The following is a 72,089-nucleotide window of genomic DNA, read 5'->3' on the forward strand; positions in this document are numbered from 1 at the left end:
ACTGTGTTCTTCATCACAGAAAACCCACCTAATTTCCTTCACAAATTCAGCTCAATTATGAGTTCCACCACTCAAATTCAAGGCTGAGAATAGTAGAGAAGATCTCTTGGTGGTTCACTGCTGATTTGAAGCTGGAATTATGTGAAGAGCAGCTTGGAATTGGAGGAATTCTTCAAAGGTATGTTGTATTTGAAACCCTCTTTTGAAAAATTATTGCATGCTTTTAGAACTCAAATTAAATATAATTAGAGTGCTTATTGATTCTGTTTGCTTCCATTGCATGTTTACTTATCCTATCAATTATTATCAGAGCATGATTTAAGCACTCAATTAACGTTAATTTGAATTTGGTAGGTGAATTTCTACGATTGTATGTTTGGGGACTGATATGGTGTTTTAATCAGCTTTTACATTAGATTTCTCTTTGATTACTAAATTAAATTTGTAATTGGCTCTTGATGATGAGCTTATATGTGTGCTCTAGAGTCTGTAATTCATTTGGAGTCAATAGAGTCGAAATTAGATTGTAATTTGAAGTTTGAAGTAAGCAAGGTCGAGCAACAAAACTGGTGAGGAGCTTTCTGCCTAGGCAGCATTGCAACGTTGCCTTTTTCAACGCTACTCTTATGCAGCTCGAGATGTTGCAATGTTGGGATGAGCATTGGAATGCTGCTCATCCTAGCCTAGCAACACATGCGTTTGAGCCGGTTCACGTGGGAGAGGGCTGGTTCGACCATTTTTCATCCAATCCGGTCCGATTCAGCCATCCTTGAACCAGTCAACAACCTTTGAAGCTTTGAGGGTCCGGTTTGGGCGGTTTGGGTCGATTCAGATCAGTTCATGCGGTCCATATCAAATTTGAAGTTGTTTTGAACCTATTTTGTAATGTTTTAGTTATTATTGCTTACTTAGGTTGCTAAATTGAACCATATTGGTGTTGTTTAAATAATTATGCATGTGATGTATGCTATATTTAAACTAAAACATGTTTGTGCATATAGCATGCCATTTAGATTTAAAATCCCACCATAGGAAGCATATTACATGTATTATACATATGTTATAAATTGTTATAATATATAGTATGCATGTTTTGGGTTTCTTTTATTTAATGTAAGTGTTATATTAAATGTTGAATGCCTTTGATGTATGTTATGGATGTAAAGCATATCTATTTTATAAGTTGTTATAAAATTGAATTAGATATTAAAATCTATAACAAAGATAAGTTGCATGCTCACGTAGGTTAAACACTTGTTTTAATAGTTAAAATAGGTCATTATTTTATAAATCATGGTTATAAACTCAACTGATATATAATCCTATCTAATGTTGGAGGTTTTAAATTGACGGTCTACAAAACACCTCCTACCTGGGGATTATGGCCGAATAATTGAGCGTTGTTAACCGATTTTATAAGCGTACATGAGTGGTGTGAGGTAATAAAACGATTTATCATCTAAACGTTGTAGGTTAAAATCCATTTATAAATGTTATACTTGGATAAACCACATAGACTTAGGGTTGTTTTAATTAGCCGAAATAAACATAAGTATAAATACCCAAACAATTAGTAAAACACTTCAGTAGGAATTTAATGACATATAAGATATGTTGTTAGAATGCTTCAGTGGGAATTTAATAACGTATATGATATGTTATTAAGAACGCTTCAGTAGGAAGATTAATAACATATACGATATGTTGTTTTTAGCTCTCGCGTCCTTAAGAGTTCACATCGAGGTTCATGCAACACTTTGTGTCACCCTGAGAGTGACCTCCATTCAGAAAGTATTTGCATGAATCAAGATTTAGGTGAATAGGAGAAGTTGTTCATAGTAAAATAAAATGAAATATTTTGATTTTAATTCTCACGTCCCTAGAAAATTCACACCAGGTTCATACGACACTTCGTGTCACCCTGGGAGTGACCTCCATTTGGAAAGTGTTTGCATGAGTCAATATCAAGGTGAATAAGGGGAAGTTGTTCAACGAAAAATTAAATATATGATATATTGATTTCAACTCTCACGTCCCTAGAAAGTTCACATCGTGAGATTCATATGACGCTTTGTGTCACTCTGAGAGTAACCTCCATTCAGAAAGTGTTTGCATGGGTCAAGATCAAAGTGAATGGGGGAAGTAGTTCATAGTAAGTGGGTGAAGGATATGTGTTAACGTGTCCTGTTTCGTTAGTTTGGACCGTGAGATTTCTATGTTGCGCCTGCTGGTTAGCTTTAGGTGGCCCTTGCTAGTCGTTTAACGACGGCTATCCACTCGAAGGGTTGTAACATAGGATTCGGAACAACTCAAACTCCAGAAATAGATAGGATTTCTTAGGCCCATTCCCAACCTTGACTCTCCAATTTGGTAGCATCATTAGGCCCGACCTCTAAAGTCTGAAAATGGAGGGTTACACTTACAGAGTTACTAAGTGTTAGTAATTTTTGACCGAAAACGATAACTAAACGACTATAGGAATAAGAGTTATTCTGGAGATAGTGTTTAGTCAAGAATGTCTTGCTTTAGTGAAAGAGTATTTGACTGCCCCTCAGTAGCACTTATTCTGACTTACTATAGTATCATTGCAAATAAATAATGATTATTGGTACATTATTACTTTTTGCTAAAACTTAATTTTAGATTTAGTTGCAATTTACTAATAAGAATTTGTTTAAAATTTCAACATGTCAAATTCTTCTAAAATACTCGCTTCCACATTAGTAAATGGTAAAATCAATTCAACATGCAAATTACTAGCAAATGATGATTCAAAACAAGTTTTAACAAAGGATTGTCCTTTAACTCCCAACTCATCTAAAGCTTTGAACTATATAGATGAGAATGCAAAAATCGAACGACAAAATAAATACGATTTACTTGTCATCGAAACATGCTTAGTGGAAAATGATAAAAAGACTTGGGTAATAAATTTAGCTGCCGCCAATCATATCTGTATTTTCTCTTAGGAAACAAGTTCCTGGAGATAACTTACAAAAGGCAAAGCAACCTTTAAGGTAGGGACCGGAGAGGTTGTTTCAGCTAAAGTAGTGGGAGATATGAAGTTATTTATAGGAGACAGGTGCATTTTACTTGAAAATATTTTTTACATTCCTTCTATGAAAAGGAATTTAATATCTATTTCATGTTTGTTGGAACGAAATTACAAAGTTTCTTTTGAAAATAATGAAGTGTTGATTACTTCGAAAGATATCAATATTTGTTCTGCAAAATTAGAAAATAACTTTTACATGTTAAAACTGATGAGGTAAAAGTCATTTTGAACATAGAGATGTTTAAAACAGTTGAGACTCAAAATAAAAAGAGGAAAGTTTCTCCAAATGCCTATCTTTGGCACTTGAGACTTGGTCACATAAATCTCAATAAGATTGAGAGATTGGTGAATAACGATCATCTAAATCAGTTAGAACACAATTCATTACCGCCCTGTGAATCTTGTCTTGAGGGTAAAATGACTAAAAGATCTTTTTAGAAAATGTCTGAGAGCAAAAGAACTCTTAGAGCTAGTACATTCAGACCTTTGTGGTTCAATGGATGTTAAAACTAGAGGAGGGTATGAATATTTCATCAGCTTCATTAATGACTATTCAAGGTATGGGCATATTTACCTAATACATCATAAGTCTGAAACAATTGAAAAGTTCAAGGAATATAAGTCTGAGGTTGAGAACCAAATAGGTAAAAAGCTTAAAACACTTCGATTAGATCGAGGTGGTGAGTATATGGACTTAAAATTCTAGGACTATTTAATAAAACACAGAATCTAATCGTAACTCATAACACCTGGCACACCTCAACAAAATAGTGTGGCAGAAAGGAGAAACAGAACCTTGTTAGACATGGTTTGTTCTATGATGAGTTATGCTCAGTTACCAAGTTTTTTTTAGGGACACGCCGTTAAGACTGCAATGTATATATTGAACATGGTTCCCTCGAAAAATGTTTCTAAAACACCTTACAAGCTATGGAGAGGACGTAAAGGTAGTTTACATCACTTCAGAATTTGGGAATGTACAACACAGTGTTGGTGCAAAATCCTAAGAAGTTGGAACACCATTCAAAAGTATGCCTATTTATAGGCTACGCTAAAAAGACGAAAGGTGGTTATTTTTATGATCCTCAGGAAGATAAAGTATTTGTATCGAAAAATGCAACTTTCCTAGAGGAAGACCATATAAAAAATCCTCAACCTTGCAGTAGGCTAGTAATTGATGAAATGACTAGAGAAACGAAAAATGCATCAACAAGAGTTGTTAATCGAGCAAGTCCATCAACAAGAGTTGTTGATGAAACTGGTACTTCACATCCTTCTTAAGAGTTGAGAGTGCCTCGATGTAGTGGGAGGGTTATGCAACAGCCTGACTGGTACATGGGTTTAACTGAAACTCAAGTCATCATACAAGATGATGGCTTAGAGGATCCATTAATTTTCAAACAAGCAATGGAAGATATGGATAAAAATCAGTGGATTAAAGCCATGAACCTTGAAATGGAGTCAATGTACTTCAATTCAGTCTGGGACCTTGTAGATCAACCAGAAGGGGTAAAACCCCTTGGTTGCAAGTGGAGCTACAAGAGAAAACGAGACCAAGCTAGTAAGGTACAGACCTACAAAACTAGGCTTGTGACAAAAGGGTTTACCTAGAGAGAGGGGGTGGACTATGAAGAAACCTTCTCTCTGGTTGCCATGATAAAGTCTATTAGAATACTCTTGTCCGTAGTTGCATTTTATGATTGTGAAATTTGGCAAATGGATGTCAAGATAGCCTTACTAAATGGCTATCTTGAAGAGAATATCTATATGTCTCAACCAGAAGAGTTTATAAAACAAGGTCAAGAGCAAAAAATTTGCAAGCTTAACCGATTCATTTATGGATTGAAACAAGCATCTCGGTCTTGGAATATGAGACTTGACACTGTGATCAAATCTTATGGCTTTGAACAAAATGTTGACGAACCTTGTGTTTACAAGAAAATCGTTAACAAAACTGCCGCGATTCTAGTGCTGTATGTTGATGATATTCTACTAATAGGAAATGAAGTAGAATTTTTGGCTGACGTCAAGAGATGTCTTGCTACGCAATTTCAAATGAAAGATTTGGGTGAAGTGCAATATGTTCTTGGGATTCAAATAGTTTAGAACTGCAAAAACAGAACTATAGTATTATCTAAGGCATCTTATATAGACAAGATGTTGTCTAGATATAAAATGAAAAATTCCAAGAAAGAAATATTGTCTTCCACACATGGAATTCATCTGTCTAAGGAACAAAATCCTAAGACACCTCAAGAGGTTGAGGTTATGAAAGGAATTCCATATGCATCAACAGTAGGGAGCTTAAGGTATGCCATGTTGTGCACTCGTCCCGACATATGCTATGCAATCGGAATGGTCAGCAGATTTTAGTCCAATCTAAGATATGATCTTTGGACTGCCGTTAATAATATCCTCAAGTATCTTCGGAGAATGAGGAATTATATGCTTGTGTATGGTGCTAAGGATTTGATCCTTACTGGATACTCTGATTCAGACTTCTAGACCAATATTGATTTAAGAAAATCAACTTCGGGGTTAGTATTCACTCTAAATGGAGGAGCAGTAGTGTGAAGAAGTATCAAGCAAAGTTGTATTGCTGACTCCACAATGGAAGCTGAGTATGTAGCTGTAAGTGAAGCAGCAAAAGAAGCAGTATGTCTTAGAAAGTTTCTGCTGATTTGGAAGTGGTTCTAAATATGAACTTGTCGGTCACCCTATATTGTGATAATAATGGAGTGGTTGCAAACTCAAAGGAACCTAGATGCCATAAATGTGGAAAGCACATCAAGTGAAAGTACCATCTCATTAGGGAGATTGTATACAGATGATACGTGGTCGTCATGCAGATAACCTCACAAGACAACTTAGTTGATCCATTTAGGAAGGCCCTCTTGGCTAAAGTGTTCGAGGGTCACCTAGTAGGACTAGGATTACAAGATACTTAGAACTAGGGCAAGTGGGAGAAATAATGGGTATCTGATTTCCTAGTTTATTGTATTTATTCTTTTGTATTTATTCTCTCATTAAACTCAACATTATATATTTTGTATATATTTATCCATTGGAGTTTTAGTCAAAGTGGGAGTTTTTTGGGTTATATGTTCTAAAACTCGCAGTTTATAAAGCTAAACATATTCTATTATCAATAAAGATGTTATTCAACATTTCTTCAATAAAGTTGTTATTGAATTTGGAAATTTCACTTGTAATGACTAAATCCAATAAACTAAGATCCATGACTATTATATGAATACTTGAAATTTATGTGGAGACATAAAGATGGATCAAGTTTGAATAGCCAAAACGGTTTATAGTATATGAATAAGGTTGGGTGCCTTATTCTGGTAACACTATTGGATGTGGCCCACTCTATAGTTGTTACAATTTGTTGTAAGGTGCTACAAATAAAGTGATCTTGATTCGTTCATATATTGACATGAGAAGTGAGGGCGCCCTATGCAATGATTTTGCATGAGATCGAACCAAGAAATAAATCACTCTTACTTTATAACGCTGTTTACTCTTTAAGACTGATTATTTCACATAGATGACCTAGGTAACTCGATCTTAATCCTGAGCTAATTATGACCTTATTTATTCGGGATTATCCTAAGATTTGCATAGGTGAGGGTTGGCTCAATAGCGTCAACTCAATAAGCCTCCCATTTCAGGGGAAAGAACGGGTAGATAGTTGGGGACATAGGGTACAAGATAGAATTTACGCCTACCCAATCTAGGGATAGAAGAAAAGTTGTTCTCTTAAGTGCTGAATCCAGGTCTTGAACAAGGGGCATCACCCTCTCATTGGCTCAAGAGGGATTAGTTTAGTGATTGAATCACAAACCAATTATTCATTAAAGGATCAGTGAAACTTAAGAAGCAATATGTAATTTCAGGGGTAAAATAACATATTGACCCAACCGTTATTATGAACAACCTTTAAAGGGTCGATTTACTGATTATGGTTAAATCAAGTGGACACAAATATATCTACAGTGAAGAGAGTGCAACTATCGAGCTATAGTGGTGTGACTCGTTTTAACAAATATTGATTAATTGGGTCTAAAGAGATTTAGCCAATTAATCCCAAATCGTTGGAGCTCATGATCTATAGGTCTATAAGGTTCCTCTACTAGCTCGTACAACATGAACACCTTGAAGTAGTAAATTGAGTGAATTTGGAATGATAACAATTTGCAATGTCTAAATTGAACTTCAATTTGAAATATTCAATTTGAATTTAGGGTTTGGATTTGAATAGTTCAAATTCAAATTAGGGTTTGTATAATTATATTTAATATAATTAATTAACGTTTAATTAATGAAAATTAAACGAAATTGGAGAGTTTATAGTATTTAAATACATGAATAAGATTCATGTTTAAAATTAGGCGTGTGATTAATTTAATATTTGATATTAAATTATTCAATTAATTAAATTTGTTTAATTAATTAAAATCAAATTAATTTTCAATTTGAGGAATTGGATTTAGGCATTTTAAATTTAATTAATTTTGAATTAATTAAATTAGATTTTAGTTAATTTTTGAATTAATTAAATTTGGAAATTAGAAATTGGAATTTAATTTGTTAGTGGGATTTTCCCACAATTTTTCAAGTAGGAGGTGTTTCTCCTAAATTAAACGACATATCCCACTTAATCTTGAACATGAAGGTGGCTTCAGCTAAGATTCTGAGTGCCTGCATGAATGAAAGATTTCAAATTCCTCAATTATTTAGATTAAAAGAGATTTGGTTGCTGAAAATCAGTTTTTTCTGCAACTGTGTTCTTCATCACAGAAAACTCACCTAATTTTCTTCACAAATTCAACTCAATTGTGAGTTCCCCCCACTCAAATTCAAGGTTAAGAATAGTAGAGAAGATATCTTGGTGCTTCACTGTTGATTTGGAGCTGAAATTACGTGCAGAGCAGCTTGGAATTGGAGGAATTCTTTAAAGGTATGTTGTATTTGAAATCCACTTCTGAAATATTAGTTTTGCATGCTTTTAGAACTCAAATTATATGTAATTAGAGTGCTTATATATTCTATTTGCTTCCGTTGCATGCTTTATCCTATCACTGATGAGGTGGTACTTGCGCTGGATGTGTTTTCCATACTTATGGCTTCTAGGTTCCTTTGAGTGAGCAACCGCTCCATTGTTATCATAATATAGGGTGATTGACATGTGTATATTTGAAACTACTTCCAAATCAATTAGAAAATTTCTGAGCCATACTGCTTCTTTTGCTGCTTCGCTTGCAGCTGCATACTCAGCTTCCATTATAGAGTCAGCAATACAACTTTGCTTGGTACTCCTCTATACTATTACTCCTTTGTTCATAGTGAATACTGACCCCGAAGTAGATTTTCTTGAATCGATACCGGTCGGGAAGTCAGAATCAATGTATCTAGTAAGGATCAGATCCTTTGCAACATACACGAGCATATGGTCCGTCGTTCTCCGAAGATACTTGAGGATATTTTAAACGATAGTCCAATGATCATATCTAGGATTGGATTGATATCTGCTGACAATTCCTACTGCATAGCATATATCGGGACGAGTACAGAACACTGCATACATCAAACTTTCTATTGCTGATGCATATGAAATTCATTACATAACCTCAACCTCTTGAGGTGTCTTAGGACATTGTTCTTTAGTCATATGAATTCCATGTATGAATGGTAACATATCTTTCTTGGAATTTTGCATTTTATATCTAGACAACATCTTGTCTATATAAGATGCTTGAGATAATGCTAAAGTTATGTTCTTGCGGTTTTGAACTATTTGGATCCCAAGAACATACTGCCCTTCTCCCAAATCCTTCATTTGGAATTGCGTAGCAAGCCATCTCTTGGCGTCAGCCATAAATTCTACCTTATTTCCTATGAGTAGAATATCATCAAAATACAGAACCAGAAAAGCTATAGTTTTGTGAACGATTTTCTTGTGAATACAAGGTTCATCAACATTTTGTTCAAAGCCATAAGATTTGATCACAATGTCAAATCTAATATTCCAGGATCGAGATGCTTGTTTGGATCCATAAATGGATCCATTAAGCTTGCAAACTTTTTGCTCTTGACTCTATTCTATAGAACCTTCTGGTTGAGACATATAGATACTCTCTTCAAGATAGTCATTCAGAAAGACTGTCTTGACATCCATTTGCCGGATTTCATAATCATAAAAGGCAGCTATGGATAAGAGAATTCTAATAGACTTTATCATGACAACCAGAGAAAAGGTTTCTTCATAGTCTACCCCCTCTCTTTGGGTAAACCCTTTTGCCACAAGCCTAGCTTTGTAGGTTTGTATCTTACCAGCTTGGTCTCGTTTTCTTTTGTAGATCCATTTGCAACCGATGGATCTTACCCCTGCTAGTTGATCTATAAGATCCCAGACTGTATTGAAGTACATTGACTCCATTGAAAGGTCCATGGCTTTAATCCACTGGTTTTTATCCACATATTCCATTGCTTGTTGGAAAGTTAATGAATCCTCTAAGCCACCATTTGGTATGATGACTTGAGTTTCAGTTAAACCCATATAACGGTTTGGCTGTTGCACAACCCTCCCATTACGTCGATGCATTCTCAACTCTTGAGAAGGATGTGAAGTACCAGTTTCATCAACAACTCTTGTTGATGGACCTGCTTGATCAACAACTCTTGTTGATTTATCTGTCGTTTCTCTGGTTATTTCATTTATTACTTATCTATTGTGAGGTTGATGTTTTTTAATGTGGTCTTCCTCTTAGAAAGTTTCATTTTTCGATACAAACACTCCTGAGGATCAGAAAAGAAACCACCTTTCGTCTCTTTAGGATAGCCTACAAATAGGCATACTTTTGAACAACGTTCCAGTTTCTTAGGATTTTGCACCAACACATGTGTTGGGCATCCCAAAATCCTGAAATGACGTAAACTACCTTTACGTCATCTCCATAGCTTGTAAGGTATTTTAGAAACACTTTTCGAGGGAACCATGTTCAATATATACACCACAGTCTTGTAGGATTGTATCAAATGTAGCGGAAGAACAAGGATCATCTAAGCATTCAAATTCAGTAATTTTGGCATAATATAAAGCATGCTTTTGCAGAAAAAATGGGTTTCAAGACATACCTCTTAAAGAACTTCTTCAAAGCTCCATCTCCAGCTGCAATCTTCTTCATATCTTGTTGTAGACCACCTCAAGATCTTCCCCACTATTCTTTTGGTGCTCTAGATTGAGTTGTGGGACTCAAAACAAGCTTGAATCAAGGGATGAAGGAGAAAAGCTCACTATTGCAACAAGGTTGAAGAATTTTTCTTCAAACCAGTTTTTCTCTAAAAAATCTTTTGATTGCATGCCCGATTTTCACTCCAATCTTCTCATTATATTGCAGATCAACATGCAAAGAGAAGAGCTGCATGAGTTACAGCTCATGTTTGGAGAAGACAAAGGCAAGATAGTGCAACATGAGTGAGCTAGTTAAGTGATGGATAATGGAAAAATCCATTTTTCCATTTGTGTTTTTGTTTTGTTTTGTTTTTTCAATTTTATTCAAAAATCAAAATTTGTTTTAATAAATCTATTTGATTTTAAAAATGAAAAATTAATTAATTTCATAAATTAATTAATAAATAAATCTTAATTAATTTAATATCAAATATTAAATTAATTTTAACACATATCCATCTTTATATATTTAAATCATATTTAAATATATAAATTCTCCTATACCGTTTAATTCTAAAATTAAACACATAATTATATCTCATATAATTACTAATTCCCTTAATTCTAATTTGAACGTTTCAAATTAACTTATCACGCTATTTTAGAGCTAGTCCGTTACGAGCTACTGGGGGACCTCGCGGACCTACAGATCATAGGCTCCAATGATCCGAGATTAATTAGCTAAACTCATTAGACCAGATTAATCTCCATTCGTTAACTAATGGGTCACTCCACTAAATCCCATAGTTGCACTCCTCTCACTGTAGATATATTATGTCCACATGATTTAACCATAATCAACAAGTCGACCCTTCACAGGTTGTTCGTAATAACGATCGGGTCAAATATATGTTTTACCCCAAAATTACATCTTATTCCTCAAGTCCCTACTGATCCTCTAATGAACAACTGGTTTGTGATCCAATCACCAAACCAAACTCTCTCAGCCTAGTGAGAGGGTGGGGCCTCATTGTTCAAGACCTGGATTCAGTACTTGAGAGAACAACCTTTCTCCTATCCCTAAATCGGGTAGGCGTGAACTCCGTCTTGCACCCTATGTCCCCAACTATCTATCCGGTCTTACCCCTGAAATGGGAGTCTTATTGAGCTGGCGCTGTTGAGCCAACCTTTAACTATTCAAATCTAAGGGTAATCCCAAACAAACAGGAGTTCATAGCTAGCTCAGGATTAAGATCGAGTTAACCTAGGTCATCTAGGTGAAATAGTCAGTCTTAAACAGTAAACAACATTAAAAAGTAAGAGTGACTTATTTCTTGGTCTGGATCTTATGCAAACTTATTGCATAGGATGCCTCCACTCCTCATGTCATAACATGTACGAATTAGGATCACATCGTATGTAGCACTTTACAACTCTTTGTAACAACTACAGAGTAGGCCGCATCCAATGGTGTTACCAGAATAAGGTACCCACCTCATTCATGTACCATAGATCATTTTGACTATTTACTCGGACCCGATCCATTTTTATGTCTCCACATAAAGTTCAAGTACTTATACAATAGTCATGGGTCTTAGTTTATTGGATTTAGACTTTCATACAAGTTATAAGATCAATAACAAGTATATTGATAATAGAAAATGTTGATCATTTTACAAACTGCAAGTTTTTAGGACATAAAACCCAACAATACTCCCACTTGGACTAAAACTCCAGTGGATCGATATATATAAATATATACAATGTTGAGTTTACACGGAGAGAATAAAATGTACAAATACACTAAACTATGGCATTACAATACCCATCAATTCTCCCACTTGCCCTAGTGATACAAAACTCGTAGACCTAGTCCTACTAGATGACCATCGAACACTTTAGCCAAAAGGGCCTTCGTAAATGGATCAGCTATGTTTCTTTTGCTGCTTCGCTTGCAGCTACATACTCAGCTTTCATTGTGAAGTCCGCAATACAACTCTGCTTGTGCTCCTCCACACAACTGCTCCTCTGTTTAGAGTGAATACTGACCCCGAAGTTGATTTCCTCGAATCAATATCGGTCTGAAAGTCAGAATCAGTGTATCCAGTAAGGATCAGATCCTTAGGACCATACACGAGCATATAATCTCTCGTTCTCCGAAGATACTTGAGAATGTTTTTAACAGCAGTCCAATGGTCATGACCAGGATTGGACTGAAATCTGCTGACAATTCCTATGGCATAACATATGTCGGGACGAGTATACAACATTGCATACATCAAACTCCCAATTGCAGATGCATATGGAATTCGATTAATCTTCTCAACCTCTTGAGGTGTCTTAGGACTTTTCTCCTTAGACAAGTGAATTCCATGCCTGAAAGTTAAAGATTCTTTCTTGGAATTTTGCATTTTATACCTAGACAACATCTTGTCTATATAAGATGCTTGAGATAATGCCAATGTTCTATTCTTGCGATTCCAAACTATTTAGATTCCAAGAACATACTGTGCTTCTCCCAAATCTTTCATTTGGAATTGTGAAGCCAACCATCTCTTAACGTCAGCTAGATATTCTGCCTCATTCCCAATGAGTAGAATATCATCAACATACAACACCAGAAAAACGACTGTTTTATTGATGATTTTCTTGTAGACATAGGGTTTGTCAATATTTTGTTCACAACCATAAGATTTGATCGCAACGTCAAATCTCATATTCTAGGATCTAGAAACTTGTTTTAATCCATAAATGGATCGATTAAGCTTGCAATTTTTTACTCTTGACCCTGTTGTATAAACCCTTCTGGTTGAGACATATAGATACTCTCTTCAAGATAGCCATTCAGAAAAGCTGTCTTGATATCCATTTACTATATTTCATAATCATAAAATGTAGTTATGGACAAGAGTATTCTAAAAGAGACCACCTTTAGTTTCTTTTGGGTAGCCTACAAATAGGCATACTTTTGAACGATGTTCCAGTTTTTTAGGATTTTGCACCAACACATGTGCTGGACAACCCCAAAGCCTGAAGTGACGTAAATTTCCTTTACATCTCATCCAAAGCTCGTAAGGCATTTCAGAAACGCTTTTCGAGGGAACTATGTTCAAAATATACATCGCAGTCTAAAATGCGTGTCCCTAAAAAGAATTTAGTAACTGAGCGTAACTCATCATGGAACGAACCATGTCCAACAAGGTTCTATTTCTCCTCTCTGCCACACCATTCTACTGCGGTGTGCCAGGGGCTGTGAGTTGAGACTGAATTCCATGTTCTATCAAATAGTTCTGGAATTTTGTGTCCATATACTCATCACCTCGATCCGATCAAAGTGTTTTAATCTTTTTACCTAATCATTCTGAATCTCAGCCTTATATTCTTTGAACTTTTCAAAAGTTTTAGACTTTTTGTGCATTAGATAAATATGCTCATACTCGGAATAATAATCTATAAAACTGATGAAATATTCAAACCCTCCTCTTGCTCTAACATTTAAAGGCCCATAAAGGTCTGAGTGAATCAACTCCAGGGGTTCTTTGGCTCTAAGACCTTTTCTAGGAAAAGATCTTTTTTTCATTTTACCCTCAAGACAAGACTCACATGGTGGTAATGTACTGTCTTCCAACTTATTTAGAAGACCGTTTTTAACCAATCTCTCAATCCTGTTGAGATTTATGTGACCCAGTTTCAAGTGCCATAGATAGGAATTTGGAGAAATCTTCCTCTTCTTATGAGTCCCAGCAATTTTAAACATCTCTATGTTCAAAACAGCTTTGACCTCTGTTGGTTTTAACATATGCAAGTTATTTTCTAATTTTGCAGAGCAAATCTGTTTATTTCCCATTTTGATGAACACTTCACCATTTTCGAAATAAACTTTATAATTTTGTTCTAGCAAACAGGAGACAAATATTAGATTCCTTTTCATAGAAGGATTATAATATACAATTTTCAAATAAATATACTTATTTCCTATAAATAACTTCATATCTCCCACTGCTTTAGCCGAAACAATATCCCCGGTCCCTACCTTAAAGATTGTTTCACTTTCTATCAACTGTCTCCAGGAACTTGTTTCCTGTGAGATAGTACATATATGATTAGCGGCACCTTAATCAATTATCCAGATTTTATTATTTTCCACTAAACATGCTTCGATAACAAGTAAATCATATTTATCTTGTTGTTCGAATTCAACATCCTCATCTACATAATTCATAATTTTAGATGAGTTAGGAGATAGAGGAAAATCCTCTGTTAAAACTCTTTTGGTATAATCAACCTCTAATAATTTGTTTGTTGATTTGATTTTACTCTTATGTACATCAGTAGCGAGTATTACATAATTCGATATGCTGATAAAATTCAAACAAATTCTAATCAACAAATTGTAACTAAATCCAAAATCAAATTTTAGCAAAAGCAATAATGTACCCATAACCATTGTTTATTTGCAACGATTTTTTAGTGAGTCAGAATATGTGCTACCGAGGGGCAGTCAGATACTCCTTCACTAAAACAAACAATTTTGACCAAACACTATTCCCAGAATAACTCTTATTCCTACTGTCTCCAGAATAACTCTTATTCCTATAGTCGTTTAGTTATCGTTTTCGGTCAAGATCTTTACTAACAACTTAGTGATTCTTGTAAGTGTGATAAGATCCTATAGGACGGTATGAATTTGCCTCCGGAATAGAAGACAAAATCAAAATGGAACTATAAGACACTATTCATTTTACTGAAGCTCGTGTTGTTTCGAATCCTATGTTACAACCCTCTGAGGGGATAGCCGTCGCTAAACAACTAGCAAAGAGCCGCCTAAAACAAACCAGCAGGCGCAACATAGGAATCTCACGGTTCAGACCAATGGAGAAGACCATAGGATATATTGACATATATCCTTCACCCACTTACTATGTACTACTTCCTCCGTTTACCTTGATATTGACTCATACAAAACACTTTTCGAATGGAGGCCACTTCCAGGGTGACATGAAGCATCATATGAATCTCACGGTATAAACTATGTGGAGTCGTGGCAGTTGAAATCTATATATCGTATAATAGATTTATATTTGAACAACTTCCTCTTATTCACCAAAATCTAGATTTAAGCTAAAAAATACTTTCCGAATGGAGGTCACTTCCAGGGTGACACGAAGTACCGCTTAAATCTGGATTATGAACTCTTAGAGACGTGAAAGCTAAAAATAACGTATCGTATATGTTATTAATCTTCCACTGAAGTTTTCTAATAACTCTATCATATAGAAGTTATTAAACTGCCACTGAAGTGTTCTATTTTGGGTAGATTTATACTTAGGTTCTTTTCGGCTAATAAAACAACCCTAAGTCTATGTGGTTTATCCAAGTATAACTCTTATAATTGAATTTTAACCTACGATGTCTTGGTGATAAACCATTTTATTACCTCACATCACTCACGTATGCTCATAAAACCGGTTACCAACACTCAATTATTCGGTCATAATCCACAAGTAGGAGGTGTTCCGTAAACCGTCAACTTAAGAACCCCCATCCTTAGACAGGATTATATACCGGTTGAGTTTGTAACCTAGGTTTTATAAGTTTTAACAATTAAAACAGGTGGTCAACCTACGTGAGCATGCAACTGTTGTTTATGGATTTAAATGTCTATCCCAATGTTATAACAACTTATAAAACTTTAGACATGCTAAACATCCACAACATACATGAGGCATTCAAATTTAATATAACATTTATATTAAATACAAGAAACCTTAACATGCATACTATATATTATAATAATTATAACATACTTTCAATGCATGTTACATGCTTCCTATGGTGGGATTTTAAATCTAAATGACATACTATATACACACACAAGATTTATTTAATTATAACATACATCCAATGCATAAATAATTAAACACGTACTGATATGGTTTTAGTTTTGGCAAAAACAAGCAAGCAAAAGCCTAACTATTACAAAAACAGCTTCAACATCGCTCGAACCTCTCCAAAACTGCTTGAACCAGACTCGAACCGTCTGAATCGGACCAGCAGAGACTGAACCGGACCAACCAAAAATCATTTGAAGCTAAACCGAACCAAACCTCAAGAGAACCGGTCGAACCAGTTTCCCTCGTTCTCGTTCAAAATCTCGCTAAGTCAGATTGTTTAGCAATGACGACCATCATCATGCATTTTGCAAAATCGTTTATATCACACCCCACCCCAGATCACCCTCTTAGCCTAGAGAAGGGCATGACTGCAGCAGTTATCAACCCTTAGGCTGACACTTACTGCCTAAAAACTCTTGCGGAATAACTCTGATACCAAATACAAATTATATGCAATGGGACGGCTGTAGGCCCACAATTTATTAACTTAGAAACTTAATATGTTTAGAGTATTTACAACATTAGATTTACAAGTCCCAAAACCCACAACCCTAGTCCCTATATGAACAATAGTAACATGTGTACAATATTAACAGTAACCACCTAGCAAACGGTTACAAGTCTTTTGGTCCTTTAGTGGCAGAGCAGATACTGAGCTGTCTTCAGAGGATTTGACCGCTACCTGTGGGGGGGAAAAACAAAAACATTTGAAAACGGGGTGAGCTTACGCCCAGTGAGTGACCGAGAAAACATAGTAAATTCTCATGCATAATTTCAGAAAATAGTTTTATCTGAAATATAAACTTTTGCAGCATAAATAATTTCCAAGCGTAATGTATATAAAACTGTTTTAAACATAAAACAGTAAAATCATTTCTCAAATCAAAGTACTGTATATCTGGTAAAATAATCCCAACACCAACTACTAGTCCAGAGAGAACCCTTTTGCTCAATCTCTGACTTTATTCACCTGTGGCCACACTAAGTACCTTAACACATTAGGTACTACTGCTCAGATACCTTCTCCTTGTACTTCAGTATCGAGCTACTAGGATACCTTCTCCAACGTACTTCAGTATCCCGTTGGCTTGGTACCTTCTCAAACGTACTTCAGTACCAATAGATACCTTCTCCTTGTACTTCAGTATCTAGTTGGGTGGATGCCTTCTCCTTGTACTTCGGCATCGCATTTTACCAAAACTATTTATAAACAACTTTTCTCTTTAAAGCATGTACAGTATAACACATATACAACATGGCTTTAAAGATGGTAACGCATGCTGGATAAAATCAATACATATACATATGTAAATAGTTTTTCAACAATATGCATGCGTTCAAATCACAATTCAAACTTGCTTGGAAACCACTTTATAAAACTAGTAAGCATGAGAATTATTTTCGTAAACATGCTTTCTGTAAAACGTTTGTAATCAAAACAGTTTAAAAACGTTTTAGTTCGAAAACATTTTAGCCACTCACCTCGAACTCTTAGGAACTTTTCACTCTAGTAGCTCCTCGGGTCCCTTTTTCACCCCTAGAATCCAAATTCAAATTACAACTTAGATTACTTATAGTTCCAAACCTTACATGGAAATACTTCCTTATACAAACCTATCCTAAAATGTCTTAGGAATCTTACCCTAAACTTTCAGCTCAGAATTCCTCGTGGTTTGGCCGGAATCTCAAAATCATCAAGACTGGCCCAGACTGATTCGACAGTCTGACCCTTCTGTCTTCTTCTCAATCTCCAGCCCAGTTCCTTTGAGCCTTTTCCTCCGGTAGCCATATTCTGAAAACTAGACTTCAAGAGATTTCAGATGGCTTTGGAATAACTCCAAACGCACAAGTATGTTGGATGATCTCATCGTCCAAAGTTGACACATTCCTATATACCCTCACTGGCCTCTACTTTCTCTACGAAATTTATGATTTTTATGTGATTTCAAAATGAAATCCCAACTCCATATTTATAGGCGTTCAAATTTTTCGTGGGATTGACAGCACCTACTTGGCTGCATGGCCAAATGTTTAATCCTCCCTTTATCAACGTAAGCTGACTTCAACTTAGTTCAATGTGTTCTTCCCAAACGCATCCACACAATTTCTTAGGGTTTAAGAATTTCTCTTAATCGGACACCTAGATTTTAATTGACGTTTGCCCTTACATCTTCAAGCTTTGTTTGTATTCAAATTAGGGTTTTTACATGCATAATCCACCCCAACGCGTCCAAATACATTGCCCAGAAGCTTGCTCGGCCGTTCAATGCATAGGCGAGGCGTCGGCGTGACGTTCGAATCGGACAAAGCAAGGCTAGCATAGGCGCTCTCCCTCTTTCTGCTCTTGACAGTGTCGCTCTCTCCCACTTTCTCGCTAGTCTCTCTCTCTTCACTCTCGCTCTTTCTAGCAATCTCGTTGGTCTTGTTCTCTCCAATCTCGCTCTCGCTCTCGCTCTCTCCAGCTTTAACTTTTCTTTCCACTCTCGTTCTCTCCAGCTTTCTCGCTGGTCTCGCTCTTTCCCATCTTCTATCCAATCTCGCTTTGTCCCATTTCCTTTCCAATCTCGCTGGTCTCGATCTCAATGATCTCGCTCTCAACGATCTCGCTGATCTCACTCTCAACGATCTCGCTCTTAGCTACTGCGAACGTTGTTCTCCGTACACGTTTGCTCACCACTTTGATGATACCTTTACACGGATTTTCCAAATTTTTCCAAAGTAATTTCCCATATTTTTCACATTTCACATAAATTTCATTTTTTTTCTTTTCAAATCCCCATCCTTTCTTCACCATTTCATACTAACTTTCTCATCAACCTACTCAACTTATTTATACAAATTTAAATAGAGACACACAATTAAGTGGAAAATTAAGAAAATTTAAATAAGAAAACACACTTAAGTGTAAAATTGGGATTCGGTGTTCACATTTACCTCCTCCTTATAAAAATTTCATCCTCGAAATTTTGCCACAAGTCCGTCAGTTAAACAACTGCGGATACCTTTTTTTTTATTTACTCTTCAACTTCCCATGTTGCTTTTTTTTATAGCATGATTCCGTCATAACACCTTTACTAATGGGATTGTCTTATTCCTCATGACTTGTTCCTTTCTGTCCAAAATCTCCACTGGTTTCTCCTTATATGATAAATTCTCTTTCAACTGTACTAGTTGCTCAGATAATATATGAGTAGGATCTGACACATACTTTCTAAGCATTGCCACATGAAACACATCAAGAACACGAGATAATTCTGGAGGCAAATCCAATCGATATGTCATTGGACCAATCCTTTCTATTATCTCATACAGTCCAATATATCTCGGGCTTAACTTCCCTTTCTACCGAACCTGAGTATTCCTTTCCACGGAGATAATTTCAGAAATACTTTATCACCCATTTCAACTCCAATTCTCTTCTCCGCTTATCAGCATAACTTTTCTGCCTATCTCGAGCCATCTTAAGATTATCTCTTATAATCTTAATGTTATCTGATGTCTGTTGTACAAGTTCTGGACCTAGTAATTTCCTTTCACCGACTTCATTCCAGCATATCGGAGTCCTACATGTTCTTCCGTATAGGGCTTCATATGGTGCCATTCTGATACTCGAATGGTAGCTGTTGTTATACGCAAATTCAATTAACGACAGATGCGTATCCCAACTGCCTTTGAATTGCAACACGCATGCCCTCAGCATGTCTTCCAATGTCTGGATTGTCCGCTCAGACTGACCATCTGTCTGTGGATGAAAAGCGGTACTGAAATATAACTTGGTCCCCATAGCTTTCTGCAAACTAGGCCAAAACTTTGATGTAAATTTGGAGTCTCGATTTGATACAATTAAAACTGGAGCTCCAAACTGACTTATGACTCGATCAACATATAGCTTAGTTAGTTGGTCTTGAGCATAGTGGCTTTAATAGGTAAAAACTTAGCTGTTTTTGTCAATCTATCCATAATTACCCATCTACCATCATAGCTTGCTGGTGTCTGAGGTAATCCATACAAGAAATCCATCGTAATATGTTCCCACTTCCATTCTGGTACTAGGAGTGGATTAAGTAATCCTGCTAGTTTCTGTCTCTCTAGTTTAACTTGTTGACATATTAGACACTTGTCAACATACTCCGCTATTTCTTTTTTCATACCCAGCCACCAGTATGATTTCTTTAATGTTTTGTACATCTTCATACCGCCTAGGTGCATAGCATATGCGATACTATGTGCTTCTTCTAGGATAGCTTGTCTAAGAGCTAAGTCCTTAGGTACGCAAATCCTACCCTTCTTTAGTAGTACTTTGTCTGCTCTTAGTTGATAGTCCGTCCTCAATCCTTTATCCACTTCTTCAGCTAACTTCTGAAGATCAGAATCCTTTAATTGCTCACGTAGAATATTTTCTACAAGAGTAGGACGTAGCTTTTCGACCTATTGATAATGCTGCCCTAGCATTATACAACTCATGGATCAATCTACCCTTCACTGAATTAATACTAGCTCCAGCTGATCTAGTTTTTCGACTTAAAGCATCAGTTACCACATTTGCTTTACCTGGGTGATAGTCAATTGTACAGTCATAATCTTTAATCAATTCAAGCCATCTTCTCTGTCTTAGGTTTAGTTCTTTTTTATCAAAGATATGCTTTAGACTCTTATGGTCGGTAAATATATGACATCGCTCACCAAACAGGTAATGTCTCCATAATTTTAGAGCTAACACAACTGCTGCTAATTCTAAGTCATGTGTAGGGTAATTACATTCATGCTTCTTTAACTGTCGCAAAGCATAGGCTACTACTTTTCCCTCCTGCATCAGCACACATCCTAATCCTTGTCGGGATGCATCACAATAAACTTCAAACCCCTTACCTGGTGTAGGTAGAGTTAATACTAGTGCTGATACTAACCTTTGTTTCAGCACTTGGAAACTATGCTCGCATTCTGGCGACCATTCAAACTTCACATCTTTTCTGGTCAGGTTTGTCAATAGAAGGGCTATCTTAGAGAAACCCTCCACGAATCTTCTATAATAACCTGCTAAACCCAGAAAACTGCGTACTTCGGTTACATTCAGGGGTCGTTCCCAATTAACTATTGCTTCTATTTTTTGGGAATCAACACTAACTCTGTCAGCTGAAACTATATGCCCAAGAAATATGACTTGATTTAACCAAAAATCACACTTACTAAATTTGGCATATAACTTCTTTTCTTTTAAAGTTTGTAATACCATCCTTAGATGTTCTTTGTGTTTTTCTGCACTACTAGAATACACTAGTATGTCATCTATGAATACTATCACAAACTGATCCAGATAAGAATGAAATATCGTATTCATCAAGTCCATAAATACTGCAGGAGCATTTGTCAATCCAAACGACATTACTAGGAACTCAAAATGTCCATATTTAGTTTCGAATGCAGTTTTAGGAACATATGTGTCTTTCACCTTCAATTGGTGATAGCCTGACCTCAAATCTATCTTAGAAAACACCGTTGCTCCCTTTAACTGATCGAAGAGATCATCTATACGAGGCAATGGGTACTTATTCTTAATGGTCACTTTATTCAACTGTCTATAGTCTATGCATAATCTAAGAGTACCGTCTTTCTTCTTAACAAACAGCACTGGCACTCCTCAAGGTGATACACTAGATCTAATGTACCCCTTATCCACAAGTTCCTGTAATTGATCTTTTAACTCTTTCAACTCCGTTGGGACCATCCTATATGGTGTTTGGGATATAGGTGCAATACCAGAGATTAACTCAATAGTAAATTCCACTTCCCTATCAGGCGGTAAGCCTAGTAATTCTTCAGGGAACACATCTAAGAATTCTTGTACTACCGGTACATCCTCAGGTTTTAGTTTCTTATCTTGGAAAATTACTACAGATGCTAAATAAGCTTCACATCCTTTACTCAACAACTTTTTAGCTTTTACCGCTGATATTAAACTTCCTGGGAGTATTCTTTTACTTCCTACCAGAGTTATTTCTTTTTCACCGGGTTTCCTAAACACTATTTCTTTTCTAAAGCAATCCATAGTGGAATAGTGTTTACTTAGGAAATCCATACCTAAGATAACATCAAACTCTAGTAATTCTAATGGAATCAAGTCGACCCAAACACTTTGGTCTCCAAGAATTACTTCACAATTCCTATAATACTCATGTACCACTAAAGTATCTTCTACAGGCTTAGAGATAAATAATTCCTCATCCATACATTCAGGTATTTTATCTATATGTACACATACTAGATATGAATGAGTGTGTAGCACCAGGATCAAATAATGCATAAGCAGATTGATTACATAAAGTTATTGTACCAGTTACGACATCTGGAGCTTCTTCCGTTTCTTGGTGTGTCATAGCGTACATTCTACCCTGTTGCTGCTGCAGTTGCTGTTGGGGTCGTCAAGCTACCTCTTTCTGCTTAGCTACATTAGATCCCTCACCTCTAGTTTCGGTCGTTCTAGGTTGGTTTACCGTCTGGGTAACTCCTCTTTGCTCATTCTGTGCTCCATGACCTAGCTGAGGACAATCTCTTTTGAAATGCCCAGCTTGTCCGCACTGGAAACACACATTCCTATTACCGTAGCATACCCCTGTATGAGGCCTACCACAGTTTACACAAAGTGGTTTCCTCCCCGTACTAGCCACCGACTCACTAGCACGACCTGATACTGATCTACCACTTTGTTTAGCTATAGGTCTGGATTTCTTTCGACTCAAACTTTGTTGGCTCATTCCTCCAAAGCTTCTTATACCCAACTGTCCAGAGAACGAGGATCTAAATTTTTTACTTCTTGTTTCTCCAGGCACTCTAAACTGTCATTCTTCTGGTTGAAGTTCATCCTTCTTCGCTACACTCTGCTCTACTCGGATAGCGGTCTCAACTAACTGAGTGAAATTCACCCAATTAGATGTAGAGGTAACAGGTGTACGTATTTTTCTTCTTAGGCCACTCTCAAATCTCCTACACCTCTCCTTCTCTTCCGCGATGATTGGGAGGGCATACTGAGATAACTTAGTAAATTTTTGCTCATACTCAACAACTGTCATTACTTTTTGAGTTAGCCTAAGGAATTCCTCCCTCTTCGCATCTCTAAAAGAACTAGGGTAGTATTTATCCTCAAATACTTGTCTAAACTCAGATCAAGTCATAGTTCCTAAACTACCTCGTCTAGCCTCTATTACTTTCCACCACTTCTCAGCCCCTTTTTGCAGCAAGAATGCCGCTAACTCGACCTTACGGTCCTCAGGGCATCTCATAACTTTAAAACATTTCTCAATCAAATCCAACCAGATTTCAGCATCTAATGGATCTGTGGTTCCATCGAACGTCGTGGCTCCTAAAGCTTTCAGCCTCTCGACGCTGAATTTCTTTTCTGGATCGTTTTGAATCGATCGTACACTCGCCGCTAATTTTTGAGTGATTCTATCGAATACTCGATCCTCCATCTGGGGTTCTACATCTACTTTTGGTGTACTAAACTCGTTTTCAGAAGTTGCCTCCCGTTCTACTGAGTCTCTAACTCTTTTCCCCTTCGGATCTGGGTGTGACGAGACCTCAGGACCTCCACTGGTAGGGTCAATATTCCTCTTCTCAGCCTGTTTGCTTAGTCTGCCTCTTTTCCTCAGCATCTTTGCCTAGCTATTAAGTACACATGTTAGAGACTTATCTATGGGACTTAATCTAATGCATGAACTCTCTCTTTCACCCAAAGTCTTATGTTTTAGTACTAAGCTAGCTTAAATCTTTCCCAAACTTACGTATAACCCATCCTTTAATACCAAGTTGGTATCAACTAATTCCTCAATTGTCCCAAAAACTTAGGCTCTGATACCAAATTGTCTCACCCCACCCCAGATCACCCTCTTAGCCTAGAGAAGGGCATGACTGCAGTAGTTATCAACCCTTAGGCTGACACTTACTGCCTAAAAACTCTTGCGGAATAACTCTGATACCAAATACAAATTATATGCAACGGGACGGCTGTAGGCCCATAATTTATTAACTTAGAAATTTAATATGTTTAGAGTATTTACAACATTAGATTTACAAGTCCCAAAACCCACAACCCTAGTCCCTATATGAACAATAGTAACATGTGTACAATATTAACAGTAAGCACCTAGCAAACGGTTACAAGTCTTTTGGTCCTTTAGTGGCAGAGCAGATACTGAGCTATCTTCAGAGGATTTGACCGCTACCTGTGGGGGGGAAAAACAAAAACATTTGAAAACGGGGTGAGCTTATGCCCAGTGAGTGACCGAGAAAACATAGTAAATTCTCATGCATAATTTCAGAAAATAGTTTTATCTGAAATATAAACTTTTGCAGCATAAATAATTTCCAAGCGTAATGTATATAAAACTATTTTAAACATAAAACAGTAAAATAATTTCTCAAATCAGAGTACTGTATATCTGGTAAAATAATCCCAACACCAACTACTAGTCCAGAGAGAACCCTTTTGCTCAATCTCTGACTTTCTTCACCTGTGGCCACACTAAATACCTTAACACATTAGGTACTACTGCTTAGATACCTTCTCCTTGTACAGTATAACACATATACAACATGGCTTTAAAGATGGTAATGCATGCTGGATAAAATCAATATATATACGTATGTAAATAGTTTTTCAACAATATGCATACGTTCAAATCACAATTCAAACTTGCTTGGAAACCACTTTATAAAACTAGTAAGCATGAGAATTATTTTCGCAAACATGCTTTCTGTAAAATTTTTGTAATCAAAATAGTTTAAAAACGTTTTAGTTCGAAAACATTTTAGCCACTCACCTCGAACTCTTAGGAACTTTTCACTCTAGTAGCTCCTCGGGTCCCTTTTTCACCCCTAGAATCCAGATTCAAATTACAACTTAGATTACTTATAGTTCTGAACCTTATTTGGAAATACTTCCTTCTAAAAACGTATTCTAAAATGTCTTAGGAATCTTACCCTAAACTTTCAGCTCATAATTCTTCGTGGTTTGGCCTGAATCTCAAAATCATCAAGACTGGCTCAGACTGATCCGATAGTCTGACCCTTCTGTCTTCTTCTCAACCTCCAGCGCAGTTCCTTTGAGCCTTTTCCTCCAAAAGCCATACTCTAAAAACTAGACTTCCAGAGCTTTCAGATGGCTTTAGAATCACTCCAAACGCACGAGTATATTGGATGATCTCCTTGTCCAAAATTGACACATTCCTTTGAACCCTCACTGCCTTCTACTTTCTCTACGAAATTTATAATTTTTGTGTGATTTCAAATGAAATCCCAACTCCATATTTATAGGTGTTCAAATTGCTCGTGGGATTGACAGCACCTACTTGGCTGCATGGCCAAATGTTTAATCCTCCCTTTATCAACGTTAGCTGACTTCATCTTGGTTCAATGTGTTCTTCCCAAACGCATCCAACACAATTTCTTAGGGTTTAAGAATTTCTCTTAATCGAAGACCTAGATTTTAATTGACGTTTGCCTTACGTCTTCAAGCTTTGTTGTATTCAAATTAGGGTTTTTACATGTATAATCCACCCCAACGCGTCCAAATACATTGCTCAGAAGCTTGCTCGGCCGTTCAATGCATAGGCGAGGCGTCGGCGTGACGTTCGAATCGGACAAAGCAAGGCTAGCATAAGCGCTCTGCCCCTTTCTGCTCTCGGCAGTGTCGCGCTCTCCCACTTTCTCGCTAGTCTCGCTCTCTTCACTCTCGCTCTCTCCAGCAATCTCGCTGGTCTTGTTCTCTCCAATCTCGCTCTCGCTCTCTCCAGCTTTCTCGCTGGTCTCGCTCTTTTCCATCTTCTATCCAATCTCGCTTTGTCCCATTTCCTCTCCAATCTCGCTGGTCTCGATCTCAATGATCTCGCTCTCAACGATCTCGCTGATCTCACTCTCAACGATCTCGCTCTTAGCTACTGCGAACGTTGTTCTCCGTACACATTTGCTCACCACTTTGATGATACCTTTACACGGATTTTCCAAATTTTTCCAAAGTAATTTCCCATATTTTTCACATTTCACATAAATTCCATTTTTTTTCTTTTCAAATCCCCATCCCTTCTTCACCATTTCATACTAACTTTCTCATCAACCTACTCAACTTATTTATACAAATTTAAATAGAGACACACAATTAAGTGGAAAATTAAGAAAATTTAAATAAGAAAACACACTTAAGTGTAAAATTGGGATTCGGTGTTCACATTTACCTCCTCCTTATAAAAATTTCATCCTCGAAATTTCGCCACAAGTCCGTCAGTTAAACAACTGCGGATACTTATTTTTGATTTGCTCTTCAACTTCCCATGTTGCTTCTTTTATAGCATGATTCCGCCATAACACCTTTACTAATGGGATTGTCTTATTCCTCAAGACTTGTTCCTTTCTGTCCAAAATCTCCATTGGTTCCTCCTTATATGATAAATTCTCTTTCAACTGTACTAGTTGCTCGTATAATATATGAGTAGGATCTAGCACATACTTTCTAAGCATTGCCACATGAAACACATCAAGAACACGAGATAATTCTGGAGGCAAATCCAATCGATATGTCATTGGACCAATCCTTTCTATTATCTCATACAGTCCAATATATCTCGGGCTTAACTTCCCTTTTCTACCGAACCTGAGTATTCCTTTCCACGGAGATAATTTCAGAAATACTTTATCACCCATTTCAACTCCAATTCTCTTCTCCGCTTATCAGCATAACTTTTCTGCTTATCTCGAGCCGTCTTAAGATAGAGAAAAAGAACTATGGTTTATATATTGTATATGATGCAATATTAAAACTATACGTTATAAATATAATATGATAAGTTAGTTATCATATTTATTTATAATTTATTAATTATTTGATAATTATCCTTTTTCTCTCTAACCACTCTTAGTGGGTAGTTATTTAATTTTGTGGCAAAAATGGGGATAAATGAAATTTGTTTCATAATTCCAAAATGAGAGACACGATTTGCGATAGAGTAAGAAAGTCTTTCTACATGATTCTTCAGAGACTAAACGATCGAGTAATATAGTCTATGCGATAGACTTCATCGTCTACACGACTGCCTTTGTCTACTACTCGATCGTCTTCCTCCTCCAACTCCAAACTTCCCCTCTAACCAAAATTAGCCAGAGCCCACCACTCCTCGATTCTCACAACGAGAACCAAGGTCACTAAATGGTAGTGTCCTTGATTGGTTCGAGTTTAATCATTGTTGTTTGATGCTATTAGAGAAGAGTTCATGACTTGTTCGATGCATTCGTGAACGAGTACGATCGAGGTATTAACTTGAAGAATAGTTCTTCAAAGATATAATCTTAAAACTTTGTTTTTTATTTCTGATGTATAATTTGTTTTGTTAACTGTAAATGTATGCGTTCAATCGAAATTGGATTTGGACAATCTTCTTCCGCTCAAAGGTTCCCTGTAAATAAAGTTACCTCAACTTTGCCTTCTGTAAACTATCTTCAGGAACTAGTTTCCTGAGAGAAAGTACAGATATGATTAACGACACCTAAATCTATTATTCAGGTCTTTTTGTCATTTTCCACTAAGCATGTTTCAACGACAAGTAAATCATATTTATTTTGTCGTTCTACTTTCGCATTCTCATCTATATTGTTTAAAACTTTAGATGAGTTAGGAGAAAGAGGACATTCCTCCGTTAAAACAAATTTTGAATCATCATTTGCTAGTAATTTTGATTTGCATGTTGAATGGTCAAAACTGTTAACTAAAGTGGAAACGAGTAATTTTGAAGAATTTGACATGCTAAAAAAATTTAAACAAATTTTAATTAATAAATTGCAACTAAACCCAATTCATGTTTTAGCAAAAGTAATAATGCACCCAAAAAAACATTATTTATTTGTAACGATACAATAGTGAGTTAGAAGCAGTGCTACCGAGGGGCAGTCAAATACTCCTTCACTAAAGCAAGACATTCTTGACTAAATACTATCATCAAAATAACTTTTATTCCTATAGTGATTTAGTTACTGTTTTCGGTCATAAATTACTTACAGTTAGTAATTCTATAAGTGTAACTCTCAAATTTTCAGACTTTAGAGGTAGGCCCCAATGATACTACTGAATTGGAAATTCAAGGTTGGGAATTGACCTAAGAAATCCTATCCATTTCTGGAGTTTGAGTTGTTCCGAATCCTATGTTACATTCCTCCGAGGGGATAGACGTTGTTAAACGACTAGCAAGGTTACCTAAAGTCAACAAGTATGCTCAACATAGGAATCTCATGGTCCAAACCAATGGAAGAGACCATTAGACACGTAGACATATATCCTTCACCCACTTACTATGAACTACTTCCCCAATTCACCTAGCTCTTGACCCATGAAAACACTTTCTGAAGTCACTCCCAGGGTGACATAAAGCTAAGCATGAATCTCATGGTGTGAACTTATAGGGACGTGTGAGCTAAAATTAATTATATCGCATATATTTAATTTTATGACCTACTTCCTCTATTCACCTTGATATTGACCCATGCAAACACTTTCCGAATGGAGGTCACTCCTATGTGGCACAAAGCGAAACATGAATCTCATGATGTGAACTCTTAGGGAACGAAAGCGAAGAATAATATATGGTATACGTTATTAATCTCCCACTAAAGCGTTCTAACATATCATATATGTTTATTATTTTCCACTGAAGTGTTCTACAAATTGATTGAAATATTTATACTCAGGTTTATTCTGGCTAATTAAACAACTTAAGTCTATGTGGTTTATTCAAGTATAATGTTTATAAATGGATTTAACCTACGATGTCTAGGTGATAAACCGTTTTATTACCTCACACCACTCATGCACGCTTATAAAATCGATTAACAACGTCAATTATTCGATCATAATCCCTAGGTAGGAGGTGTTACGTAAACCGTCAACTTAAAAACCTTCAGCCTTAGACAAGATTATATACTGGTTGAGTTTGTAACCATGTTTTATAAGATAACGACCTATTTTAACTATTAAAACAAGTGGTTAACCTACGTGAGCATGCAATTTATCTTTGTTATGGATTTGAATGTCTAATCTAATTTTATAACAACTTATAAAAAAAATAGACATGCATTGCATCCATGACATTCAACAAAGGAATTCATAATTTAATATAACACTTATATTAAACATTTAGGAACCCTAAACATGCATACTATATATTATAACTATTTATAACATATATCCAATGCATGTAACATGCTTCATATGGTGGGATTTTAAATCTACATGACATACAATATGCACATATATGTTACAATTTAAATATAACATATATTACATGCATAAGTATTTAAACAACACTGATATGGTTTAACTTTGGCATCCTAAGCAAGCAAAAATAACTAAATTATTACAAAATAGGTAAAAAAACAGCTCCAAATTCATTATAGACTGCACGAACTGACCCAAACCAGACCTCCAAAGCTCTAAATTAGGCTGAACCAAACTCCAAGGGGCTAAACCAGAGCAGAAGAAGCCAGATGGTCGAATCGGTTGTCTCTTACGCGAACCAGCTCATGCACACGTGCGTTGCTGGGCTGGGATGAACAACGTTGCAACGCTCCAACCCAACGTTGCAATACTGTGGGCTGAAGATGAGTAGCATTGCAACGCTCTATGGGCAGCGTTGCAACGATGCCTAGCAGAAGCTTCCTCTCCAGTTTTTGCTACTGTCCTTGCTTGCTTTCAGCTTTGATTATGACCTACTTTTGACTCTATTGACTCCAATCACATTACAGACTCTAGAGAACACATATAAGCTCATTAAACAAGAGCCAATTACAAATTTAACAACTGAATCAAAGAGAAATCTAATGCCAAATTCGATTGAAGCACCATATCAGTCATCAAACATGCAATCATAGAAATTCACCCATCAAACTCAAATTAACATTAATTGAATGCTTAAATCACGCTCCGATACCAATTGATAGGATAAACTAATATGCAATAGAAGGATTCAAAATCAATAAACACTATAATTACACTTAATCTGAGTTCTAAAAAGCATGCAAAACCAATTTTTACAGAAAGGGTTCAAGAAGTTGTACCTTTGATGAATTCTCCAAATCTAAGCTACTTCCATGTATTGCATAAATCAACCATCAAATAGAACATTCTCATTGTGGAAAAAACCTTTATTACTTATATCTTGAATGCCCAAAGATACTTTTTTCTTCTGAGTGGGCACCAAATTCGCTTCTAGAACAGTTTGGGAACCTTCATTTGGTGGCAAATTATTATCGAAGGAGAAGAGCCTGAATCCAGACATCGTGGGAGTTAAAAGGAAGAATGGAGGAAAGGCATTGGAGTTTATAGCTGGAGTGTAAACCCCAAACCCTATTTTCCCTACCTAAATATGCTAGCTAATGAGTTAAGTAAGTTTAAGCTTAAGCTACTATAATGTCTGTAGGGAAAAGCATGTGAATGATGGAAGAGGAAAGGAAAAGTTCTAAGTATTGAAAAATGCTGCCTTAGGTGGTAAGGTGTTTGGCCCTAGCAAGTGGAAATTTGACTAAGTATGGGAACTAGGCGTGAATGCCATAAGGCGTTGGTGTGAGGACTTAGTGGGCGATGGCTTTGCCGTATGGAGGTTAGGCGAGCACCTAGAAGAGTTAGTCTTTTTGGCAAAGTATTGGTCGTATGAAGACACCAAACGATGAGCAAGTTGCGCACGACAAGGCAAGGCATGAGACCCTATCAACCCTAGGATGAACGCCAAGACAGTGAGTGACTAAGAATGTTTTCCAAATTTTTTAGTAAATCTATGTTTTACTTGAAAGTTATTTTCATGCTTGCTCACTTTATAAGAAATTTTCCAAGCAAACCAATTTTCTAAGTTATGAAATGCATGCTAGTCTATAAAGTTTATGAAGCATGTATTCAGTAAAGTTGATTAACGCATGCCAAGTTCTTATAAGAAAGTTTATGTAGCATGTTTAAAGTAATAAGTACTTAGTTACTTGAAGCATTCGTTAGATTTTCATGATTAAGAGATTTTGATGCTTATAGCCAAGCTCATGTTATTATGTTTTAAGCATATGTGCTCTTAATGTTTACAAGCATGCGTTAGAAAGTGATGTTCTTATGAAAAGCTATGTTAAGGCTATATTTATGATACCATGTTTTCAATAAGCATGTTTCAATGAAAGTTTTTGTTTAAAATTATGTTATGCTCGATACTGAAGGACATTGAGAAGGTATCAAGGAATATTTTTATAGTAAGTCGATCTGAAGGACATTGAGAAGGTATCAAGGTCTAATGAGGCTACTACGAAATATTTACTCATGGGTGCCGTCTATAAACTTGTTACATGAAAGTTCAAAAGATTCTGAAAATTGGTATGAATTTGTTAAAAATGCAACTTTTTCTGCTTTTATAGTAAGCCGATACCAAAGGACATTGATAGGGTATCAAGGGCTGTTTAGTATTGAACCCGATACTGAAGAACTCTGAGAAAGTATCCGGGTAGTAGTACTTAAGGCATGTGTTGGATTTTATGTCCTAAAACTTGCAGTTTATAAAGTTAAACATTTTCTTTTATCAATAAAGATGTTATTTGACATTTATTCAATAAAGTTGTTGAATATCTAAATTTCACTTGTAAAGACTAAATCCAATAAACTAAGATCCATGGCTATTATATGAATACTGAACTTTATGTAGAGACATAAAGATGGATCAAGTTCAAGTAAATAGCCAAAATGGTCTATAGTATATGAATAAGGTTGGGTACCTTATTCTGGTAACACTATCGAAGGCGGCTCACTCTATAGTTGTTACAATTTGTTGTAAGGTGCTTGATAACGGGCAGAAATGCACGTTATCGTAGTACTAAGTTCTTAAACAATATTGGATTGCGTTGATGAAATATGTTAAATTGCGTCCATTAAGCATAAATTCTATAATATTTCGGTCGCATGTGTCCAACTCATTAGAGTAGTTGATCTTTACATTTTTGTGTAGAATATGCGTTAATGCAATGCAGAGATTGCGATCATAGGAATACATTGGTTGAGCGCAACTTCATCGCAAGACTTTGCGTTGATCGTGCTCACAAATAATTCACCCAAGAAGAATCACCACAACTTGGTCAACGCAACATGGTGGGCGCATCCGGGTGAAGGGACAATTAAGAGCGATGGGACAGAAAGCTGATGACAATCGGATCCAAAATAAGTTGACAGCCGATAACGGTCACGAAGTACATTCACCTTTATCGGTGACAGTTATCCGGCACATCAGTTAGGAATTAAAGCTGTCCCATCTGTACAACTGGGAGAGAGAAGCCACATTTCACCATTAATGCCCTATAAATACCAAGCGTATTCTTCAGAGAAGGGGTTAAGCAGTCAATTACTTCATCACTTTACAAGTTCACGCCTCTGTTCATAGTTTCTTTCATTTTAAGGTGGACGCGAGGAAGAAAGTATGCCGGTAGATCGTTCAGGTAAGCTTGGGAGAGCACCAGAAGCTTCAAAGACAGGGAGAGGGCCAATGCCTGCGGAAGCAGGAATATCTTTAGGCCAGAATAGAGATCCCAATGTAAAAAAGCCTTGGTCAGCAAGGAATTGCTACCAGGCTCTCTACCCTAAACTTCCATTGGCATTTTGTACTTAACGTATTTATAAGAATGGAATTTCTTTCTCTATATCTGTCCACTCTCTGTGATTCACGCATGAGTAACTAAATTAGTTGAATGGGTTGAGAAGCATTTAGCTAGCACAACTAGGGAGTCTTCATTCTTTGTGATTATCTTGTTTATGTATGCTTCATTCGTTCTTTAGGGATACTTGAGAGGGTAGTCTAAGGACAAGATCTAGACTTGGAAAGGTCAAGTTAGAATCTAGGTTTGGAAGAACAAGATTAGAACACATAAATGAGAGATAGGCGCTTAGAAATGAGCACTATTTGTTATTAATGCATCACATGCATCTTAGTGATAAGATATAATTGTATGCGGTCACCTTGTTTTATGCATTCTGCATCAACGCATAGGACAAGAGTAGAGACTTAGGGATAAGCTCTATGGACATTTTGCATTCAACACATGCGTCCTAGACTTAGGAGCACCGCATTTACATTGGAAAATGACCTCCTGTGCATGGTAGTAACATGATCGCATGGTCTGACACATTCCCAAGTAACGCTAGCTAAAGATCTTCTCAATCCGTTCATCGCATACTCATTGCATCTATCAACACAACTTTCATTTCTCAAATCCGCCACATTTATTCATTCATTTTTAATAAATGCAATCAACAACCAAACACTTTATTTAATTTTCCCGATTACCGCAAAGTTTTCATAAAAAAAAAATCATCAACACAATCTATTTTCACAAGTCCTTACATTTGACCTTGGACTTATCAGGAAACTCAGAGGAATTTACACTTGGATTCCGCTGGGGAAACTCGAGTACACAACGCAATCCATCAACGCATATCATCCATATTTCCACTTAATAAAATAACGCATCATGTTTTTGGCGCCGTTGCCGGGGACTTAGGCAAAATAGTTTGCTAATGGTAATTTTTTTTATTTCTTTGTAGGACTCTCAATCTCTGGCGAATATGACCCGAAGATTGAGAGGACTTTTAGACGAAGATTGAGAGACCGCCAACAGCAACCATAATCCGATAAAGAAGAGATGGCGGAGCAGCCTAGAGGAAGAGCACCGCATTTACATTGGAAATGACTTGCTGTGCATGGTAGTAACATGATCGCATGGTTTGACACATTCCCAAGTAACGCTAGATAAAGATCTTCTCAACTCGTTCATCGCATACTCATTGCATCTATCAACGCAACTTTCGTTTCTCAAATCCGCCACATTTATTCATTCCTTTTTAATAAATGCAATCAACAACCAAATACTTTATTTAATTTTCCCGATTACCGCAAAGTTTTCATAAAAAAAAATCATCAACGCAATCTATTTTCACAAGTTCTTATGTTCGACCCTGGACTTACCAGGAAACTCAGAGGAATTTACACTTAGATTCCGCTGGGGAAACTTGAGTACACAACAAAATCCATCAATGCATATCATCCATATTTCCAGTTAATAAAATAATGCATCATGTTTTTGGTGCCATTTTCGGGGACTTAGGCAAAATAGTTTGATAACGGTAATTTTTTTGATTTCTTTGCAAGACTCTCAATCTCTGGCGAATTATGACACGGAGATTGAGAGGACTTTTAGACAAAGATTGAGAGACCGCCAACAGCAACCACAATCCGATAAAGAAGAGATGGGGGAGCAACCTAGAGGAGGAGCACTGCATTTACATTGGAAAATGACTTGCTATGCATGGTAGTAACATGATCGCATGGTCTAACACATTCCCAAGTAACGCTAGCTAAAGATCTTCTCAACCCATTCATCGCATACTCATTACATCTATCAATGCAACTTTCGTTTCTCAAATCCGCCACATTTATTCATTGCTTTTTAATAAACGCAATCAATAACCAAACACTTTATTTAATTTTTCCGATTACCGCAAAGTTTTCATAAAAAAAAAAAATCATCAACGCAATCTATTTTCACAAGTCCCTGTGTTCGACCCTAGACTTACCAGAAAACTCAGAGGAATTTACACTTGGATTCCGCTAGGGAAACTTGAGTGCACAACGCAATCCATCAACGTATATCATCCATATTTCCACTAACACATCAAGTTTTTGGCGCCGTGATAATAATGTCATGGCGAATTTGATTATGTTGGCAAACGATTACAATAGGCCCATTAGGCACTATGCATCGCCAAACCTCTATGATTTCTCTCCGAGAATCATGAGGCCTGCCTTCGACGGAAGTAGATTCAAAATGAAACTGGTGATGCTGCAGATGATCCAGACTGCAGGTCAATTCGGAGGAAGGCGTGGCGAGGACCCGCACGCCCACCTCCGAATTTTTATTGAAACCTGCAATACTTTTGTGTTCCCAAGCATCTCTACTGAAGAAGTTCGACTAACGTTGTTCCCATTTTCTCTATTGATCAGGCTAGGAAATGGGCTTATTCGCTCGAACCTAGAGAGATTACTTCTTGAGAGCAGGTAGTGGAGAAATTCATGAAAACGTATTTTCCACCTACTGAGAATGCAAAACGAAGAAAGCTTATCACAAATTTTGAACAAGATATGGACGAATCGCTCAGCAATGCCTGGGTAAGGTTTAAAAGGTTGGTCCGAGATTGTCTGAATAATGGGCTACCAGATTGTCTTCAAAGGGAAATTTTCTATCACGATTTGAATCCCGCTTCGCAGACCGTTGCCAATGCGGCAACCGTTGGTGGTCTGCTTGACAAAACTTACGATGAGGCGAAGAATATCCTGGATCGCATCTCTAAAAATATGAAGATTGGAGGGAGAGTGACCAAAGATTGAGATTTAAAGATTCTGACGCAAATAATGGTGCTATTGTTTCATTACAAACCAAATGACCGTAATGATGAATTTGATTCAAGGAATGGAGATCAGCAGCCCAATACCGCAAGGTGGGCAAATTAATGCAATAAGTCAAAAAATCGCAAGGTGTGTGACTTGTGGTGATGGGCATGTGATGGAAGATTGCTCGCAAAATCCACAATCTGTATATTTTGTAAAGAATTACCCTTTTTCAAACACTTACAACCCCAGGTGGAGAAACCACCCCTTGCTTGGAAGAATCAACAACAAAATTTTCAATTTGTGGCGCAAAAAGAAGAGCCACCAGGGTTCTTCCCACGCAACAATGGTGAACAGAGAAACCAAGCAAATAGCTCACAACAACCAATGCAATCTTCTTCTCTAGAGAGCCTGTTGAAGCAATATATAGAGAAAAATGTGACAGTTCTTCAAAGTCAGGCTACGTCCATCCGCAACCTCGAATTGCAAAGGGCTAGATTGCGAGTGAGCTGAAAAGTAGACCGCAAGGGGCGCTGCTAAGTTCTATCGAACTTCCACGCAACCCAGGGAGATCAGGTGAGAAGCAATGTCAGGTTGTGACATTGCACAGTGGGAAGACTGTGGAGGGAGAAAAAAAGAAGCATAGTAGAACAGCTTCCATCGCAACTGAGCCCAAGATTGCAGTCATGCAAGAAGAATAAAGAGAAAATGAAGTAGAGGAACCTAAGGTTGCGTTGACCTCAAAGTCAAATTAAACGGGAACCGTGAAAGTCCAGTTACCACCTTTCCCTTAGAGGCTAAGAAAGAAGAAAAACGAAGAGGTACAATACCAATGCTTCTTATCTATGTTAAAGCAATTACATGTTAACATTCCTTTTAGTGAAGCGATTGAGAAAATGCCTGCCTATGCCAAGTTTCTGAAGGACATGGTAACCAGGAAAAGAGGCACTGGAAAATTTGCCACGGTGGCATTAACGCAAAGTTCCAAACCCATTATCCCACCGAAGATGAGCGATCCTGGGAGCTTCACTATTCCTTGCTCCATAGGAGGACTCTATATTGGGCAAGCCCTGTGTCATTTGGAGGCCAACATAAATTTGATGTCCCTGTCAATTTTTAGACAATTAAATGTGAGGCAACTCGTGCCCACATCAGTGACTCTCCATTTGGCTGACAGGTCTCTAGTTCATCCAGAAGGTAAGGTGAAGGATGTTGATCACGATTGATAAATTTATTTTGCCAGCTGACTTCATCATCTTAGACTATGTGGCCGATAAAGATGTGCCCATCATTTTGGGGTGACCTTTCCTATCAACGGGTCGTGCTCAAATTGATGTGCACAAGGGAGAAATCACTTTGAGCATAAATGGACAGAAGCTCAAATTTAACATAATTCGTTCCATGAAATTCTCGGATGAGAAAGACCTGCATGATTCTGATGATGACCTGAATTCGATTGAAGAAGAAAAGTCTGATGAAGAGTATGAAGAAGCGGATGCTAGCACATTCGTTATTGTCTGCAATGCAATCGCAACAAAAAAAAAACAAGGAAGAAGAAATGATCGCAACGCAAGAAATAGAGCCGACGGAAGAAAGAAAAACAACAAAACCTTCCCTCGTGGAACCACCAACACTTGAGTTAAAGACCTTACCAACCCATTTGAAGTAAGCATTTCTAAGGAAGAATGAAAAGCTGCCAGTGATAATTTCCTCTGCGCTCAACGAAGATCAAGAGAATGCATTGATGAGCATTCTCAAGAAACATATGTGAGCAATTAGCTGGATGCTTGCTGACATTAGAGGAATTAGCCCCGTATACTGCATGCACCACATTCGTCTTGAGGACGACCACAAAGCAACTATTGAAAATCAGCGCAGACTTAACCCTACGATGAAGGAGGTCATTAAGAAGGAGATTATCAAATGGCTGGATGTGGGCATTATCTATCCTATTGCAGATAGCACGTGGGTCAGCCCCATGCAATATGTGCTGAAGAAGGGCGGAATGACGATAGTCCCAAATGAGAAAAATGAATTAATACCACAAAGAACCATCACTGGATGGCGCATATGTATGGACTACCGCAACTTGAATGCGACCACAAAGAAAGATCACTTCCCTCTGCCATTCATCGATCAAATGCTAGACAGACTAGTAGGGAATGATTTTTATTGCTTCTTGGATGGATATGTTGGGTACAATCGAATCATGATAGCTCATGAAGACCAAGACAAGACCACATTCACCTACCCATATGGGACATTCGCTTTTTGCCGCATGTCGTTTGGCCTCTGCAATGCACTAAGCACGTTCCAGAGGTGCATGATGGCGATCTTTTCAAATTTTCTCAAGGGCTTAGTGGAAATATTTATGGATGACTTCTCTGTTTATGGGAACACTTATGAAGTCTGTCTGGCCAATTTGTAGAAAATTCTGAAAATATGTGAAGAGACGAACCTGGTGCTCAATTGGGAAAAATGTCACTTCATGGTGAAAGAGGGTATAGTGTTGAGACATAAGGTCTCCCGAGAAGGGTTGGAGGTGGACAAAGCAAAGATTGAAGCAATTGAAAAACTCCCACCTCCAACCAGCGTGAAGGCTGTGCAAAGCTTCTTGGGGCATGTTGGATTCTATAGACGATTTGTTAAGGACTTTTCTAAAATAGTACGACCACTGAGTGCGTTATTAGAGGCGGACAAGAAATTTGAGTTTGACAACAACTGCCTCAATGCATTCAGAGTATTAAAAGATGTTGTTGATTACCGCTTCCATACTAATTGCGCTGGATTGGGCAACGCCATTTGAAATCATGTGCGATGCAAGTGGGTATGCGATGGGGGCTGCATTAGCACAAAAGAAGAAAACTATTTTGCACCCCATCGCAATATGCGAGTAAAACTCTAAACCTTGCTCAAATAAATTATACTACCACTGAAAAAGAACTCCTGGCTGTGATTTTTGTGTTGGACAAATTCAGGGCATATCTGTTGGGAAAAAGGTGCTCATTCACACTGATCACTCGAAAATCAAATATTTGATGACAAAAAGAGACGCAAAGCCGAGATTGATCAGATGGGTTCTCCTCCTTCAAGAATTCGATATTGAAATAATTGATCGGAAGGGGATAGAGAATCAAGTTGCGGATCACTTGTCCAGATTGGAAGATCCTGAGGTTGACCGCAATGAATCTGAGGTGAGTGTCGTGTTCCCGGATAAGCAGCTGCTCCACATAGAAGAATTGCCCTGGTATGTGGACTTCGTTAATTATTTGGCTTGTGAACAATTTCCTGAAGATTACACCTATCATCAATGGAAGAAGCTTAAGCATGAATGCAAACACTATTATTGGGATGAGCCGAATCTGTATAGAAGAGGTGCAGACCAAATCATTCGATTATGCGTACCAAATGCTGCTCAACAACGCATATTGTCACAGTGCTGCGATTCGCCATATAGAGGGCACTTTGGAGGGCAACACACTACAGCTAAAATTTTGCAAAGTGGATTCTTTTGGCCTCCATTATTTAAGGATGCTGTTGACTATGCAATGAAATGTGATTGGTCACTGGCAACATTTCATGGAAAAACGCAATGCCAATGAACACTATCTTGGAGCTAGAATTATTTGACGTCTGGGGGATTGATTTCATGGGACCATTTCCTCCTTCGTATTGCAAGCATTATATCTTATTGGCTGTTGATTACGTTTTCAAATGGGTAGAGGCAATTGCATGCGTCACAAGTGATGCGGCGGTAGTCTCCCAGTTCCTCAAGAAAAATATTTTCACTCGTTTTGGCACTCCTCGTCCATTATAAGTGATGAAGGATCACACTTTGCAACCACAATATAAAGGAGCTGCTGCGCAAGTACAATATCCTTCACAAAGTGGCCAACGCATACCATCTGAAATAAATGGTCAGGCTGAAGTGTCCAATCGTGAAATTAAATTGATATTTGAAAAGGTAGTAAAACCTTCACGGAAGGATTGGGCAATGAAGCTTGATGATGTGTTGTGGGCATACCAAACCGTATTTAAAACACCAATAGGTATATCCCCCTATGCGTTGGTATTTGGCAAGGTGTGTTATTTGCCTTTAAAGATGGAGTATAAAGCATTGTGGGCGATCAAAAAACTAAATTTTGATTTGAAGAAAGCAGGGGAAGCGCGAAAACTGCAGCTGGTCGAGCTAGACGAATGGAGGGTCAACGCATATCAGAATGCGAATATTTATAAAGAGCGCACCAAGCGCTGGCATGATCAACGCATATGCGCTAGAAACCTCTAAGTCGGGCAAAAGGTCTTACTTTTCAATTTGAGATTACGGCTCTTCCCAGGAAAATTAAAATCGCACTGGTCTGGTCCCTTTATCATCAAAGAAATATTTCCACATGGTGCAGTGGAACTGATCACCAAGGATGGTAGCCGAACATTTAAAGTTAATGGACAACAGATAAAGGCTTATTACAGAGGAGATTTCCAGCCAGAAACAATCTTCGCAAAGTTGAAAAACCTGGACTGTCCCTTACTCAACTCTTGAACATTTAACTTTTCGTCATTTTACTATTTCCAGTATTTCACTTATTTCTCTTAAAAAAAAAAAAGAACTTGTTGTTTTGTTTTTAAAATCATTTGACCCTCTCTTTGTCTGTTTACAAGGATTAAGGCACAAGATTGTGAAGAAGCAAATGATCTCACTCCATCACCGCAATCCATAAGAGTAGTGATCACCGAAAGGATGGATGCATCAATACGCAATGCGGGCGTGATAACTTATAGAAATACAAGTTATTTATACTAATTTATTTAGATATTGCTGCCAAAAGAAAGGAAAGTTGCGTCAATTGTATAGAAATTAGCTAAGAAATGCGAGAATTATAAATTGTCGTCAATACACCCACTGACACCATTGCGATGGTAGAAAAGAATATTTCAAGTCTGTTTTGTAGGAAATCAAGTCATCGCATGTGTTCAAGGATCAAGATAAAAAGAACAACGCATCTACGTCGCATTGCGCTCACCATTTAGGAATGAATAGACGATCAACGCAATGACGGCGCATGCGACAATCGATCAAGAGCTAAGCGATCAACGCAATCTCAACTGCATGCGGTAATAAAAAACAACACCGCATGCGGGTAAACGATCGAAAATGTAAAGAGTAATGCAAATGCGGAGAATTCTGACACGTGTACAGCTGACCGTTGTGCATTTCTGACGGGATTGATTGCGTAACAGAAGGAATATTCACTCCACCATTTTAGGAACTGCCTTAATAATAAAGTGGGGACCACAAGGCAGAGAGTCAAAGTTGAGCCTATAAATAGCTCCGACAATTCCACTGAAAGGATATATAAGAGGCTTGCTGATCTGAGAGAGAGACTGGTTGAGCGACTAATCGAAGTAGATCCGGGAAGAATTAAGAGACAAGGCCGAGAGGTGAGTCTCCGAGAAAAGAATCCTTCTGATCCCCGTCGTTGAAGCTTTGTACGAAGGTCACACCTACTAGACGAGCAAGCCTGAGAGGGAAGCTCTTCTGTTCATCCATTCAACACGCCGACAAGCAAAACCTCCGTTCAGATCTGTGTCAAGATGTTGACATTCTTTTGTATTTGTTTCTATCTCTTTATCACCACTTGTACTCATCTTCTTAATCTTTATCATTCACACCATGTATCAGATGCTTAATCGTAGTATTAATTGTTATGATTGTTTCCATTATCATCTCTCTGTCTATTTTCGTTCATCCATGTTTCACTTTTTCCATGATGTTTTCTTAATCCCCTAGTAATTAGTAAGAATTAAGCAAGTAAATTAATCTGTGATAAGGAAATAATTATGTTTAGCTAAGGCATGCTAGACGACATCTTCACCTGTGAGAGTAGAAGTGAAGATGCCATTCCGCCTCTCGAGAGAGGGTTGGGAGAATGCGTTAACTAAAGCGAGAAGTACTTCCAGAGATGGAAGCAACCTTGCGTTCATCACATTCATCCCTGTTTCACCATAGAGATGTGGGAACGCGGCCGATTACCAAGAGATGTACACCAAGGGAAAACGGAACCTTAGTTACATCTTTAACGTAATTAATAAACTTGCGATGTTTTTACTAGTTATCCTTTCTATTTCTGATTCGTCCATAAAGACTTGCCATCGCATACCACGATCCTTTGTATAAACTTCATAGTCAGTCCCGAACTCAGTATCATGTATATCATGTATCTTGTATCTTGTATCTTTTATCACATTAGCTTAGGTTTATTTTCATCGCAATTTATTTTATTAACGTAACTTTTGTTTATCTGCACAATTTTACTTTATCGCAATTTACTTTCTTGTACAAACACACAATCTCTATTAATTGTAAAAATCGGTCGCATATATCACAAATGTAACACATTAACAACAACAATCCCTGTGTTCGACCTCAGATTACTCTGGGAAACTTGCATTGGAATTATACTTGGTTTCAGTGCAAGGAAACTTGTGACAATGCATTACTCCATAGCATACTACAAGCATATAGTTAACAACGCATCTATCTAGAAGTAGTATCGCATAAAGTGTGCATAAGCATAACACAGAATCCACATTCCATTTCCATCTTTACATCATCAAGTTTATGGCAACATGAGCTTGTATCATATTCATCATTGTCCATTTGCTTTAAAGACACACGCAATTTAGACTGTTACGAGTTTATAGCACCGTTGTCGGGGACATGAGCTTGTATCATGCATCATATATTGTAGTGCGCATGCTTAAAATTGAATCATCAAATTCAAGTCAACAAGTTTATGGCACCATTGCCAGGGATTGGTAACGGTTATTATTGAGTACGCTTGTGATATTTTGCAGGAGAAATCTCTTTGTCCTAACTGTTTATCACGAAGAGCAGTCTGACGGTTTATGAGTATTGGAACTGAACCAGAATTCGAAGCTGACCCAGAGATCGAGCATACATTTCGCACAAGGGCACGTCAAAACAGAGCAAGGCGAAAGAGAGCCAACATGGCAAAAAACCACAATAATAATGAGGCACCCGAAGTGGATCAATGGGTAAGCCGGCCAGCACAAGATCCCGTTTTTCTTGCTGCTGACCGCAACATCCCAATGAGGAACTACGCGACACCTAATCTGTATGACTTCTCGCCTGGAATTTCACATCCGATAGTTGAAGAGAATGCAAGATTCGAGATTAAACTGGTCATGCTCCAAATGATTCAGAATACGGGGCAATTTGGTGGTCTGCAAGGTGAAGACCCACATGCCCATCTGACCAGTTTTGTCGAGTTGTGCGGTAACTTCTCCATACCTGGCGTTACCCCAGAAGGTATCAGACTTTACCTCTTCCCTTACACCTTGAGGGATGAGGCTAAGAGGTGGGCTCATTCACTGGAGCCAAATGAAATAACTTCTTGGGATCAGTTGGTTGAACGGTTTATGAAGAAGTTCTTCCCTTCGGCAATTAACGCATAAAAATGTAAGGATGTGCTGAACTTTGAATAGATGGATAACGAGACTCTCAGCATCGCCTGAGTGCGATTCAGAAGATATCGAGGAATGCTTTTTTGATACCATGTTTTCAATAAGCATGTTTCAATGAAAGTTTTTGTTTAAAATTATGTTAAGCTCGATACTGAAGGAATGTTTTTATAGTAAGTCGATACTGAAGTACATTGAGAAGGTATCGAGGGATGCTTTTATAGTAAGTTGATACCAAAGAACATTGATAAGGTATCGAGGGCTGTTTAGTATTGAACCCGATACTAAAGTACTCTGAGAAGGTATCCGGGTAGTAGTACCTAAGGTATGTGTTCGGTTGTATGTCCTAAAACTCATAGTTTATAAATTAAACATTTTCTTTTATCAATAAAGATGTTATTTGACATTTATTCAATAAAGTTGTTGTTGAATATCTAAATTGCACTTGTAAAGACTAAATCCAATAAACTAAGATCCATGCTATTATATGAATACTTGAACTTTATGTAGAAACATAAAGATGGATCAAGTTCGAGTAAATAGCCAAAATGGTCTATAGTATATGAATAAGGTTGGGTACCTTATTTTGGTAACACTATCGAATGCGGCCCACTCTGTAGTTGTTACAATTTGTTGTAAAGTGCTTGATAACGGGCAGAAATGAACGTTATCATAGTACTAAGTTCTTAAACAATGTTGGATTGCATTGATGAAATATGTTAAATTGCGTCCATTAAGCATAAATTCTATAATATTGAGGTCGCATGTGTCCAACGCATTAAAGCAGTTGATCTTTACATTTTTGTGTAGAATATACGTTAACGCAATGCAGAGATTGCGATCATAGGAATACATTGGTTGGGCGCAACTTCACCGCAAGACTTTGCGTTGATCGTGCTCGCAAACATTCGCCCAAGAAGAATCACCGCCGCAACTTGGTCAACGCAACGTGGTGGGCGCATCTAGGTGAAAGGACAATTAAGAGCGATGGGACAGAAAGCTGACGGCAGTCAGATCCAAATTAAGTTGACAGCCGATATGGTCACAAAGAACATTCAGTTTTATCAGTGACAATTATCCGGCGCATTAGTCAGGAATTAAAGTTGTCCCATCTTTACAACCGGGAGAGAGAAGCCGGATTTCACCATTGATGCCCTATAAATACCAAGCGTATTCTTCAGAGAAGGGGTTAAGCAGTTGATTACTTCATCACTTTACAAGTTCACGCCTCTGTTTATAGTTTCTTTCATTTTAAGGCGGACGCGAGGAAGAAAGTGTGTTGGTAGATCGTTCCGGTAAGCTTGGGAGAGTACCAGAAGCTTCAAAGATAGGGAGAGGGCCGACGCCTGTGGAAGTAGGAATATCTTTAGGCCAGAATAGAAATCCCAGTGTAAAAAAGCCTCGGTCAGCAAGGAATTGCTACCAGGCTCTCTACCCTAACTTCCATTGGCAGTTTGTACTTAACGTATTTATAAGAATGGAATTTCTTTCTCTATATCTATCCACTCTCTGTGATTCACGCATGAGTAGCTAAATTAGTTGAATGGGTTGAGAAGCATTTAGCTAGCAAAACTAGGGAGTCTTCATTCTTTGCGATTATCTTGTTTATGTATGCTTCATTCGTTCTTTAGGGATACTCGGGAGGGTAGTCTAAGGACAGGATCTAGACTTGGAAAGGTCAGGTCAGAATCTAGGTTTGGAAGAACCAGATTAGAAATGCATAAACGAGAGATAGGCACTTAGGAATGAGCACTATTTGTTATTAACGCATCGTATGCATCTTAGCAATAAGATATAATTTTATGTGGTCACCTTGCTTCATGCATTCTGCATCAACGCATAGGACAAGAGTAGAGACTTAGGGATAAGCTCTATGGACATTTTGCATTCAACACATGCGTCCTAGACTTAGGAGCACCGCATTTACGTTGGAAAATGACTTGTTGTGCATGGTAGTAACAATATCGCATGGTCTGACACATTCCCAAGTAACGCTAGCTAAAGATCTTCTCAACCCGTTCATCGCATATTCATTGCATCTATCAATGCAACTTTCGTTTCTCAAATCCGCCATATTTATTCATTCCTTTTTAATCAACGCAATCAACAACCAAACATTTTATTTAATTTTCCCGATTACCGCAAAGTTTTCATTAAAAAAAATTCATCAACGCAATCTATTTTCACAAGTCCCTGTGTTCGACCCTGGACTTACCAGGAAACTCAGAGGAATTTACACTTGGATTCCGCTGGGGAATCTTGAGTGCACAACGCAATCCATCAACGTATATCATCCATATTTTCACTTAAATAAAGCATCAGTGCTACAAACGATGTGATCCTAATTTGTTCATGTATTGGTATGAGGAGTGGGGGCATCCTATTATGGATGATATGCGTTGATGTATTGGATGATAATTAAATGTTCATGTATTGGATATTGGAGAGTTTAGCCAATAATTAAACGTTGATGTATTGGCTTATTTCTTGGGGCATCCTAATTTGTTCATGTATTGGATATAATTAAATGTTTAATTTATTGAAATTAAACGAAATTGGAGAGTTTATAGTATTTAAATATTGATTACATGAATAAGATTCATGTGTAAAGTAGCTATTTGATTAATTTAATATTTGATATTAAATTATTATTTATTTAATTAAAATTGTTTCATTAATTAAAATCAATTTTTTTTAATTTTCAATTCAGCTTTAAAAATTGAATTTCAAATTTGATTTAATTTTGAATTAAATCAATAATAAAATTGAAATATAATTTGATAGTGGAGATTTCCAATCTTTAGAAATTTGAAGTGTTATCTTCTTAATACACCACCTAGTCCACTTTAATCTTCCAATTGAAGTGTCAATTGGATTCCTAACTCAGTGGATGCATGTATTAGATACATAAAAGGTTGAATTTTCAGAGATGAAGCTGATGAAATTGCTGGAAATTTGAGAATTTCTGGAAATACTTTTTCCTCACAAAAACCCTCTCAAATTCCCTTCACAATTCACTTCAACCTTGAGTTCCACTATTCAATTAAACTAAGAAAAGTGAAGTTTAATTGCATAAATAAACCGTCAAATAGAACATTCTCATTGTGGAAAATACCTTTATTACTTACATCTTGAACGTCCAAAGATACTTCTTTCTTCTGAGTGGGCACCAAATTTGCTTCGGGAACAGTTTGGGAATCTTCGTTTGGTGGCGACTTTTTATTGAAGGAGAAAAGCCTGAATCGAGACGTCGTGGGGGCTGAAAGGAAGAACGAAGGAACGACATTGGAGTTGATAGCAAAAGTGTAATCCCCAAACCCTATTTTCCCAACCTAAATATGCTAATTAATGTGTTAAGTAAGTTTAAGCTTAAGCTACTGTAATGTTTGTAGGGAAAAGCATGTGAATTATGAAAGAGGAAAGGAAAATTTCTAAGTATTGAAAAAATGTTGCCTCAGGTGGTAAGGTGTTTGGCCCTAGCAAATGGAAATTTGACTAAGTATGAGAACTTCTGTTTATTCGGGATTATCCTTAGATTTGCATATGTGAGGATTGGCTCGACAGCGTTGACTCAATAAGCCTCACATTTCAAGGGTAAGATTGGGTAGACAGCTGGGGACATAAGGTGCAAGATGGAATACCTACCTGATTCAGGGATAGAAGAAAGGTTGTTCTCTTAAGTGCTGAATCTAGGTCTTGAACAAAGGGCCCCACTCTCTCATTGGCCTGAGAGGGATTCAGTTTAGTGATTGGATCATAAACCAATTGTTCATTAGAGGATCAGTGGAACTTAAGGAGAAAGATGTAATTTTGGGGGTAAAAACAACATTTGACCCAACCGTTATTACGAACAACCTGTGAAGGATTGAATTACTAATTATGATTAAATCAAGTGGACACAAATATATCTACAGTGAGAAGAGTACAACTATTGAGCTATAGTGGTGTGACTCGGTAGTTAACGAATATTGATTAATTTGATTTAAAGAGTTTAGCCAATTAATCTCAAATCGTTGGAGCTCATGATGTGTAGATCCATAAGGTCCCTTTACTAGCTCGTAAAACATGAACACCTTGGATTAGTAAATTAAGTGAATTTGAAATAAGTCTCCCATTTCAGGGGTAAGATCGGGTGGATAGCTGGAAACATAGGGTGCAAGACAAAATTCACTCCTACCTGTTATAGGGTGGGGTAAGGTGCCCCACCCTTTCCTTGGCCCAAGAGGGATTCGGTTTATAGGTTGGACCTTAAACTAATTGTTCATTAGAGGATCAGTGGAACTTAAGGAACAAGATGTAGTCTTGGGGGTAAAATTTTTTTTATAACCCAGCCGAGATTACGAACAACCTATGAAAGATTAGCTTACTAATCATGGTTATATCAAATGGACACAAATATATCTAGTGTGAGGGGAATGCAACTATGGGACTATAGTAGAATGACTGTTAGTTAACAAATGTTGATTAGCTCTGTCTAAAGAGTTTAGCTAGCTAATCTCGGATCGTTGGAGCCCATGATATATAGGTCTATTAGGTTCCCCTACTAGCTCATATGGAATAAACTTAGAACAGTATGATAGAATAATTCGAATTGATCGAATTAGGTGAAGAGAGAGAAACCGACAAGTATATGTGATATAGTGGTCGGGTTTTTCAGTTTAGAGATACAGCTTTAATATTTAAATGTGATTTAAATATCAAGAATATGAATATGTTCATATTCGAAAGCTAAAAAATAATGGAAATGGTCAAAGATGTAAAAAGTAAAGAGTTGACTTTTGACTTTGAAAAGTCAAACTTTGGCCGACCTTATATTCAAATGTGATTTGAATTTCGAGAAAATGAATGCGGATTCATGCTCGGGAGGTTAAAATTAGTCAACCGAAAAAAATAATAAAAAGTCAAAATATTGACTTTTTGGTCAAAGTTTGACTTTGACCAAATGAGTATTTTGCCCTTTGACTATAGTTAGTGGAAAAATCCAAACTTTTGTTGGATAATTTCACTAACAAAATAGTGGGCTAAGTGTTGGCTTATAGTGGAGACATTAAGCCCACTAAGATAGTGGATTATAGGTGTTGGGTTTTTATGGATTTGGTTCATGTAATTGTTGTATGGCTTTTTTCTATAAATTGAGCCTTTTAATTTAGTTGAAAAACTTTTTCCATTTTGCCAAAAGAGTTTTCTAAATTTGGGCTAGAAAATTCTCTTTTCTTTGAGTGAAATAAAAACCCAAACCCAAATTCATTCTTATTTTCCATCTCTTTTCTCTCTCTCGGTTTCCTTCATCCACCGGGTCCCACAACCCGGTTCTGAGTCCAGAGGATAGTAGGTTAACTCTAGTGGTGGTCCGAAAGAGTTCGGGTCGAGATTCAGCTAGGAAAAGTGGTGTTCGAAAGCTACAAAAGTTGTTTGTTATCCACTTTTATTTACTGTTTTTTTCCTCCATTTGCATGCTTATTTCCTTTAAATCAGAAGTAATTAGAGTGTAATTAGATCCTAATTCCATTGCATATGTTTCGTGTTCCATCATATGGTATCTGAGCATGCTAGAATTACGCTCAATTGCTTTTGGTGGGTGTTTTTTTTCCTTTCTATTGAAGTTTTGAATGAAATATGGACCAAAGTGGATTTATTATGATTTTGGCATTGTTTTTCTTTAAATTTCTTGTGGAAATTTGTAATTGCTCACATGTTTATGAGCATTAATGTGTGAAGAAGGGTCTGTAAATTTGTTGGAGTCAATAGAGTTGAAATTAGGTTGTAATTTCTTGATTCCGGGAGAGAGGACAACAACCAAATTGAAGAAAAATTACTCACAGACCCGATTTTAGTCTCCAGACCCGAGTTAAGCTTCCAGACTGACCCGGCAGCTCGGATCCGATCCGAGTCGGAGAAGCCCCACGCGCCTGCTATCAACAAAGAATCCAGCCCGTTCCGCGACCCGCAACCGGATTCGGTCAGATCCGCCTGAAGCTGCCTCGCGTGCGCCGTTCACCGGCGACCTGCGACCCGCTTTCCGTTCACCCGACCTGGCCGCACTTCCGTTGACCGCACCAACGAGCATTGACCAGCCGGTCCAGACGGCCTGGACCGGTCAGTTTGACCTGTTGAGCCAATTTGACTGGTTCAACTTGGTTTTTGGAGTTTTTGGGCCAATTCGGGAGTATTTGGGCCGGTTCGATAGTTTTTTGGCCGGTTCAAGATGTTTCAAAGTGTTTGAAGCCGATTCTGGGAAGCTGATTGCTGAATTTTGTAATAAATTAGTTATTTGTTTGTTTTTAATGCCAAAATCGGTCCACTTTAGTGTTGTTTACCTATTATGCATGTGATGTATAATGTTGTTTGATTATGTGTGCATATAGTATGCCATATAGTTTTAAAACCCCACCATAGGAAAAGCATTTGACATACATTTTTTATATCTTATAAGTGTGATAAAATATATATTATGCATGCTTAGTTTTAATATAAGTGTTATATTAAAGCATGCTTGATTGAAGGAAGCATGTTATAGATGAATGCTCTAGGGTTATAATTGTTATAATTTATTTTATAATTGTTATAAAATAACCTAGACTTCTAAAATCTATAACAAAGATAAGATGCATGCTCACTTAGGTTTAACCTTCGAGCAATCCCAATTTTCATAGAAAATAGGTCGATATCTTGTAAAACCGGAGTTACAAGAAAACTCACCCGACAAGATCTTGACAAAAAGTCAGATAAGATGACTAAGGTTAAAGGTTTTTAAGTTGACGGTTCACGAAACACCTACTACCTGAAGATCAAGTCGGTGCCTGAGTTAGGTTATACCGATTTTATGAGCATACGTGAGCGGTGCAAGGTAATAAAATTTGTTTATCACCTAGACATCGTAGGTTAAAAATCCAATATAAAAGTTATACTCGGATGAATCACTTAGACTTAGGATATGTTTAGTTAGCCGAAATGTATCCCTAAATATTTTATACCTTAACCGTCTAGAACACTTCAGCTGGAGAGAAGTAATGTACTTTAAGCTCCAGCGTCCCTAAGAGTTCACACCGTGAGATTCATGCTTAGCTTGGGCCGCCTTGGGAGCGGACTCCATTCAGTGAGTGTTTGCATGAGTCAATACCAAGGTAAATAGGGGAAGTTGTTCATAGTAAGTGGGAGAAGGAAGTGTGTCAACACATCCTACGGTCTCTTCCATTAGGTCACACCGTGAGATTCCTATAATGCGCCTGCATGTCTGCCCTGAAGCAACCTTACCAATCAGAGGGTTATATTATAGGATTCGAAACTCCGCGAACTCTAAAAATTGATAGGGTCTCTTAGGTCCGTTTTCATTCTTATCTTTTCAACATCGGGAGCATAATGATTCCGATCTTTGAGGTCTGAAAATGTAGGGTCACACTTACTAGAATTACTAAGTGTTAGTAAATTCTTGACCAAAGTAGCGATAACTGAGTTACTATAGGGATAAGAGTTATTCTGGTGATAGTATCTAGTCAAGATAGTCTTGGTTCAATGGAGGAATAGTCGATCACCCCTCGGTGAAGGTTATTCTAAACTGTTGAAATATCGTTGCAAAATATAATAATGAAGAGTACATTATTAGTTTTTTTTTATTAAACTTGATTGGATTTAAAAGATTAATGTTTTTACTAAAAAGGATATGTTTTTCTTTTCAGCATGACTAGCTCTTTAGATCAACTCTTAGCTTTTGAGAAACTAAATGGCGATAATTACTCAACATGGAAAAACAATATGAATTCAACACTAGTAATAGATGACCTAAGATTTGTCTTAACTGAGGAATGTCCTCAGGCCCCTGCCTCGAAAGAAGCACAAGGTAAATATGATTTACTAGTTACTGAGACATGTTTAGTGGAGGATGATACCTCAACCTGGATATTGGATTCAGGAGCCACTAATCATATTTTCTTCTCTTTTCAGGAAACTAGTTCCTGGAAAAAGCTTGAAGAAGGCGAGATCACCCTCAAGGTTGGAACAGAAAAGGTTGTCTCGGTCGAAGTAGTGGGAGACTTGAAGTTGTTTTTCGAAAATAAATATCTAGTACATAAAAATGTTTTGTATGCACCTCTTATGAAGAGGAATTTAATATCTATCGGTTGTATTATGGAACAAATGTATAAAATATCTTTTGAAGTTAATGAAGCGTTCATTTTCAGAAAAGGTATTCAAATTTGTTCTGCTATACTTGAAAACAACTTATATAAGTTAAGACCAACTAAAGCAAAATTTGTCTTAAATATTGAGATGTTTAGAACAACCGAAACTCAAAATAAAAGACAAAAAGTTTCTTCTAATGCCTATCTATGACACTTAAGACTTGGTCACATAAATCTCAATAGAATTGAGAGATTGGTTAATAATGGACTCCTAAATCAGTTAGAAGACAATTCTTTACCTCCATGTGAGTCTTGTCTTGAGGGAAAAATGACTAAGAGATCTTTTACTGGAAAAGGTATCAGAGCCACAATACTCTTAGAGCTCGTACATTGGACCTTTGTGGACCAATGAATGTCAAAGCTCGAGGTGGGTATGAATATTTCATCAGTTTTATTTATGATTATTCAAAGTATGGTCATATTTACCTAATGCATCACAAGTCTGATTCTTTTGAAAATTCAAAGATTATAAGGTTGAGGTTGAGAACCAGTTAGGTAAAATAATTAAGACATTACGATCAGATCGAGGTGGGGAGTACATAGACTTAAGATTCCAGGACTATATGATAGAACACGGAATCAAGTCACAACTCTCTGCACCTAATATGCCTCAGCAGAATGGTGTATCTGAAAGAAGAAACAGAACCTTATTGGACATGGTTCGCTAAATGATGAGCTTTGCTGAGTTACCTGATTCCTTTTGGGGACATGCATTAGAGACTGCTGTCTATATTTTGAATAACGTTCCCTCTAAATGTGTTTCAGAAACACCTTATGAGCTATGGAAAGGATGTAAAGGAATTTTACGTCACTTTAGGATTTGTGAATGCCCGACACACGTGTTGGTGCAAAATCCTAAAAAATTGGAACGTCGTTTAAAATTATGCCTATTTGTAGGTTATCCAAAAGAAACAAAAGGTGGTCTATTTTATGATCCTCAAGAGAATAAGGTATTTGTATCGACAAATGCCACATTCTTAGAGGAAGACCACATAAGAAGTCATCAACCTCACAGTAGACTAGTATTGAATGAAATTTCCAAAAACGCTACAGATAGAGCTAGTTCATCTACTAAAGTAGTAGATAAAACTAGTACATCTAGTCAGTCACATCCTTTTCAAGATTTGAGAATGCTTCGACGTAGTGGGAGGGTTGTTCATCAGCTTGAACGTTACTTGGGTTTAACAAAAATACAAGTTGTCATACCTAATGACGGCATAGAGAATCCATCGACCTATAAACAAGCGATGAAAGATGTGGACTGTGATCAATGGGTTAAAGCCATGGACCTTGAAATGGAGTCTATATACTTCAATTCTGTCTAGAAACTTGTAGATCAACCAAATGATGTAAAACCGATTGGTTACAAGTGGATCTACAAGAGAAAACAAGACCAAGGCGGTAAAGTACAGACTTTTAAGGCTCGACTTGTGGCAAAGAGTTATATCCAAAGAGAGGGAGTGGACTATGAAGAAACTTTCTCTCCCGTTGCCATGCTTAAGTCGATTAGAATACTCCTATCAATTGCCACCTTTTATGACTATGAAATTTGGCAGATGGATGTCAAGACAACCTTTCTAAATGGCAAAGAGTGTCTATATGGCTCAACCAGAGGGGTTTATTACACAGGGTCAAGAACAAAAGGTTTGTAAGCTTTAAAAATCCATTTATGGGTTGAAACAAGCTTCTAGACCTTGGAATATAAGATTTGATACTGTAATCAAATCTTATGGCTTTGAACAGAATGTTGACGAGCCTTGTGTTTACAAGAAGATCATCAATTCTACTATAGCGTTCTTAGTTTTATATGTTAACGATATTCTACTCATTGGGAATGAAGTAGGTTACCTAACTGACATCAAGAAATGGCTAGCAACGCAGTTTCAAATGAAAGATTTAGGAAATGCGCAGTATGTTCTTGGGATTTAGATTATTTGAAACCGCAAGAACAGAACACTAGCCATGTCTCAAACAACTTATATAGATAAAATGTTGTCTAGGTATAAGATGCAGAATTCCAAAAGAGGTCTGTTACCTTACAGATATAGAATTCATTTGTCAAAAAATCAATGTCCTAAGACACCACAAGAGTTTGAGGATATGAGATGCATTCTCTATGCTTCTGCAGTAGAGAGCCTGATGTATGCAATATTATGTACTAGACCTGACATATGCTACGCAGTAGGGATAGTCAGTAGGTATTAGTCCAATCCTGGATATAATCATAGGACTGCTGTTAAAAATATTCTCAAGTATCTTAGGAGAACGAGGAACTACATGCTCGTGTATGGTACTAAGGATTTGATCCTTACTGGATACACTGACTCTGATTTTCAAACTGATAAAGATGCTAGAAAGTCTACATCTGGATCAGTGTTCACTCTTAACGGAGGAGCAGTAGTGTGGAGAAGTGTGAAGCAAAACTGTATTGCGGACTACACAATGGAAGTTGAATACGTAGTTGCTTGTGAAGTAGCAAAGGAAGCAGTATGGTTGAGAAAATTCTTGACAGATTTGGAAGTCGTTCCAAATATGCATCTGTCTATCACCCTATATTGTGATAATAATGGTGTAGTTGCAAATTCAAGAGAACCAAGAAGCCACAAGCGCGACAAGCATATTAAGCGCAAATACCATCTGATCCGGGAGATTGTACATCGTGGAGACGTTGTAGTAACCCAGATATCTTCTGAGCAAAACATTGTCGATCCTTTTACAAAAGCCCTCACGGCTAAAGTGTTTGAAGGTCACCTACAAAGTCTAGGTCTACGAAGTTTGTAAACTAGGATAAGTAGGAGAACTTTTGGGTATATGCCCTAGTTTATTGTATTCATATGTTTATTATACTCATATGTTTCTCACTTAAATTCAACATTGTGATACTCCACTAGGAGTTTTAGTCTAAGTGGGAGTTTGTTGGATTTTATATCCTAAAACTCGTAGTTTGTAAATTAATAAACATATTTTGTTTTGTTTTTCGATAAAGTTGTTATTGAGATTGTAATCTTGAATCCAATAAACTAAGTTCCTGAGGCTATTTAATGTAGTTTGAACTTTATGTAGTGACATAAAGGTGGATCAAGTTCAAATATATAGCCAAAATGTTCTATAGTATATGAATAAGATGGGCGCCTTATTCTGAGGACACTATGGATGCGGCCCACTTTGTAGTTAGTACAAATGATGTGATCCTGAATCATTCATATAGAGATATGTGAGTAGGGGCATCCTATGCAATGAGTTTGCATAAGACTGAACCATGAAATTGTCACTTTTTATGTTCTAAATGTCATTTTATGTATAAAACTGACTATTTCGTTATTTGATGACCTAGGTAACTTAATCTTAATCCTGAGCTAACTATGAACTTCTGTTTACTCAGAATTATCCTTAGATCTGCATAGGTGAGGGCAGCTCATCATCGCTGGCCCAATAAACCTTCCATTTCAGGGGTAAGATCGGGTGGATAGCTGGGAACATAGAGTGCAAGACGGAATTCACTTCTACCCATTATAGGGATAGTAGATACATTGTTCCTTTTAGTACTGAATCCAGGTCTTGAACAAGGGCCCCACCCTCTTCTTGGACCTTAAACCAATTGTTCATTAGAGGATCAGTGGAACTTAAGGAACAAGATGTAGTCTTGGGGGTAAAACAATTTTTATGACCCAGCCGAAATTGCAAACAACCTGTGAAGGATTAACTTACTAATCATGGTTATATCAAATGGACACAAATATATCTATAGTGAGGGGAGTGCAACTATGGGACTATAGTAGAATGACCGTTAGTTAACGAATGTTGATTAGCTCTGTCTAAAGAGTTTAGCTAGATAATCTCGGATCGTTGGAGCCCATGATATATAGGTCCATTAGGTTCCCCTACTAGCTCATATGGAATAAACTTAGAACAATATGATAGAATAATTCGAATTGTTCGAATTAGGTGAAGAGAGAGAAACCGACAAGTATATGTGATATAGTGGTCGGGTTTTCAGTTTAGAGATACAGCTTTAATATTTAAATGTGATTTAAATATCAAGAATATGAATATGTTCATATTCGAAAGCTCGAAAATAATGGAAATGGTCAAAGATGTAAAAAGTAAAGAGTTGACTTTTAACTTTGAAAAGTCAAACTTTGACCGACCTTATATTCAAATGTGATTTGAATTTCAAGAAAATGAATGCGCATTCATGCTGGGGAGGTCAAAATTAGTCAACCGGAAAAAATAATAAAAAGTCAAAATATTGACTTTTTGGTCAAAGTTTGACTTTGACCAAATGAGTATTTTGCCCTTTGACTATAATTAGTGGAAAAATCTAAACTTTTGTTGGATAATTCCACTAACAAAATAGTGGGAAGTGTTGGCTTATAGTGGAGACATTAAGCCCACTAAGATAGTGGATTATAGGTGTTGGGTTTTTATGGATTTGGTTCATGCAATTGTTGCATGGCTTTTTTCTATAAATTGAGCCTTTCAATTTAGTTGAAAAACTTTTTCCATTTTGCCAAAAGAGTTTTCTAAATTTGGGCTGGAAAATTCTCTTTTCTTTGAGTGAAATAAAAACCCAAACCCAAATTCATTCTTATTTTCCATCTCTTTTTTCTCTCTCGGTTTCCTTCATCCACTAGGTTCCACAACCCGGTTCTGAGTCCAGAGGATAGTAGGTCAACTCTAGTGGTGGTCCGGAAGAGTTCGGGTCAAGATTCAACGAGGAAAAGTGGTGTTTGGAAGCTACAAAGGTTGTTTGCTATCCACTTTTATTTACTATTTTTTTCTTCCATTTGCATGCTTATTTCCTTTAAATTAGAAGCAATTAGAGTGTAATTAGATCCTAATACTGTTGCGTATGTCTCGTGTTCCATCACAAAGGACAATCCTTCATGAATAAGAGTTCATAATACACTCAAGATTAAGACTAAATTGTCTAGGTCATCCTATTGAAATAGAAACCTAACTAGTCAAAGGTGTTATATCTAGTGGTTATTGTTTTGCGGTCCAATCTTATGCAAACTCATTGCATAGGATACCCCCACTCACATGTCACCTAAATGAATGCATAGGATCATTGCGTTCGTATCAAATACAAAGTGGGTCGTATCCATAGTGTTGCAAGATAAGGTCCCAGCCTTATTCCTATACTATAGACCTTTTAGGTTGTATCTTAAACATTGATCTTTGTATGTCTCCATATATAGTTCAAGAATCACCAGACAGGATAGGATGTTAGTTTATTGGATTTAGGGTTATTAAACAAAATAGAATACAACACAATCAATAACACTTACTGAAGTAACGTCGATAATTCTTTATTGATGACAGTAAATTATTTAAATTTACTATCTACGAGTTTTTGGGCATAAAACCCAACAAAATCGTAGTATGGACATTTACCCATCGCTTTAGGGGTTGAATAATAGCTTTGACTGAGAAAATAGCAACCATAATTGACTGTGAATTTGAGAATTAGGGCTTTCTAATGCGGGCACATGACTTTATTATTGCAGGCGCATCAATTAGAAAATCTATAGAAAGTTTTTCAACATTAAATTATTTGTTATATCACATGTAACATGTTTTTCCTATATTCATATTCAAATTATTAGAAAATCAAAATAACTCCCTCCCCTTTTTAATTTTAAAATTCAAATAATTTGAATATGAATAATAATAATATATGTATATTAACTAAGTTAATAAATATTAAATTATTTGTTATATCACATGTAACATATAACTTATAGTTTATATTACATCACATATATATAACTATAGTTTTTGTATAAATCACATTCATATAAATTAATTGAATCACATTAAAATAAAAACCTCTCTCATCAGACTATATAGATTTAATATAAATCATATTCACATTAATTTTAACATACATATACTTTTTATATGAATCTCATTCATATAATAAATGCTTGAATCATATTCAACTACTTATCTATCTCATAAAACTATATAATGTATCAACATATACATTATATTTTGTAATGTATCAACATACACTATATTAATTGTATCTTATACAATTAATTCCCTTTAATTAATTTGAACAATTCAAATTAAATCAAAATTAATTTGATTCTCATTAGTACTTATTGAGCCAATAAGGGGACCTTATGGACCTATAGATACAAGCTCCAATGATACTTGATTAATTAATTAAACTATTTAATTAAATTAATCAACCTTCATTAATTCTAGTCATTCCACTAAAGACCGACAACTGCACTCTTTGTACTATAGATATATTTCTCTGTCCATTAGATATAACCAATCAACAGTGTGTTGATCCTTGACAAATTGCTCATAAGTTCAACTGATTCAACATTACCGTTTTACCCCTTTAGTTACATCTAATTCTTTAAGTAACACTGATCTCTCTAATGAATAATTAGTCATAGTCCAACTATAACTGAATCCCCCTCGGGCCAGGAAAGGGTGAAGTACCTCATTGTTCAAGCCCTAGAATCAGCCCTTGCAATTTATCTACTTACCCCAACAATAAGGAAGGAGTGAATTTCTTCTTGTGCAACCGTGTTCCCAACTCCTCAATAAGAAGAATCTCCAAAATGGTAGCCATTGAGTCGGCGAATCTAGCCACACTCACCCATACAGATCAAAGGACCGCTCATATAGGCAGGAGTTCACAATTCACTGAGGATTAAGGTCAAGTACCTATGGTCATCCTGTTGAAATGTAAGTCTCTTCTAGCAACGGTGTTATAAAGAGAGACTCAACATTTCGTGGTCCAGTCTTATACAAACTCTTTGTATATGATACCCTCGCTCACATATCTCCACATGAATGAACATGATCAGATTCTTTGTAACACTTTACAATAATTATAACAATTACAAAGTGGGTCCTCCATAATGTTACCAGGATAAGGCACCTTAACTTATCCATATACTACAGACCATTTAGGTTATTACTTAAACCCGATCCACCTATATGTTAACCATATAAATATTTAAGTTACATAAAATAACCTTAGATCTTTCTTTATTGATTATTTCATATATAACTAATTAACCATTGATTCAAATAATATATAACTACAAGGCTTTAGGGATACATCCCAACAGTCTCCCACTTGCACTAAAGTCGGAGAAACATAAGTCGGTGAGACATGTATCCTAGAGCATGCTCTATGCCCTACATGCTCTCCTACATGCCCTAGTGTACTAGAGATATGTATTGTAGTCCCATACAGTCTAGAAGATCCTCTCACACTTTAGCCTAGAGAATCCTTTTATATAATATAAACTATTATGTCAATTAGAACCATCTGTTCACCAAAAAGATGTTGCTCTCACTCTATGTTATCCCTATAACTTGGTGCATACATATGTCCTCAAACTCAGTCCTTGCACCATATAATCTCATAAAGTGGATAGACTAAGTTATATCTGAAACAACTTTCAAATATCTAAAGATATACTTAACTATGCAAATAATTGTTTCACAAGCAAAATATTGCCTTATTGTCCAACCTACATCAACTAGGATAAAACATGGATTTTTCTAAATTTAGTATGAAACAGTGTATCCCTTAAAAGATCAAATCTTAAACTTTATACACCAACGTCTCATTATTCATAAGTTTTAATTTCCAAAACTCAATGGTCATACCATCAACTTTACCAATTTAACTGACTAATTGTATATTAAATGTTAGTGAAGTCTCATGCAAGATATACATCCCCTCAACATTTGAGGTGTCTTATGAAACTTTTCCCTTAGACATAACTACGTCATTGTAGAATGGTACAGTACCATTCCATCTGAAGCATTTGCATCGAATATTAAAAAATGACATTGTAAACGTAAGATGCATGAGACAAATTTAAGATCATGCCCTAAACATCTGTATGTGAACTTTTAATATACAAAAATACTTCAAATAACCTATTTGAAATTGGTTAAACAGTCAAACTTTTATATTGATTTCTACTCATTCATAATGAGCAAATATCAATATAAAACAGATAACTACCCATGTTTAATTTTCTTTTTTTGTGCAAGAACATCGTCATCGTTCAAAGTCATTGGTTATGATACTATATCAAACTCTTATACTCAAAGATCCCAATTGTGAAATTTATTTCTCAAATGAACGTCAAAATTTTTCAAACCAATTGGAATTCCATCTTTGAAAAAATTCTCTTAAAATTGTGGAGATACATTGAACTCCTTTCCACAAAAGAAGTTATTTATTTTTACAAATCTCATCTGCAACAATGAATCAAATAATGGATAAAGATTCTATCATAGAAACTAGCTAGAAAATTGACTCACAGTCCATTTTCACCTAATAGTTCTAGCGCTGGTTTTCACCTGACACCAAGAGTCTAACTTTGAAGATTTCTATCTCCAAGTATTTCACTTTCAAGTTTCCCTTTTGTAAACCCATTCATATCCTTTGAGTTTAACCCCATAAATAAAAATCTACAACAAGTTTACTGATATTATGTACAGTACTCTATCTTAAATTTATGACTTTAACAAAAATTTCTCTTTATCAACTTCCTTCAACTTTTGTCTTCCAGTACGACAACTTTGACTTCCAATAAGTCATAGCGAAGGTTATGTCATCGCATAATTCTCCTACTACTAGAAGGTTTATAACTTTTCATCTTGTCATCTTACATGATAATGAAGGCTTCAAGTAAACCTTTGCAAAGGTTAAGTTATCTCATAATTCTCCCACTACGATGAAGATTTGTCTGTTTGAAAATTAGAAATTGACGTTCAAATGAAAATAAATGGTTAACAACAGTTGTAAGCTATTACATGGTTTTACTTGAAACTTATTCATCAACACAACTTGACTCTTTTACAGGTATGTAACCTTTAACTTTCCAAATGAATCAGTATTTGTCACACAAATACATCATTTTACTTTGGATTGTCCAAATGGCTATTTATTAACTCTTCAAGGACTACCTGTGTGTAGGCATACTTTTGAACATTTATTTCACCAAGGGTTTGTTTTGAAATAAGTGTCTTGACTTACCCAAAAACTAAAATGTCATAAACTAGTTTTACAACACTTTCAGAATCAACATTGTTTCACAAACATTGTGGAAGAAATAACATTCAAAATTGCAATCTCCATTACATATCCTTAGTGGAGTTAGGCACCAACGTAATTTTTTTTATTAAAAATTAAGACTAAGTTTAACAAAGTACTTAAAATGTACTAAGTTCATTAAGGCCACATTTCTCCTGCAGCAGCACAATTTCATCCAAATTGTACTGAATACTCGAAGTTGATATCTCATCTCATCTCTATCAATTAGGCTTAGTACAATAAATATCTTGTACTAATCATTATTATATGATCATAATGTCACAATATGCTTGCTTAGATGACTTAAACTTTAGTCTTATTTCTTTTGACTATTTCAAAGAAAATAAGACTTTAGTTGCATTAGAATAAGATACATTTATCCATAAATACTCATCAATCATATTATTGACTTATTTATGGAATCAGACTTATGCTTTCAATCACAAGACCACCTTGGTTAAAAATAAGAAAGTCGAACTTTGGCCAGGTAACCTTATCCAATAAGGTTTTAATGACACACACATGAGAAGCAAGGCTTTTGACAGGTAATAATAATTTAACTCTAACTCTTAGAGAATTACCTACAACTGTCATTTAAAAGCCTAAGACATGTATCCCTTTAGGAGAATAGAATTTGTCTTCCTTTCTGGATTCATTAATCCTTAAACTCTCTCAGTTTCATACGCATATATGTTAAACTTTAACACATAAAAATGTATTTATTTAAAGTTGAATATATTTTTCAAAACAACTTTTGAAAATATGTATTACCACTAAAACCATTTACACTTTGAAATATTTTGTAACAAAGTTTGGAGAAAACAAATTTCTCTTATGGTGATAAAAGCACCATATTTAGCATAAACAAAAAAATATTTTAATGCCTCCCGCTACTTTAACTGAGACGAGCTTCCCGTTGCCAAGTAATAGAACTATTCCACTGAATTAAATATTCTCCAAGATTTACAAGCTAATTGTAATGAAGAAGAATTCTGATAGTAAATCAGTATTCAACTATCAAGGTGTGAATCTGTATTCTCCACTAAAAACTCAGTAAATCAAATTTACTTATTCTTATCTTTCTTCTTGTTGAGGTGTTTCTAAAATTCCTTATCTTATGTCATCCTAAACTAATTTGAAAACATTTTTCTTATTAGCTCTAGTCATAATAATTTTTCTTAGATGCGGATAATACTCAACTTTGGAGGTTATATAGCTTCCCATGACTCCAACATACAATATGTTTTGTCATGACTTTATCTTATAATCCAGACATATCATATGTTATCTAGATAATAAAAGTAAGCTATGATTGCAAAGACTACTCATGAAAACTTCACGAATTGGCAACAATTTCTTTTGAGAATATTTCCCAAATTAAAGACAAAATTACATTGTCATTATGTGTTGATGACATTTTTCAAAGTAACATATTTATCAAACTTTTTAACTTATATCAGCAATAAAAAAAAAAAAAAATTAAAACTCTTGAGATAAAAGACAAATTTGAACTATATAAAACATGTTAATGGACTATATGCAATCTAAACCCATTATAATTCAACATAGAAATTAAAAAATGAACCCAATAGATTTACTATGAATCTCATTCATATTAATTTAAAATTTCTGTTGTTATGATACTCTAGTGACTTAGAATAAAAGCCATCATAGGGCAGTCAGTTATTCCTTCACTGGGTTGAGACATTCTTGACCAAATATTACTCCAAAATAACTCTTATTCCTATAATATTTAGTTACCATATTTTGGTCAAGAAACTATTGACTTGCTTAATAATTTCTTGTAAGTGAAACCCTTCATTTTAGACTCTAAAGTTCCACCTCAATGAGCCAACCATAGGAAAAACTGATTAGGGCAAAAACTAAAGCAATTGTATCCATTTCTGGAGGTTGAGTAAAATTTCATGCAAACACAATCTGTAAGAAGGTACAAGAAAAGGTTTCTTGAGGTTGAGCATGAAAGTTTACTATAAACCAACGAAGGAGACCATGGGATGTGTTGACACACTTTCCTCTTCCACCTACTATAAACACTCTCTACATTCACCTTGGTATTGACATATGCAAACACCATCCATAGGGGAACACAAGCAAAGGTGTCTCAAGGCTGAGCATAGATCTTATAGTATGAACTATTTAAGGAGAAATGTGAAAAAGAAATTGAAGTGTCATATACATTATGTTCCTCCAACTAAGTGTTTTACAAATGAGGGTTCATTACTTAGGCAAATTAGGTTAATAAATTTATTTAGGTGAATTGTTAAATCGACCCAATATAACTCTTATATTGGATGGTCTTACAGTATATGATTTTTGTTTATTAAACATTTTATAAACTTAATAATTTATTGCATGCTTATAATATTATTGTCTATTCACCTTCCAGGTCTGTTCCTAGGTAGGGGTGTGTTTCCATCAACTAAAATATCTCAGCCATAGACATAACCTTATTTAAACAAAGATCCCATATAGAAAATTATGTTACAAATTAAATTTTTTTTAATCCAATTTAAGGGAGATATTCAACAATAGAAAAATAAGGGAAACTATTTACATAAAATAGCAAAATTTAATCTTCTTTGATAGAGGCTGGTAGAGGCTGATAGAAGTCTATCAGTGTCTATCAGTTATAGAAACTGATAGAAGTCTATCATCGATACTATGTGATAGACGCCGATCGAAGTCTATCAGTGTCTATCAATGTTTTTTTTTTGTTATTTTTGTAAATAGTTTGACATTTTTTCTATTTGTGAAAATTTTCCCCAATTTAATCCTATTAAACAAATATTAAAAGATTAAACCTATTTCTAATCATATTAGAAATATTATTAACATAGGTCTATGTGAAATCAATTTTAAACCATTTAAAATTAATTTTAACCTATGTTTACATGCAACTCTTGATTATAGATTTTATTCTAATTTCATAACTAATAAAACTTATTAAGAAAATGAAACAATTAAAAAACTATACAAGCATCTAATGACATACTTTAAGAATATAACAATTATATTTTTCTAAAGTGGTGTCATGCTTCATTTCATTACATTATACATAACATTTATATAATAAAGTAATGAAAATAAATAACATACATCCATACATCCAAACTATATATTATAATAATTATAATATAAAATGATGCATGGCATTTTATGAATGCATGCAATCATATAATATAACAATTATATTTAATATGATGCATGAGCATGCTTAATTAAATAATGCAACTATATAATATAACACTTATATTAATAATGATGCATGAATAATGTTTATCCTGTGGTAGGATTTTTATACTATATGACATACACTATGTATTAAAATAAATAAATCATACATCACATGTATAATAGAATTAAAAGCAACATTGGGCCGAAATTGGAATTTTAAACATTAATTAAATTAATACAACCCTTATATTAATTTAATGAATGAAAATACAATGAATAATTAAATATTACTAATTAATAATTAAAAATGGCAAAAAACCGCCTCCAAACCTCTGGCCAATCTCGAATCCACGATATAGAAGAATCTTCAACGTGCACCTAAACTATCTAGAGCATTGCGACGCTCACGTTGACTTTTGTTCTACCGCAGTGTCGTGACGCTCTGCTGCAGCGTTGCAACATTACTGTTGAACCTAGCAACACTAGGCATTCTTCCTTACAACGTAGGGCACAATGTCACACCGCTGTGTGCTACACTCAAATGCAGAATGCTTCCTCTGCTTCGATTCTTCATCCGTTTTTGCTCCAATGGCCACCGAACACTTCAGTAACCCCAACAATTGAATAGAGACGGACTTACAGACTCGATAACGGAAATTAAAAGCCCAAATAACTAGGAAATTAGAACTTTAAGCATTTTTTAAGCGATAGATCTAAGCCAATTTAAAAAACATCCAAAGTGCAAATCTAGAACATACATTCACAATGTAGCGATTTAAATCCCACCAAAACTCTGAACTGATATTTGAAAACGAAAATTAAAGACATAACCTGGCTCTGATACCAATTGAAGGAATTTTGAATACCCGAAGCAGAAGCAATTGATTGTCATTGTTTTCCAATTTCATTTTAGAGAACATCAAGCATACAAAGTGACGAAAACATGTGATAAACAAAAGGGAAATTGCATCAGGTAGTAAAATTAAGTTTATTAGCATCCATATCATCACGTTTTAAATTTTATTGAAATAGAAAAAAATTCAAAGTTTCATTTTGATTATTTCCATATTCCCTTTTTACCCTCAAATATATTTCCTATTCACACACCCCTTTACCCTAAACCCACTTCTTAGCCCTTATCAGCCGTCTCTTTCGCTCTCTCTCTAAACCTCCATTCATTTGCAAGTTTCTCGCTTCTCTCTTCCTCATTCTAAACTCTTCTTTCAGATTTAGCCATTGCTTCTTGTCGTCATCACCTTCGTTTTGTCCGTCGTCAATGATGAAATTGATATAGCCATCATCGTAAAGGTGTTCTATGTAATTTTCGATTCGTGATCTCTAATTTCGATCACCCATTGGTTTTGATTTCTTGAAACATTTGATAGTTTTGATTCCTTGAAGAATTTATTTGCTTTCAGCCCCTGTATTTTATATTTACTCTTTCCAATTCATAGGGGTTACGTTTTTCTTTTTCCTTTTCTCATGTGTGAATTTATTTGTTTTCTTTTGGGTCAAAGAACTAACCACCTCTTGTTCCTTTGGGGTAGCCTACAAATAGGCACAATTTTGAACGAGATTCCAATTTCTTAAGATTAGTCTTAAGCACATGTGTTGGGCAACCCTAGATCCTGAAATGACGTAAACTAGCTTTACGACCATTCCATAACTCCAAAGGTATTCTGGTAACACTCTTGGATGGAACGCAGTTCAAAATATACGTTGCAGTCTCTACTGCATAACCCCAAAACGAGTCAGGTATGGAAGCGTAACTCATCATAGACCGAACCATATCTAACAGGGTTCAATTTCTCCTTTATGATACACCATTATACTGAGGTGTATCAGGTGCTGAGATTAGGATACAATTCCATGTTCTATCAAATAGTTTTGGAATGTCAGATCCATAAACTCTCCACCTCGATCATATCGAAATGTCTTTATTGTTTTACTTAATGCATTTTCAACTCTAGCCTTGAATTCTTTGAACTTTCCAAAAGATTCAGACTTATGTTGCATTAAATAAACGTACCCATATCTTGAATAATCATTAGTAAAGGTAATGAAATATTCATAATCTCCCCTAGCTTTTACATTCATCGAACGATAGAGGTTTGATGTACTAACTCTAAAGGTTCTTTGGCCCTGTGACCTTTTCCAGTAAAGGGTCTTTTAGTCATTTTGCCTTCAAGGCATGACTCTCACACAGGTAAAAAATTTTCTTCTAACTCACTTAGAAGCCCATTTTTTACCAACCTCTCAATCCTATTGAGATTGATGTGTTCTAACCTCAGGTGCCAAACTTGGGCATTATCTTTAGGAGAAATTTTTAGTCTTTTATGTTGAGTTACCGCGGTTTTAAACATCTCAGTGTTATGGAGGGCTTTAATTGCTAACAGCCTTAGCACATATAAATTATTTTCTACTTCAGCTGAAGAAATATTGACACTATTATTAGAAATAAACACTTTATTTACAAGAAAATTAATAAAATATTTTTGTTCAAGTAAACACTTTACAGAAATTAGGTTCCCTTTTAAACAAAGAACTACATATACATTTTCTAATAAAATGAATTTACTCTGTAAAGTCAATTGGAGACCTTCCACTGCCAAAGTCGAGACGACGTGCCAAGTTCCAACCCACATTATCATCGCACCAGCATCTAATTGCCGCTTGGAACTAATTTCCTAAAATGAAGAACAAACATGGTTAGTGGAGCCAGAATCTATAATCTAGCCCGAATCATCATTCTCCACTAAACAGATTCCCTTTACAACCTTGGCTTTCTTTTGAGCAGTGACATAGTGGGTTAGCTTTCCTCTTTCCACCTTTCTTCTTCTTCCACTTTTTATTGTCGGAGGAAGAAGGTACAAACTTTGTCCCAAAGGTCGAACCTCTTTGGAACTTCTTAAAGGATGAAGTTGTTGGGGTTGATGCCCTAAATCTCGTAAGGTCCTGTAGTTTGTAAACACTTGTATGAAAAAACATTCTATGATTTATAATATATGATATTTTATTCACATTGCCTATGAAATATTTGATATTTTAGTTGCATTAACCACAAACCAATAAACTAAAATCCATGGTTATCGTTGTAACTTAAACATGTATGTGGAGACATATAAGTGGATCGTGTTTTAAGTGATAACCTAAATGGTCTGCAGTATATGGATAAGGTTGGATACCTTATCCTGGGGACACTACGAGTATGACCTGCTTTTTGGTGTTACAAATGTTGTAAAGTGCTATAAATGATATGATCCTGATCATTCATGTATTAGACATGTGAGTGGAGATATTTTATACAAAGGATTTGTATAAGACCGGACCACAAAATGTTTAGTCTCATTATATAATGTCATTCATAATATAGACTTTCATTTGTATGGGTGAGAGTGGCCAGATCGCTGACTCAACAAGCCTACCATTTTGGGGATTCATCTAATTGGGGAGCTGGGAACTCAGTAACACAAGATGGACTTCACTCCTTCCCCGAAGCAGGGGTAAATAGATAAATTTCTCCCTTAAGGGCTCATTTCGGGTCTTGAACAATATGACGCCACACCCTCTCTTGGCCCGAGAGGGGTTTAGTCATAGTGTGACTATGATCTATTGTTCATTAGAGGGATCAGTGGTACTTAAGGAGTTAGATGTAACTATAGGGGTAAAACGATAATTTGGCCTAGTTGTACTTATGAGCGATTTATGAAGGGTCATCATACCGTTGATTGGTTATATCCAATGAACACAAAAATATATCTATACTGCGAAGAGTGCAGCTGTCGGTCTTTAGTAGAGTGTCTGGCAGTTAACGGATGGTGGATAATTTGATTAAAGAGTTTAATCGTTTATTCACGTACCATTGGAGCTTTAAGCTACAGATCCATAAGGTGCCCTTGGTAGCTCAATGGATTCAAGTTGAGAATAAGTTTTTGGGTTAATTTGAAATGTTCAAATTAACAAGAGGGAATTTGATTATATATGATATAATTAAATTAATCAATTATATATGATATAATTGATATAATGTATTTGATACATTATTGTTTGATTGGAGGAACTAATATTTGAATATGATTCAAATATATTTTCTATGAATAAGATTCATAGTTATTAAATCTAATATAAATATGATTTATATTAAATGCCATAAAATAGAAAAAGAACTATGGTTTATATATTGTATATGATGCAATATTAAAACTATAGGTTATAAATATAGTATGATAAGTTAGTTATCATATTTATTAATTATTTGATAATTAATTTTCCTTTTCTCCATAACCACCCTTAGTAGGTAGTTATACGGTTTTTATGAAAAATTTGGGATAAAATGAAATTGGATTTCAAAATCTCATACGACTGACATTATTAATAATCGAGTAAGAGAGTCTTACTATACGATCACTTGAGAGCCTACATGATTGAGTACATTGTCTATGTGATAAACTTCATCTTCTACACGACCATGTTTTCCTTTACTCGATCATCTTCCTCCTAAACTCTAAACCTTCCCTCAAACCAAAATAAGCCAGAGCCCACCACTCCTGGATTCTCATACCGAGAATACCAAGGTAATCTAGTGGTAGTGTCCGGTTTGTTCGAGGATTGAGTTTCTACTTGTTCGAGGAAGAACGAGTTGTTCACTACGTTCATGAGCGAGTTTGATCGAGGGATTTACTTGAAGAACAGTTCTTCAAAGGTATAGTCTCTTGATCCTTAGTTTTTGTTTCAAAGCATTCTGTAATTTAAGTTTGTTGCATAATCTGTTCTGTATGACTGTAAATTTATAAGTTCATTCACAATGGGATTTGGACGATTTGCTTTCGTTTAAAGGCCTCTGTAATCAGAGTTCCTTCAGATGAAGCAACATTTGCTTCACCCTTATGTCTCTTTCTTTTCATCAAGGACTGGAAGGTCCGTAGCTCGTTGAAGAGGGTGGTTAGGTTGTAGTCAATCCTGTTCAAAACAACATTTCTACAGAAGTGAAGGAAACTTTCAGGTAAAGATTCTTAAATGAAGCTAACTTGGCTGGCTTCATTAATGACAAACTCATTCATCTCCGCCATGTTGAAGTGGACCATCATGTTGAGAACATGTTCTTGAATAGATGGCCCTTCTTTGCATACGGGCATTAAAGATGTGTTTAAGAGTGTCATGCCTGAGCTGTGTGGACGGTTGTCTGAACATTTTCTTCAGGGACTCCATGATCTCACAGGCTGTGAGCATAGGCTCATGCTTCTTGGCCAAGACTTCAGAAAGCCTAGCCAATATATACGCTTGGACCTTTTCGTTTGTCCATGTCTAATGCTCGTATGCTTCTCAAACATTTCGAGCAGCATTTGGAGCTAGAATGGGAGGATAGTCCTCTATCAGGACGAAATGAAAGTCATTGATGATTAAAATTATGTTGACCGTATTTTCCCATGAAATATAGTTTTTGAAGGAACTCTTAACAAAGAGCATCCATGAGCCTGTTCGGATCTTTCCGATTTCATCGTGACCGAAATTACCACACACAAATTTTATCAAACAGTAACAAAATTCACACTAATTAACGACATGCTTCGAACAATAAAAACACAAGGGAAAGAGTTCTCATACCAGTTGAAGACCCTCTTCAAACGTTGAACTCAAACGCAGCGGAAGAACCTCTACGCGAACTCTATCACCCAGTAAATCAGTCGGCTGCAACAGTACGATCGTCTACATGAACGGTAGCAACACTAACAGTCACGAACAAGAAAGTAGCGGGGACGACACCACCAATTGGAGATCTTGGTATTCTTGGAGTGAGAATCTAAAGTGTGATCTTTGGTGAATTTGGTAGAGGTAGGAGAAAGGACAGATCGTGTAGACGATAAGCAAGTAGGAAAGAAAGAGCTATCTTATAGCTGTGTGCTTATCCTTTAGAAGAAGCTACACGATCATGTAGGTTTTACTAAGAGATCGTTTAATAAATGGTAGACGATCATTTAGAAAATGCAGCACACTATGCGATCGTTTAGGAAAGGTAAGCGATCGTTTAGGGACGGGCGTGCGATCGTTTAGGCGCTGGTGTGCGATCGTTTAGACGATAAGCAACTATCGCATAGGCTCTCAAACTAGGCGATCGTTATGTTTTCACACCGATTGCGATTTTTCGAACTTTTTTTTAAAAAAATGAAACAAATTTTCATTTTATTCTTCGGTTACAATAACCGACTTCGGATTCTCCTACTAACGCACGACCGAGGAGAGGTTTAAGGCCAATTATCATATAATTAACCAATTTAATAATTAATGAATATAATCATATTATATTATTACCCTATAGTTTGATATCACATATCTACTATAGTAATTTCTCCACCACTTGATATAAATCTTATTTATATCTAATTTCCTCCAAAATAATGTATCTCATACATTTAGTCAATTATATCATATATAATCGAACTCCCTCTTGTCAATTTGAACATTTCAAACTGACCCAAACACTGATTCTCGACTTTATCTAAGCTACCTAAGGGACCTAATGGACCTGTGGCTCGAAGCTCCAACGATACGTGAATAGCTAACTAAACTCTTTAGCCACGAGATCCACCATCCATTAACTGTCAAGCATTCCACTAAAGACCAATAGCTAGACTTTTCTTACCATAGATATATTTCTGTGTCTGTCAGATATAACCAATCATGAGTACGATGACCCTTCACAGATGCCCGTAAGTACATCTGGGCCAATTTACCGTTTTGTCCCTGTAGTTACATCTCACTCCTTAAGTACCACTAATTCCTCTAATGAACAATACAACATAGTCCAACTATGTGTGAACACCTCTGGGGCCAAAAGAAGGTGTGTGTGGCGCCACATCGTTCAAGCCCTAGAATCAGCCCTTAAGGGAGCTATCTATCTACTTACCCCTGCCTTAGGGAAGGAGTGAATTCCATCTTGTGCAGCTAAGTTCCCATCTCCTAAATCAGACGAATCCCCTAAATGGTAGGTTTGAATTGGCGACCTGGCCACTTGCACCCATACAGATCAAAGGATCACTCTCAATGGTAGGAGTTCCCAACTCACTCAGGATTGAGGTCATGATACCTATGGTCATCCTAGTGAAGTGAAGTCTCTGTCATGAACGGTGTTATATAACGAGACGTTAACACTTGGTGGTCAGGTCTTATACAAACTCTTCGTATAGGACGCCCCCGCTCGCATGTCCCCTACACAAATAATCAAGATCAGACCATCTGTGAAAAGTCACAACACTTGTGACCATTCCACAAAGTGGGTCGCATCCGTAGCATTACCAGGATAAGGTTTTCCTCCAATATCTATATACTACAGACCATTTGGTTATCACTCAAGACATGATCCACTTGTATGTCACCATATACATGCTTAAGTTACATATAGATAACCAGGGATTTTATGTTTATTGGTTTGTGATAAAACAAATAAAACATACAACTGAGCAAAAACAAGATGTGAAATAAATATCATACATTATACAACATAAGCGTTCAAACAGACTGTTTACAAACTACAAGACACGAGACTTTAGGGCATCAACCCCAACAATCTCATACTTGCCCTAGTCCAGCCACGGGCGATCCTGTAGACCCATGCTCCGTAGGTTACCCTCAAACACTGTTGCCGTGAGAGCCTTCGTAAATGGATCCGCAATATTGTGCTCCGAAGTGATCTTTGTGATGATCACGTCCCCTCGATGCACTATCTCGCGGATCAGATGATACTTCCGCTCCATGTGTTTTCCACGCCATTGACTACTCTGCTCCTTGGAGTTCGCCACTGCCCCACTATTATCACAATATAGGGTAATGGGTCTAGACATATCTGGAACAAGTTCTAGTTCTGTCAAGAACTTCCTGAGCCAGACGACCTCCTTAGTAGCTTTGCAAGTCGCTTCGTACTCCGCCTCCATAGTGGAGTCGGCGATATACCCCTACTTAGTATTTTGCCACACTACAGCTCTTCCGTTAAGAATAAAGACTGACCCTGATGAGGACTTGCGAGAGTCCTTATCAGTTTGAAAGTCAGAATCTGTGTATCCAGTAAGGATCAAATCCCTAGATCTATACATGACCATGTAGTCCCTCGTTCTTCAAAGATACTTGAGGATGTTCTTCACTACGGTCCAGTGACCCTGTCCTAGGTTAGAATGATGCCTACTGACTATGCCCATAGCGTAGCAGATCTCTAGACGAGTACAGAGCATCTCGTACATTAAACTGCCAATGACAGACGCATATGGGACTCGTCTCATCTCCCCAACCTCTTAAGGCGTCTTAGGACACATGTCCTTAGACAAAGTGACTCCTTGCGTGAACAGCAGTAGGCCTCTCTTGGAGTCCTACATCGAGTACTTTAACAACATCTTGTCAATGTACGATGCCTAAGATAATGCTAGCACTTTGTTCTTACGATCCCGAAAGATCTGTATACTTAGAATAAACTAAGCCTCTCCCAAATCTTTCATTTGGAATTGAGTCGCTAGCCAGTTCTTAACTGCAGTCAGTAGACCTACATCATTCCCAATGAGTAGTATATCATTTACATACAACACTAAGAAGACTACTGAAGC

The sequence above is a fragment of the Benincasa hispida genome, chromosome 6 (genome assembly GCF_027475165.1).
Source record: "Benincasa hispida cultivar pf3 chromosome 6, pf3_genome.v1.1, whole genome shotgun sequence".
Lineage (NCBI taxonomy): Eukaryota > Viridiplantae > Streptophyta > Magnoliopsida > Cucurbitales > Cucurbitaceae > Benincasa > Benincasa hispida.